The sequence below is a fragment of the Papaver somniferum genome, chromosome 9, assembly GCF_003573695.1.
Source record: "Papaver somniferum cultivar HN1 chromosome 9, ASM357369v1, whole genome shotgun sequence".
NCBI lineage: Eukaryota > Viridiplantae > Streptophyta > Magnoliopsida > Ranunculales > Papaveraceae > Papaver > Papaver somniferum.
The window spans coordinates 20618515-20672887 of NC_039366.1; the positions used below are offsets into that span (position 1 = coordinate 20618515).

The following is a 54373-nucleotide window of genomic DNA, read 5'->3' on the forward strand; positions in this document are numbered from 1 at the left end:
TAAAGATATTTTCGCAGGAAACATGGATGAGATACCAGGAATAGATCCATCAATTGCATGCCACAAATTGGAGATTAACAAAAATGTGAGACCATTTAAACAGAGAATAAGAAAAATTGCAACAACTTACCATTCCCAAATAGAAGAAGAATTACAGAAAATGCTTGAGGAAGGAATTATAAGAGAAGCTAAATACCCAGAATGGATAGCGAATATGGTAATTGTCCCAAAGAAAAACAAGGGAATCAGGATTTGCATAGATTTCACTGATTTAAACAAAGCATGCCCCAAAGATAGTTTTCCGTTACCAGATATTCCTCAAATGGTGGAATCCGCAGCGGGAAATGATAGGGTATCATCTTTAGATGGGTACAAAGGGTATAATCAAATCCCTCTTGCTGAAGAAGATCAAGAACATACTGCTTTCTTTGCCCCTAGAGGTTTATATTGTTACAGGAAAATGCCATTTGGTTTGCGAAACGCAGGAGCGACATATCAAAGGATGGTAGAGAAGGTGTTCGCAAAATGGATACATAAAACATTAGAAGTGTACGTGGATGACATGTTAGTAAAGAGTAAAGAAGCTAAAGACCATGTGCAAGATTTGAGGGAGATTTTTGAACAAATGCGGCAGTATAACATTAAATTGAATCCTGAGAAGTGTACTATTGGAGTTTCATCGGCAAAATTTTAGGCCATATTGTATCAAAGGAAGGAATACAGGTTGATCCAGAAAAAGTGCAAGCAGTTCGTGACATGCCAACACCAGCAACAATAAAAGATGTACAGAAATTGAATGGGCTTCTAGCTTCGCTGGGGAGATTCATTTCGCAATCATCAGACAAATGCAAATATTTTTTCGATATACTCAAGAAGGGTGCAAAATTTAAATGCAGTGATGAATGTGAAAAGGCTTTGCAAGGAATCAAAGAACATCTTATGAATACAACTATTTTACAAAAGGCAGAACAAGGAGAAGAATTATTAATTTATCTTGCGACAACGTCGCATGCATTAAGTGATGTATTATTGCGAGTAGACGCAGGATTGGAGAAACCCATTTATTACATTAGCAAAACTTTTAATACTGCTGAGAAGAATTACTCAAAGATTGAAAAATTAATCTTAGCATTAGTTTATGCATCATTTAAGCTCCGCATATACTTTCAAGCACACAAGATAAAGGTATTCACAAAAGTACCAATTGAATCAGTGATGAAGAATTCTAAAAGATCAAGAAGGATGGAGAGATGGAATGCACAAGTAGGCCACTTTGATATTAAATATGAAATTTTGTCTTCACCAAAATCACAAGTTGTTGCGGATTTCTTGGCAGAATTTCCTTTAGAAGAAGAAGAAGCAGTAGAAGAAATGATGGATGTAGAAGAAGAACATAGAGATCCAAAAGATTTATTAACAGAACCAAATAGATGGGAAATATTGGTAGATGGATCATCAAATGGAGAAGGAAATGGAGTTGGAATTGATTTAATTTCGCCAGAAGGAATAAAGATGGCTTTTTCATTCAGATTGGAATTTTCATCCATTAATAATGAAACAGAATATGAAGCTATGATACATGCCTTAAAATTCGCAATAGAAATGAAACTAGAAAACGCCAGGATCACTAGTGATTCGCATCTAGTTATTCGCCAAATAAAAGGAGAGTATACTACAAATGAACCATCCTTGAAGAAATACAAGAAGCTGGTTGAAGAATTATCAGCGAAAATCCCAAAGATAAAATGGAGGCACATTTCAAGAAAGGATAATAGACTCGCAGACGCTTTTGCTTTTATCTCAAGCATGATGACAGATCCAACTGCGAGATGCATAAAAATACAAACACTTATGTCACCATCATTAAATAAAGAAGAGGAATATGTAGATGTGATGATAATAGATAATGAAAAAGAAGAACAAATAAACAATGTCCCAGACTGGAGAATGGAACTTCATGCATATCTGGCGAAAGGAGAAACACCAAGAAATAGATTGGAAGCACACAAGTTAAAAAGCCGAGCAACGAATTATGAATTAAGAGATGGGTTGCTATACCAAAAATCCTTTAGTGGACCATCACTCAGATGTTTGACACGAGAGGAAGGAGAAAAGGTGCTGAAAATGTTACATAGTGGAGATGCTGGCAATCATAGTGGAGGAAGATCTTTGGCACATAGATCAAAAATGCAAGGTTATTATTGGCCATACATGCATGAAGATGCAAAACAAATATCAAGGTGTTGCGAAGATTGTCAGCGATATGGAAAGAAAATACATGCACCAGGAGCACCATTGTCATCTTCAACCAGTGTGTGACCCTTTGGAAAATGGGGCTTAGACATTGTGGGACCATTTTTACCAGGAACTGGACAAAGAAGATACTTAATAGTCGTAACAGATTATTTCACAAAATGGACAGAATTGAAGGCAGTACAACATATTCGCGACAAAGATATCTTTACATTCATATTCGAAAATATCATTTGCAGATTTGGAATTCCTGCACAGTTGGTATCTTATAATGGGAAACAATTTGAAGGACAGAATATAGAAATGTTACTTAATGCATTCAAGATAAAATGTGGAAAGTCCACTCCTTTGTATCCACAAGCTAATGGGAAAGTAGAAGCAACAAATGAAACAATTGCATATATATTAAAGAAGAAATTGGAAGGACATCACGGATCATGGTGCGAACAAGTACATAATGCAGTATGGGCTTATAATACAACTAGAAGAGAAGCTACTGGAATGTCACCTTTTTGTTTAACATACGAAGTTGAAGCGGTGTTACCAACAGAAGTTGTTATTCCGACAACAAAAAGAGAAGCTTGGGAGAAAAATCTTAGTGCGGGCTTAATTCTAAACAAACATGATGAATTAGAAGAAAGAAGAGAAAAAGCTTTACAACATATGGAGAATTATCAGCGAAGATTAGCTCAAGAATATAATAAACGTGTCAAAGTACGTGAATTTCAACCAGGAGATTTAGTTCTGCGAGAAACACCAATATATCAGCGAGAAAATGGTGGAAAATTAGCGAAAAAATGGGATGGACCTTACATCATTAAGGAGATAGTTGGAACAGGAGCTTATAGATTAATGGATCCAGAAGGAAGAGATCTTGGTCATAGATTAGACAGACCATGAAACAGGTTGTATTTAAAAAGATATTATCAGTAAGAAGCTTTGAGAAGTTACGAATTCTGAAAGAACAATTGCAGAATTACTCATATCAAAAGAAGATCATGATGTGCGAAATTGTCGCAGAGATAATCACAGAACAATGACATAAAAGAAAGGGGCGAACCTTTATGGCGTACACCCTAGTTCGCGAATACAATTTCGCAAGAGGCAAATGTAAGACCTAAAGTACATCATATTAGGGGGTACATGTTGCATGGATCATGGAAAGGCCACACGGCCACCGGAACCTGAGTCATGGAGATTTGGGGTCAATAAAGCCCATCCGGGAGAGGCACCTAGGATTCTCAGCTTAGGCATATGACTTAGGTTAGGCGACTAAGGTAATAAGGACTCTCCCAAGGAGTGCATAATATGATCAAGGCGCCGAGGCACACGGTTGAGTCAAGAGTGTCGGGGGCGTTTGAAGCGTCTTTGCCATTCTTGACAAGTCTTGGCTCATAATGCCCTCGGCCTGAAGAAAACCCCACTTAGGGTGCAATCTCGTAACCATAATCCCTATATAAAAGGGATAAGAGGCTGAAAAAACAACTGGTTGTTGTTAAGACTGGATGGGAGGAGCTAACCTTGTATGGTAGAAGTACGTCTCCTTGAAGGGGCAACCAGGGGGAGATAAGGGCGACACCCTCCATTAGGGAGATGATAAATGTCTTAAGACGCAACTGTCATAAGGATTTTTATTCGCAAGGATATTAAGGCTTGTCATATTTGTGCAACAATCCTGAAGAGGCAATAATACAAAAGAAAAATATAAGACGAGATCAATGCGTTTTCGCATGAAAGTGCGAAGATGTCCTGCGATTTCGTTGCAAGACGGCAATGTCATGGGGCTTTATTTTCGCAAGAATATTTAGGCCTGTCATATTGTCGCAACATTCCTGAAGAGGCCATAATACATAAGAAAAAGTTAAGGCAAGATCAATGGGGTTTTGCATGAAAGTGCAAGGACGTCCTGCGATTTTGTCGCAATGACAAGAGGTGGCACAATAAGACCTTTAACTAGGAAGGCAAAATAAGACCACATAGGAATGAGATTTTGAAAAGAAACAAAATTCATTTCGCAAAAGGTTGCGAAATTATACAATAAGAAATTTTTTATACGATCTCTCATTTGGATTCAAATAACAGAGGCAAGTATGGGAATGTATGAAATTAGGAAATGTTATTTGACTCCATATAAGAGATTTACTCAAAACTTCAAGTATTAATGATTATATTGATTAACTGTATTGCAAAGAAGAATTGTTTTAATTTACGCAGGTCAAAATGAAAGAAACACAAATATACAGAAAGAAGAATAAATGTACAAGTATTACAAAGAATCAAAGAAAGAAGTAAAGACTATTTCTTAGATAATCCTTCATTATCTTCATCAGATTTGTTTCCTTCGTCATCTGCGTCAGAATCTTCATCACCTTCAGAACTTCCATCACTATCAGATTCTTCATCGTCAACTTCACTATCAGAGATAATCAAACTGGGAGTATTCTGTGGGATTTCTTCTAAAAGACAAGGATAATCAGAATGTGGGATATTATGATCATCTCAAACCATTTGGATGGTTTGATTGCGAAAGTGCATAGCGTCATTCTTAAAATTCGCAATGGTGATCTTGATTTGATTCTTTAATCTAAAATATTTGTCGTTGCGAGAAGAAAGATTCTTTGCGAGTTCCTCCTTTTCAGCTTCAAGTTCTTCAATCTTTTCACGATATTTATTTTCAGAATCTGCGAACAAAAGACAATCAATTATTAACTTGATGAAAATTCATAAGAAGCAAAAGATTAGTAAAGAAGAGCAATTAACAACCTTCTCTGTCAGAAATCATATCTCTAATCAAGGCTGTATGTTCAACTTGGATATTAACATTTACGCCTAGATCTTTTCTAGCATCATCTAAAATTTTCGCAGCCCAGACAAATTCATCCTCACTACTTATGAGAAGAAGAGAACGAATTTGATTTTCCCTTTCGCAGAGTTCAATATTCTTGCGATTAGCTTCATCTCGCTCAAGTTGAACTTCAAGGAGAGCCTCTTGAATTTCGCCAAAGCCTTGGCACCTTGATCAGAAATACGATCTTTATCATCTATGAGACCGCTAATTTTGGTTCTTAACTCATTGGTTTTCTCTTTGGAATCAATAAGGAGACGTTTAAATCTGTTGTCTAAGCCTAAACTGGATCTATGATCAATTTCTAAGAGGTGAAATTTCGATCTAAGTTCATCTAAAGAAAGAGATGAAATTCTATCATTTGAGAAGCTATTTAAGGAATTGTTAAGACGTTCAAGAAGGGTATCATTATCCAAGGCATTAGGAAATGAGCGAAGAGGGGTAGCTTCATCAGAAAGACCATAAATGTCTGCAAAAAAGGATCATTTAAATAAGATAAAACAACAGATTGAATGAATAAAGAGAAAAGAGAAAAGTAACATACCATAAAGCTGATTATTAGCTTGTTGAAGACTAGAAATTTTGTTCTTATACGAGGAAGAATCAATTTCTAACTGTCTATTTTTCTCGCGAAGACCTTTAACTTCAGCTTCTAATTCTTCATTCTTTTTGCGAAATTGAAGATTCTTCTTTTCAAGATTTTTCGCGTTTTCTCTCTAGATCTGAGGAAACAACAAAAGAAGCTTTTCCAGCCTGCGAAAAGATATAAAAAATATTAGTATAGAAAGAGATTTTGAGTTATAACAATGAAGAAGTAAAAGGATAAAAGTATACTAGACTATTGAGAGAATGCAAGAAGTCGGGAGTCACTGATCTAGAGACTCCACGAAGAGAGATATCACCATCTAGTAAAGGGACGTCACAAAGGGTATCGATATCTTTGCAGGTATTTGCGAATTGGCTATCTCCCATTCCTTGTAGAGAATCAGCAAAGAGGCCAAAAAGCTTAGACATAGAAGATTCAGGTGGAGAATCTTCAGTTGCAGCAAGATCATCGTTATCCTCATCACCCTTGTCACTTTCGGAATTTTCGTTAGGAGGAATATTTGAAGGAGAAGAAGAACGAACTTTTCTTTTCTTTGGAGGAGAACCAGTTGATTTTTCCCTGCGAAGAGCACCTTTACCTTTATCACCAATCTTCGCAGCATCAACAGATTCTTCTACTTCAGCAATAATCTTCACACAACAGATAGAAATAAGAAAAGGGAGTATGGAAGCAACAGTAATATCTAATGCCATAAGATAAAATTTCTTACCTCATCTGTGTATGAGCGAAGAGCTAACAGAGTACTAGATTTCCCAGTCCTGTTATAACTATCTTTCAGTTTTTGGATCTGCGGAATGTCGCAAGAGTTAGCGAACAGAATAGAAAAAATAAATAAATAAATATAAAATGAGTTAAAGGGGAGAAACATACCTCTTTCTCCTTTTCAGACCAAGAGAAAACCCAAGGTTGATATGCAGCGAGATTCGCAGGAAGAACGTTTGACCCAGCGATGTAGGGTCCCTTTAGCATTAAAGGAAAAACACACCATTTATCATCTTTGGATAGGCGAGGAGTTGTGTTTTTACCAGAATGCCAGTCAATATCTTGCATAAGAATTTTGGCTTCATCAATATTATCTTTCCTTTTTAATCGAATACCCCAGCGAGTATTCTCTTTCTTCATGGAGATAAGTTCTTAGTTCTCAAAGAAATTTGCCATTGTATACTTCTCAGCAACTATCTCTAGGTTTGCGAATTTTGGATCTCTAAGTTCTTTGGAGTAAAGAGATCCTTTACCAGCACCACGATTAGCGAATTCTAGCATCAGACGGATGCAGTCCCCACTTAGTTGGAAGATGACTCGCGAAAATCCCGAATGAGCGAGAATTTCATAAAATAAAGGAAGATATGGGTTATAAAGAGGAATAGGGAGACCTGCGAGAATCTGACCTAGCGAAATTATGATTGATTGATCATCACAATATTGATCAGAGAAAAGCTTAACAAAAAGAATTGATTTGGCATTTTCACCAGGAATGGTGGAGAGTGTGAAACCTTTATCAGCAAGATCTTTTTGGACATCCTGTAAATTTTTCTCATATCTATGACCACTTGGAGCCATGTTTGAATATAGAGTATGGGAATGTATGGAAAGTAAAAGGATTGAAGGAAGAAAAAATTACAGCAGCAGAATTTGCAGAAGAATAACAGAGTTGCAGAGATGAGAGAATAAAAATAGAAGAGAAAGTGAAAAGAAAAGTGGAAAAAAGGGGGGAAGAAGAGTATATAAAGAAGATTTTTTACTCGAAGAAATAAACACCATTAAGACGAAGAGACGTGAGCGGTTGAAAAGTAGCGGTTACAGAAGATGTGTCAAGAAATAAATGGAAGAGAGAGTACGTGTGATAAATGCAGAATATGAAAAGATAAGCAGTTGCGGCGTTTCTCACATCATTCTCTACTTCGCAGAAAAGATATGAGAAGAGGCAAGATGTAGGATCAGAATCTCGCAACAATAATGTTTCATCGAAATTATCAATGACACAGTACTTAAGCGTCGAAAACAACTCTAGAAATGATAAAATAAATGACGTCAGCTAAGAACACGAGAAAGATATGATAGTCCTGCGAAAATTAGAGAGTTTGCGAAATTAACATTTGTAAGGTTGCGAGAATGTCGCAAACCATATCCGAAAACAAAGGACAGATTAGTTGTCATCCACTATGTATTTCCTTATAAATATTCATTCGAGTTGTAAAGAGGAGGGATCTTTTGAGTAAGAAACAAGTAAATAGGAGAGAGAAAGTTCAGAGCAGAGATCATTCTTGATTTCTTTATCTTTCTTGTAAGAACATTCAAAGTTTAATCAATAAAATTAAGAACATAAACCTAAAAATGAGTTGATCAACAATGAAATCATATGAGGGATGTAGTGTAGGATTTCCTGCAACTACAAGTAGCCTTTGCGAACTTATAGATTGAGTTAACTAATACTAAATGCTATTTAACTCTACTGGTAACAAAAATTGAAACAAAAATTCTACTATTAACATATCTTTTGGAACATGCCAATCCATCTACAAAGTGATGCATTGACTTCTTCTTTTTAACAATATTTTGTGTAGTTGCAGGAAATCCTACACTACACCCCTCACAAGATTTCATTAATATTCAACTCATTTTAGATTAACAATCTTAATTTTATTGATGAATCTTTGAACAATCTTACAAGAAAAGATAAAGGAATCAAGAATAACCACTGCTCTAGATTTTCTCTCTCCTATTTACTTGCTTCTCAATCAAAAAAGATCTCTCTCCTCCTTACAGCTGATCGGTTCTTTATATAGAGTTTTACATAGTGGATGACAGCTAATCTAACCTTTATTTTCGGATATGGCTTGCGACATTCTCGCAACCTTACAAATGTTAAATCTCGCAAACTCTCTAATTTTCGCAGGACCATCACATTTTTCTCATGATTTAGCTGACGTCGTTTATTATTTCGTTTCTGAAGTTATTCTGCGACACTGCTGTGTTGTGTTGTTAATAATTTCGCTGAGGTATTATTGCTCCGAGATTCTGATCCTACATCTTGCCTCTTCTCATATCTTCTCTGCAACGTATAGAATGATGTGAGAAATGTCGCAGCTGTTCATCTCTTCATATTCTGCATTTATCACACGTATTCTTTCTTCCATCTATTTCTTGACACGTCTTCTGTAACCGCTGCTTTTCAACCGCTCACGTCTTTTCTCCTTAATGGTGTTTATTTCTTCGAGTAAAAGAAATCTTCTTTATATATTCTTCTTACTATTCTTTCCATTTTCGTTTTACTTTCTCTTCTCTTTATATTCTCTCATCTCTGCAACTCTATTGTTCTTCCGTAAGTTCTGCTACTGTAATTCTTCCCTCTTCAATCTTCTTACTTTTTATCCATTCCCATACTCTATATTCAGATATGCCTCCAAGTGGGCACAAACATGAGAAAAACTTAAAAGATGTCCAAAAAGATCTTGCTGAGAAAGGTTTCACACTTTCTACCATTCCTGGTGAAAGTGCCAAGTCAATTCTTTCTATCAAACTTTTCTCTGATCAACATTGTGATGATCAATCAATCATAATTTTTCTAGGTCAAATTCTCGCAGGTCTCCCCATTCCTCTTTATGACCCAGATATTCCTCTGTTCTATGAAATTCTCGCTCACTCGGGATTTTCGCGAGCTATCTTCCAATTGAGTGGGGATTGCATCCGTATGATGCTAGAATTCGCTAACCGTGGTGCTGGTAAAGGATCTCTTTACTCCAAAGAACTTAGGGATCCTAAATTCGCAGACTTGGATATAATTGCTGAAAAATACACAGTAGCGAGTTTCTTTGAAAATTATGAATTGATCTCCATGAAGAAAGAGAATACTCGTTGGGGTATTCGCTTGAAAAGGAAAGATAATATTGATGAAGCTAAAATACTCATGCAAGACATTGATTGGCATTCTGGTAAGAACACAACTCCTCGCCAATCCAAAGATGATAAATTGTGTGTTTTTACCTTGATGCTGAAAGGACCTTACATTGCTGGGTCAAATGTCCTTCCTGAGAATCTCGCTTCGTATCAACCTTGGGTATTCTCTTGGCCCGAGAAGGAGAAATAGGTATGTCTCTTCCAGTGTTACCCACTTTATATTTCTTTATTTGTCTTTATTCTTTTGTTCGCTGACTCTTGCGACATTCTACAGATCCAGAAACTGAAAGATAGCTATCACAGGACTAGGAAAGCTAGTACCTTGTTAGCTCTTCGCTCATACACAGATGAGGTAAGAAATATTCTCTTATGATTTTAAACAGTATATTGTTGCTTCTATTTCTTATTTCTATCTGTGTGTGAAGATTATTGCTGAAATAGAAGAACCTGCCAATGTTCCGAGGACTGGTGATAAAGGCAAAGGTGCTCTTCGCAGGGAAAAACCAACTGCTCCTCCTTCAAAGAAGAGAAAAACCCATTCTTCCTCTCCTTCAAATATTCCTTCTCAAGAAAACTCCGAGTGTGATGAGGATGATGAGGATAATGATGACCTTGCTGCAAATGAAGATTCTCCATCCGAATCTTCTATGTCTAAGCTCTCTGGCCTCTTTTCTGACTCTTGGCAAGGAATGGGAGATAATCAATTCGCTGCAAAGCTCTCGCTACAATTTGCGATGTTCCTTTAATGGATGGTGATAATTCTCTTCGCGGAGTTTCTAAATCATTTACTCCCAACTTCCTGCATTCTCTTAATAGTCTGGTATGCTTTCGTCTTTTTACTTCTTCATTACTGTAACTCAAAATCTCTTTCTATTTTAATACTTTTTACATTTTCTCGCAGGCTGGAAAAGCTTCTTTCGCTGTTGCCTCAGATCTGGAAAGGAGACGCGAAATTCTTGAAAAGAAAAATTTTCAATTTCGTGCAAAGAATGAGGAACTGGAAATTGAAGTCAAAGATCTTCGCGAGAAGAACAAACAACTAGAAATTGATTCTTCTTCGTACAAGAATAAAATCTCTAGTCTTCAGCAAGCTAATAATCAAATCTATGGTATGTTTATTTTCCTCCTTTCCCTTCATTCATTCATCTTGTTGTTTTATCTTATTTGATTAATCCTTTTTGCAGACATTTATGGTCTTTCTGATGAAGCTACTATTCTTCGTTCATTTCCTAATGCCTTGGATAATGATACCCTTCTTGAGCGCCTTAATAAATCTTTAAATAGTTTCTCAAATGATAAAATTTCATCTCTTTCTCTGAATGAACTGAGATCCAAATTTCGCCTCTTAGAGATTGACCATAGATCTAGTTTAGGCTTAGCCAACCGATTTAAGCGGCTCTTTCTTAATTCTAAAGAGAAAATCAATGAGCTAAGAACCAAAATTAGCGGTCTCATAGATGATAAGGATCGCATATCAGATCAAGGTGCTAAGGCTTTGGCGAAATTCCAAGAGACCCTTCTTGAATTTCAACTTGAACGAGATGAAGCTAACCGCAAGAATACCGAGCTCTGCGAAAGAGAAAACCAAATTCGTTCTCGTCTCCTTATAAACAATGAGGATGAATTCGCTTGAGCTGCGAAAATCTTAGATGATGCCAGAAAAGATTTAGGTTTAAATGTTAGTCTCCAAGTTGAGCATACAGCCTTGATTAGAGATATGATTTCTGACAGGGAAGGTTATTAACTGTTCTTCTTCACTAATCTTTTATTTCTTATGAATTTTCATCAAGTTATTAATTGATTTCCTTTTGCTCACAGATTCTGAAAGTAGATATCGCGAAAGAATTGAGGAACTTGAAGCTGAAAAAGAGGAACTCGCAAAGAATCTTTCTTCTCGCAACGATAAGTATTTTAGATTAAAGAATCAAATCAAGATCACTGTTGCGAACTTTAAGAACGATGCTATGCATTTTTGCAATCAAACTATTCAAATGGTTTGTGATGACCATAGTATTACTCATTCTGATTATCCTTGTCTCTTGGAGGAGATCCCAAAGAACATTCCTAGTCTGACTATTTCTGATAGCGAAGCTGATGATGAAGAATCTGATGGTGATGAAGGTTCTGATGGAGATAAAAGTTCTGATGCAGACGAAGAAGGGAACAAGTCTGATGAATATGATGAAGGATCAAATAAGAAGTAGTCTTTGTTTCTTTCTTTAATCTTCTGTAATATTTGTATATTTATTCCTCCTTTTTGTATATTTGCGAATTCTTTTGGTTCTCCATATTCTTTAATATATGAGTTTATTTCATTTTAACCTGCATTCATTAAAACAATTCTTCCTTGCAATATGGTTAATCAATATAATCATTAATTTTTTAATTTTTGCGTAAATCTATCATGTGGAGACAAATAACATTTTCTAATTTCATTCATTCCCATACTTGCCCCTGTTATTTGTATCCAAATGGGAGATTTTGCAGATTTTTCTTATTTTGTGCCTCAACTTCGCAGTTGATTATGTATAATTTCGCAATCATATGCAAAGTGAATTTTGATTCTTTTCAAAATCTCATCCCCGTGTGGTCTTATTTTTCCTTCCTAGTTAAAGGTCTTATTATGCCACCTCTTGTCTTTGCGACAAAATCGCAGGACGTCCTTGCACTTTCATGCAAAAACCCATTGATCTTGCCTTAACTTTTCTCTTTTGTATTATGGTCTCTTCAGGAATGTTGCGACAATATAATAGACCTAAATATTTTTGCGAAAATAAAGCCCCATTACATTTCCGTCTTGCGACGAAATCGCAGGACGTCTTCGCACTTTCATGCGAAAACCCATTGATCTCGTCTTATCTTTTTCTTTAGTATTATTGCCTCTTCAGGATTGTTGCACAAATATGACAAGCCTTAATACCCTTGCGAGTAAAAATCCTCATGACATTTGCGTCTTAAGACACTTATCAGCTCCCTAATGGAGGGTGCCGCCCTTATCTCCCCCCTGGTTGCCCCTTCAAGGAGGCGGACTTCTACCATACAAGGTTAGCTCCTCCCATCCAGTATTAACAACAACCAGTTGTTTTCGCGGCCTCTTATCCCTTTTACTTATAGGTTTTATGGTTACGAGACTGCACCCTAAGTGGGGTTTTCTTCGGGCCGAGTGCAAGTCAAGACTTGTCAAGAATGGAAAGGTACGCTCCAGAAGCCCCTGGCACTCTTGACTCAACCGTGTACCTCGGCGCCTTGATCAGATTCTGCACTCCTTGGGAGAGTCCTTATTACCTTAGCCCAACCTAAGTCATATGCTTAAGCTGAGAATCCAAGGTGCCTCTCCCGGATGGGCTTTATTGACCCCAAATCTCCATGACTCAGGTTCCGGTGGCGGTGTAGCCTTTCCCTGAGCCATGCAACAGGTACCCCCTTATATGACGTACTTTAGGTCTTACATTTCCTCTTGCGAAATTGTATTCGCGAACTAGGGTGTACGCCATAAAGGTTCGCCCCTTTCTCTTTTGTCATTGTTCTCTGATTGTCTTTTGTAGAATTCATATCTCTGCGAGATTCTTGCACATCATCATTGTATTTGCATTTCGCAATCTCAATTTTGTCATTCAATAAAATGTATTTTTGAGAATTTTATTTATTGCGAGAGTGTCGCAACAAATCAATCATTCATACATTACCTTTTTTGTCCTTGCTTTTTGTTATTTTCTACTTGTTTCCTTGGTAGTGGTATGTTCACCATTTTTTATTCTGAGCTAGCATTAGTTTCGCAACATCTCTTCTTCTTTTCTTTCGATTGCATCCACCATCAACCTCTCACTTCTTTGTGTCTCTTTGATTTTGTGTCGCCAATTTTCCTTCTTGTTTGCTCTTCCTTCGCAGGATTCTACCTCAGTTTCGTAACACCTCTTTCCTTCAACCCAATCTCCCTTTATGATTCCTACACCGCTGGGGTGAGGGAATTTGATGCACTGGTGGAAAGTTGAAGCTACACCTAGAATCCCATGTAGCCAAGGTCGACCAATTAATGCATTGTAGGGTGATTCTACATCAACGACACAGAATAGGATTTCAGAAGATATTCCCTTCAATGGAATTCGCATAGTAACCTCCCCTTTAGGCTTGTTGGCAGTACCATTAAAACCATATATCTTATATGTTGATGGTATAAGATCATCATCTCTTCCTCCCATAGTTTTATAAGTATGATAAAATAAGATGTTCACAGAGCTTCCAGTATCGATTAGAATCCTATTAATTGCCCATGAATCTTCAGCTTCATCATCCTCATCTTCTTTCGGTTTTGGATTAATTTCTAATTTTACTACCAATGGATTATCATGTACCTCTTCACCTTCGGGATTTCTTTGCGGTAAAAAATAATCTGTTTCTGCCATTCCTCTAGTGGCGAGATTTTCGCAATATTCATAATTTCTCTTCCATCATTATCTCTTGCGAACACTCTACTCAAATTGTCATGAAAATCTTCAATTGTCTTGTATGAATGTACGATAGAGTGACAGAATAGATTCTTTGCTTTTGCTTCTATGAAGAATGTTTCCTTCTTTTTCATCGTGTTTACTTTGTGATGCTCTGGTGGTGGTGGCAATGGTTGAGATTGTGGGTGCCCTACCAAAAAGTGGTTTAGTTTTCCTTGATCTATCATTCTCAGAATAATTCTTTTTACATTTCTGCAATCATTTGTAGTATGTCCATGAAAATGATGATAAGAACAAAACTCATGACTTCTGTGGTTTGGAGGTGGTTCCGTTCCCATGTTCCATGGTGTTGGTATATTCTCCATCAAAATTATAGCTTCCCATATTTTCTCCACACTTGCATTTAGAGGTGGCATCTTGATTTCTTCCCATACCACCTTGTGACCTCCTTGTCCTCTATTATAGTTTTGTCTTTGACCTCCATAAGTTTCTTGCGGCTGATCGAGTCTTTGAATCTTGTTATTTCCACCACGATTGTAGAAATTTCTTTCTCTTCATACTCCTCTTGATCTCGGCTTCCCATAGCCACCAGTTTCTGTTGATTGTTGCCCGTCACCTTTCTTGTTGTACTTGCGAAGTGCTCGCCACTGTGTTTATTAGTTTGGGTAATAAGCTTGCATTCGCTGTTTGTGAACTGGTGTTCGCAACTGGATATGATTCCATTTCATTTTGCCTTTCCTCTAGAGCAATATATTCTTCTGAAGTTCTCGCAATTCAGTCATTGTGATCGTATTCTTGACTCTGAAAATTTGGATATACAATAGGTTGGTTGCAAACATAGCATTGATAAATGATAGATAAGATATCTCTCATCTACACGGCCAGCCATTTCGCTACACATAGTCCTCCATCTTTTAGTTAGGTGCTTCAAACTTTCGCCAATCCTTTGTTTTAATCCAAACACGTCTTCAATACCAGGTCGCGAAGAATTATTACTTATATATGCCCCCAGGAATGTAGTCTGCAAATGATTGAAGGATGTTATTGTATTCTTTGGTAGACCTTCGAACCATTTTAACGCCTCCCCTGTTAAGCTGGATGCAAATACTTGCATAATACATCATGATTTTCCCATTGCAACATGCACCTCACGTAGGCTTTAATGTGTTGAATTGCACAAGTTGTTCCATCAAAAATGCTGGTTAATGCGGGCAAATTGCATTTCGGTGTATTCCTCCTAGTTGTACTTCCCTTGTAAATGGAGTTTTCGCAGCTTCTTCTATAGCTTCATCCAATTGTCTTCTGCCTACTTCTCCTCTATTATTTAGCATTCCTCTCATTTCTTCTAATTCTTTTAAGATTTGTTTATTTACACCTGAATTTTGATCCATTGGTCTTTTTAATTTCGCCTCCCTTCTTCTGCGTTCATGTCTTTCTTCTCTCGCGAAATTTTGCATTTCTTCTTCATCATCTCATCTCGTCTTCTTCTGCGATTCTCTTCCTCATCTCTATCTTGAATTCGCATATGATGTCTCTCATTTTCCCCTCCATGATTTTGTTCATTTCTTATCAATTCCATTCGCTGTCTTTCAGCCATCCTCTGTACTCTATCATCTCTTCATTGATATTACCGTTATTCCGGTTTTGTGTACGCTTCTTTCTCGATTGTCGTGATTGTTCTGGCGAATTGTCTCCTGAAGCTCTTGTTCTTCCATTTCCGCTCTCAATCTTTCACGTTCGCAAATTAAACGTGCTTGTTCAGCATAATGTCTTTCAATTTCTTCTTCTCGTTTTGTTGATTTCTTTGAGTTTCTCTCTCATGTAAAATTCTCCTTCCTTCCTCTCGATTCCCTTCGCCATCTTGATTATTTCGTCCCTGACGTTGTCCATTCTCTTGATTTCTATCATTTTTCCTATCATCAAAAGTTTCATTTTGTGGAACGTAACGATCATCAGTCCTTTCTCTTCTATTTTGCGATGTTCTTCATCAGATTTGATATTTCTTCTTGAATGTTATTTCCGGCATTATTGTGGGTGAGTTTCGCCTCATCTCTCTTCTAGTCGATCTTGAATATGATTTTGTAATACTTCTCGATCTTCTACTCTGTAGTCTCATATTTTCATCCTCAATTCGTGATTTTTGCCTTGTTAATTCGCAACGTTCTTCTGCCCTCTCTTCTTTCTTCATATATTCTTCGTCTCAACGTTCTAACGAACGCTCCAATTTCCTCATCTCCATGAATATTCCTTCATCTGCTTCTTATTTCTCTCTACCTGTCTAGGTTTCTGGTTTGTTTTGCTTGGCTTCTTCTACTTCTTCTCTGCTGATTTGATTTTCCAAGTGTGTAACTCACCCTATCATAATCTGTATTCACTCCTTGTACTGTGTTTTTTGAACTGGTGGTTGAATTTGATTTTCTCTATTATTTCGCAGTCTAGTAGATTCTCCCATTTCACTTCTTTCCCTTTCCATTCCGCTTTCAGCAATTTCTCTTGCTTCTTCTAACAGTAGTTGGTTGTTCTGATGTATTTCTTCTTCTAGCCATTTCTTCAATATTAATGAATTGCAAGAGATTTATGTAAAATTCTTAATCAATCACTCCAAATCTTTCACAAATCTCGATATTAATCTCAATTTTTTCTAGAATAATCTTCAATTCAATCCCTGTTTCTAGCGCCATTATGTAGTTGCAGGAAATCCTACACTACACCCCTCACAAGATTTCATTAACATTCAACTCATTTTAGATTAACAATCTTAATTTTATTGATGAATCTTTGAAAATCTTACAAGAAAAGATAAAGGAATCAAGAATAACCACTGCTCTAGATTTTCTCTCTCCTATTTACTTGCTTCTCAATAAAAAAGATCTCTCCTCCTTACACTGACGGCTCTTATATAGATTACATAGTGGATGACACTAATCTCCTTTATTTTCGGATATGGCTTGCGACATTCTCGCAACCTTACAAATGTTAATCTCGCAAAATCTCTAATTTTCGCAGGACCATCACATTTTTCTCATGATTTAGCTGACGTCGTTTATTATTTCGTTTCTGAAGTTATTCTACGACACTGTTGTGTTGTGTTGTTAATAATTTCGCTGAGGTATTATTGCTGCGAGATTCTGATCCTACATTTTGGTAGTGAAAAAAGAAGACTAATTTTTCCAGATACTAGTTGGTCAGTTAGATGATCGTAAGGCGTTTGGCTTTGGTTTTGCGTTTTTGTCCACAAGTCAAGGCAATTAGGTTTTTGTTTTCATGCAAAAATGGTGATCCTTTCTCCTCCAAATCCTAGGTTTATATCAAATGGTGATTCCCCCCTCTCTTCTCCCCCTCTCACCTGATCTTCTAATTGATATTCTTGTACATAATTTTGACACCACAAATACCTCTAGAGAGTGACTCTTCTAGTAGATCTGGAATAATTTTGCCTAGTTCATCTGCTGATTTGTGTAACCATCCACTAATAATGATTGATGGATATCTTGTCACAATGACTAATGTCGTTTTAGCTAATCACATTAAAGAGTGTGAACATCTTGTGGTATGAGGGCTTATTGTCATAGGTTACCTTTTATTCATGTGAGAAGACGATTGAGAAAGCTTGGAAAATCAAGGACAATTTGTCTATGAAATGACGAGGGTACCAAGTACACCAAAATATTTTCGATATCAACATATAACTCATATACCTTGTTTGATCTAATATAGACGGAAACTATTAAGAAGATAGCAACCACAAAGTATACACTTGGTATATAGTTTTTAGTTCGAAACCGTACCTTAGAGTATAAGGATCAACCCAAGTGTTTTGTATTAATGTACAAGTGCAATTACTTTAATTATAACTTAAACAAAATATAATGCGGAAAGTAAAGTAAAAGCACACAACAAGTAAACTACCCCTAGTTTACTTCAAAATTACTTCAAATTAAGTCGTTATACAAAGACACTACCAACTTCGTATAGTTGAGAACAAGTAAACTACCCCTAGTTACCTAGTTTCTTCAGTATCCCCCTGCCTACAACCAATCTGGACAATGCACGTGAATCCTAAGATAGAGTCCACTATCTTAGGTTACTCCAGCCTCTCTGAAGACTTTAAGCACTCAACCCCTTCGATCGTCTTCCAAACAGTAAATGACTAATATGTTTGGTAACCACTCTCATATCTCAGGAATTCAATCACAGATAACTATGTTGAGTGTGACAAAGGCTTTTCTGTTTAAAATCAATTAAACTCCTTTGTCGGGTTTAGATCTTCCAAGATCTGGATTAACAAGTTAACTAGATCGATTCAAACAGAACTACCATATTCGAATACTGAAAAGTCCACCAAGTGATAGCTTGTAGATCTAAATACAAATACTAATAACAAGTTTATCAAAAGATAAACTAAATCTAGTCGGATCCCAGGCGATCAAGTTTGTGCACGAAGCAAATCACAAAAATACAAAACCAACAAGAAAAATCTTCTTGTCTTATCATATCTTCAATAGTCTTTTGTACCTGCAAAATATAAAACTTGATTCCAAATTATGATCGATCAAGCACACGACAAAGTCTGTTAAAAATGGATGATTACAAGTCAACGTCAGATCTAAAATCAGATCGTAACTACCGCTAATATTTTTATCTAGTTTGGGTGACCTTATGTCACAAGAGAATGTGAGAACACAGGGGTACCAAAATACACCACCAACTTTTTTGTATGCAATCTGTATGGACAAACTTAACACAATTCCAAGAGTTCAACTTAATGAATCTCAATCACGGAATAGTATCAAGAGTTATATATCTTTCTCTCACAATCAGAAAGTCTACAGAGACTAGTCTGTGAACCTAATTTGCGTGTGAGAGTACTTGGGTGATTCCAAAGATCAATTTCCTTAGTAATCGATCAACTCGTATCCAACAAATAAGGTCGGACGTATCTACGGTGAATGATTAACACACAACCTATGATATTTCAATTACAAAGATAAACTATATAATGCGGAAAAGAAATACCACAGATACAACAAGATTTTGTTAACGAGGAAACTGCAAATGCAGAAAACCCCCGGGACCTAGTCCAATTTTGAATACTCTCAGAATTAAGCCGCTATACAAAGACACTACCAACTTCGTATAGTTGAGACCAAATAAACTAACCCTAGTTACCTAGTTTCCTCAGTATCCCCGCGCCTACAACCAATTTGGACAATGCATGTGAATCCTAAGATAGAATCCACTATCTAAAGTTGTTTCAGCCTCTTTGAAGACTTTAAGCACTCAACCCCTTCCATCATCTTCCAAACATTAAAGGACTAATATTTTTGGTAACTACTCTCCTCTCTCGGGAAATCAATCAGAGATAACTATGTTGAGTGTGACAAAGGTTTTTTTATAAAAAATCAATTAAACTCCTTTGTCAGGTTTAGATCTTCCAAGATCTGGATTAACAAGTTAACCAGATCGAGTCAAATAGAACTACCAGATTCAGATACTGAAGAGTACCACCAAATGATAGCTTGTCGATATAAATACGACTAGTAATAACAAGTCTATCAAAAGACAAACTAGATCTAGTAGGATCCCAGCCGATCAAGTTTTTGCACGAAACAAATAACAAAGATACAAAACCAATAAGAAAAATCTTCTTGTCTTATCATATCTTCAATAGTCTTTTGTACCTGCACAATATAAAACTTGATTCCAATTTATGATCAATCATGCACACGACGGAGTCTGTTAACAATGGATGATTACAAGTCAAAGTCAGATCTGAATTACCACTAATCTCTTTATCTAGCTTGGGTGACTTTATGTCACAAGAGAATGCTCTCAAGAATAATCAAACTAGGTGCAATCAAGAGTTAACAACCACTAGTCAATCAAATCAATAATCGAAAACTAAAATAACAACGCAGATTCTAGTTTCTCACCAAAGGTACTAGTAAATGCTTTTTGATATTGAATAAGTCTTTAAACTGGCGGACGTAAGAGATTTCTCCTAATTAGGTTACTCTCATCTCCAAGATAGCATTACGAGTAAAACTATTAGTCGGCTACAGCAGTGACTACGAAACGAAATGCCTACCTCAGAATAATCAAGTTTATAAGTAGAACAAACTTCACTATTTATAGACCAGGGTAGTTTGGACACCAAGAAATTTCCATAACCGATAAAGCACCTAAATTCGGTTTTGTTTAATTCCAACTAATATCCAATTATACAACCGAAATTTCTCTTAGACATCTTAATGTTATCTTTCCATAGATATGTTTTGATTGCTGGTAGAACACAGTTCCTAGACAGAAATCTATGGATAATGAGAATTATGTGTGGGTCAATGAGATAATAACTCAAGATGGGAAACACTGGAATTTGGAGATTATTCAGTATTTGTTTAAACCTCAAACTGTTGAAATGATAATGAAGATGAAACCCTCAATGACATAATAACTCAAGATGGGAAACACTGCAATTTGGAGACTATTTAGTATTTATTTGAACCTCAAATTGTTGAGCCAATAATGAAGATAAAAATTTCTACAGTCTATAAAGATGAGTTAATCTGGAAGCGTATTAAAAAATGGTTTAAATCAGCTTACAATAAACTACATGAGATTAGTTTAGGTAATCTACAAATTTAACAAAAATCCAAGATGCAAATGTACATTGGAAGAAGTTACAACGTATCCAGATTTGGACGAGAGTTAAACATTTTTTTCTAGAAGTGCAGATATTCTACCTACAAAAAAAGGCTCTCACATGTTTGTAGGTATATTAACAGGTTGTGTCCTCTCTGTAATCAACAGGATGAGAGTATGACACATATCTTATTCTCTTGTCCTTTCTCTATGGCAGTCTGGATGGAAGTCCCTGGTGGTTCTCGTGTTCTCTATGGAATTCATAACAATGTGTTGTTACAATTTTAGAAGAATGGTTGGTTCAAAATAAACAACAAGAACCCCAACTAGATTGGCTCAATACTTCAATGGTGGTATCATGGATCATTTGGAATGATAGATGTGAAATTTTATTCCAAAATAAAAGAAAAGTTTATCTAAAAGTAACTGCAAGCAAATCTCTGAGCTTTGCTAGTTATTTTGGTAATCTTAACAACATTCATCAATCTCGAAACACAATCACTCAATTTTCTTCGAACGATGCACCTCATTGGAGATCCCATGCACCTCCTTTAACTCTAAATTGTGATGCTTCTTAGGATATCAATATTGGTTTCACTGGAATAACTCTGATACTGCGTGATTTTGCAGGAAACTAGAGGGGCTTTCTCTCAAAATGTTGTGCGGGAATAAGGGCTTCAGAACATACAGAATCTCGTGTTTCTCGAAGTTGTTAACTGGAGTAAAGAGTTGAGACTAATCAAGTTATGTTTGAAGCGGACCTGAAGAGTATTGAAGGCTACATCAACAAAGCTTCTCCAGTGATCGTGTGGGAGAATGAGATCATTCTGTTGGATGCTATTGATAAAATTAAGACAATTCCACTCTGGAAGTGTCATTTCATTCCTAAGAGTTGTAATAAATTTGCCGATAAATTAGCTCAGTACATCAGAAAGTTTTGTGTGACAAAAGTATGGTCAGTCTGTCCTCCTAGCATTATTAAGAGTCAATTACTATTAGACTGTATGGTTGTTTCAAGCTAATAAAGCAACTAATCTTTGGCATCAAAAATAAATAAATAATTAAAAGTAGAGGAGTAAAGATTGGTGGACTAATAACCGGTCCGCACATCAATTGTTGGTTGAGATTCTTTTTCTCCATTCGGTGCTTCCGCCGGTCGGCTAACTAACTAAATTCTATATTACTTTTTATTTTTAATGTTTTTTTGGTATTATTTTTAGAAAGTTTTAATATTTCTTTAATATTTTTAATGCACTTGGTTGACCGATTAGCTTCTGGTCAACCAAGTGGTTTATTTTTGTAAATTTTAAATTAATTAAAAAAATATGCACTTGATCGACCAATTGGTTTTTGGTCAACCAAGTGGTTTTGGTTTTGTAAATTTTAAATTAATAAAATAAAAAAACTTAATATCATGTGAGTCCTTATGCCGATCGGTATATAATGCCCTCATCACAAAACTATTTCCGACGTTTTTTCTGTTCCCTTATTCCCTTTTTAGTGTGGGGAATAAAGGATTCACGGAATTCGCAATCATATAAGTTTTGTGTCTTTGTTGTTTATGGTATCTTTCCCGCATTGGAGACGGCCTTGGCAGTTTTTTTGTTGAAAAGTACTTCTATTCCAGTGTCTCTTATCGATGCACTAAACCACCGAAATAGGCCAAATGACGAGTAGGGTGTGGGTGCTCGTATATCAATTCTACTTTTAAGAACTATAATCGTTATATATACTAGCTCCATTTTAAAAAGAAGAAGAAAAGAGATATTATCGTTTTTCTTAATTTGGCCTATTATTCTCTTTTTTTAAAAGGAGGGAGTATTAAGCATGATGTGCGAAGTTGATTCTGAATGTGCTCCATGGTGTCATAAAGCAAGAATTTGGAGCGTGGCGGCAAGGGAGTTAGAATTTTCATCCGTGCGAAACAGTTTTGAACTTTTGACGTGAGAAAATGCTTATTCAGTTGGACATGCCCATCTGACTACTGTATATTGCTTTGAAAGTTCTCGACGAGGCATTTTTCACGTTTGTGCAAGTTGGGGGGTAAATGTCGGACTCGATTATGTACGATACTCTGTTAGGGTTTTCTCTTGCTCGCAGAAATTAAAGCAGAGACACTGAAGTCAACCACGACCAAGTCAACCGATGGTTGACTGCCACTGTGATAGGTCAGTTTGAACTTCGACATGTAAATTTGCTTGCAAAGAGTTATGAAAACAGGGGCCCTGACCAATTAGAGATGTTTGTATGCTAAAATATACTAGAACATTGTGTTTTCAACTATACAGTGATACCTACTGGCAAAAAATTAAGAAATTCAGTAAAACTTAAACATAGACATAATTTGCTTTCAGCCCCCTACTATTTTCAGCTTCCCCACATCTTTAGCAGATCAGGATCCCTGGGAAAATCTTAATTTTACCACTTAAACAAAATGGAAATAAAAGAAATTCTGTGCTGGTGAGTACAGAGGGATCCCTGCCGTCACAAGATGACTGCACAAAATTAAGACACGGTCATCTTCAGCAAACACTAAAATCACTGAAAAACAAAGACATGATAAGTAAGATATCCTCCAACAATACTCACCTTTCTTTAAGCAAAGGCATCATATCATCCGTCAACAAGTTTTTCTTGAAGTTATTTTCGTAATGCTGAAGACCTAGGTTTGACAACATGCATCTTGTTCTGGTATAGTATGTATCCTCCAGCTGAAAGGTTCGAAATCCATTTAGTTTCCAGGACAGTAACCCAAACATAAATAACATATTTTTGCTGTCAGACCCCCTACTGTTTTCAGCTTCCCTGTGTCTTTATCAGATCCGGATCCCTGGATATTTTGTTAAGACATAAGGAACATCTTACTTTTACAACTTTAAGAAAAAATAAAAAATTTAAAATAAAAGAATCGTGGGCTGAATCAGTACCTTTTAATGTGGTTCAGTATAAGAGTCCTTGGTCCAAGAGGGATTCCAGCCATTACAAGATCACTGCACAAATTTAGACACGGTCATCTTCAGCAAAAACTCAGAACATACAAAACATAATATGATATCCTCCAATAATACATGCCTTTCTTTAAGCAAAGGCATAGTATTGTCCGTTAATTGGTTCTTCTTGAAGTTATTCTCGTAATTCTGAAGGCCTAGGTTCGACAACATGCATCTTGCTCTGGTATAGCATGTATTCTCCACTGGCGGCTGAGAAGAGTTAGATCTTACAAGCACCTACACATAACCAAACCAAATATGAACTGCCTTAGTGTTTCTGTCTCACGTGTATTACTGAATGTTATTCAAAAGAATGACTAATAAAGGAATATCCACACTGAATGTGATGATGCCCTATGTAATATGCTCAGGATTAAAAGGGCCGCTGCCGAAAAATTGTGGGCATTTTTGCGCCTAATTGCTCAAACTTGTGATGCCTCCTCTTTTAATGAGAATGTGATGACTCTACACCGAGTATGAAGAGAGTACTGAAAAATGCTAAGAAACAAGTGACACTGTCCCCTCCCTGAACAGATTAGACTTGAGAACCAATAGTTCAACAACACTACTAGTAATTAACAGTAAAGGAAAAATTAATGTTTCAGAATGTGCTTCACTCTATCTTGCAGTTGTTTAGTTCAATGATGGAACTCCTGCCAAGGATTAAAGGATTCTTTATTTATGGAAAAGTTATGCTCATCGTCTTTTGGCACCAAAACAGAAATTTGATGGTGCTGACCAACAGCATTTGAGGAGAGAAATTCCATCTGTTGCTTGTGAACTATTCTAACGTTTATGGGATAAAGAGACGTGGAATATATATTGAAAGAGAAGACATGAAACCATGTAAAGAAATCAAGAAACAAAGAAAAAACTTTGGCGATTGGTATGCCACAATTAAGAAAGTGGAAGATAAAAGTTACCTCATGCGCAAGACCGTGACAAACCGCAAAGAGAAGACCTGTTGCGATTGCCTCTGGGGTGCTAGGAGAAGGAATGTTACTGACCACTTGAAACATAAATCCAGAAGTAAAAGCTGCTACTGCTCTGCAAAATGAAACGTTTCATGGACTTTTCGGTTAGGTGGAAAGAAGATGACCCGACTCATTTATATGCCCAAGTCGAACAGTAAATTGTTTATCAAGACATGGATCGCCATGAATTGAACGAGGAGAAGCAACAAGCTGAACATTGAATACTCATTTTCCTGAACCCTGAGCATATACTATTCTGTTTTATATCTATATGGAGGTCTGCAAGAATCACTCGCACACCCTTGAAAGTTACATGCTTTAGAAAAAGAAGACAGATTTTTATTTTATATTTTCGATATTAAGAAACGGAATTACTCCATCAGGGAGGTCCAAAAGGTGGTCTACCTACCATCATACTCTGGATACAAACATTATCTTTTCTAGTTGGTAGTCTGTATTCCAAAAAATCAGAGATGCAAGAAAACTCAAAATTAGCCATAATGTTATTACCTAGCCTTGGTATCGTCTTTCCCTCCTCTAATTCTTCTCATAGCAGAAATCACAGCACCATCGGTCCCCCTCAAAACTGAGAAATTACGAACCTGCAGCAAACGAGTTTTGCCGAATTCCTGTAGAATAGAAAGAGTCGATCATTTAATTATGTATCATAAAACTCAACGCTTTCATCCTAAACTTGGGATGATGATGAAGTGTTTGAATATGATAATGCTAAAAGGAAGAAACTAGTTCAGCTTAATACATCACCTCAAAAGGAAGATAACTATTGGCTGCAGACTGAGCAAGGCTTCCATACAAAAGACCGACAACAGCTCCTTGTAGAGCATAGGTTGCAGCAACAGCAGCAGTTTCAACAAGTACAGGTTGTTTACAAACCCAGCCTTGGAAACCCTTTTCTAATTCCCCCCATTTTGTTTGAAGCTGAGTATATACAGATTTAATATTAATATTCTTCTTAAGTGGCAACACCACTGATCCTGATCCTCCTCCCTCCATCACTTACTGGAAACCCTAACCCAATAATACTGATAACAAAACTCTTCTTCCTTGTTTGCTTTAGATGATTTTGAGAAACCAGACCTAATAATTGAGAGAGAAAGAGGGAGAGAGAGAGGGGCTAAGTATAGAACGATTTTTTTGGGGACCATGGTTTTTCTTGGGGACCATGATTTTATTTTGGATAAAGACATTAGAAGTAAATCTAGGTCACCCCTTATCTAGATATTTATATTAATACCTAAATTACCGTTCTGATTTATTTTGGGTGATGATTAGCTAGTGTTAATAATAGTTAGTGTAATGATTAGTGAGATGATTAAGTTAAAGATAATTAGTGAGATTAAAAAACCAGATGAGTTTTTTTTTTTTTAAAAGTAGGATTATTGAGAGAGTAAAGTTAGAGAAGATGAAAAAGGAAAACATGAAAAACGATGGATTTTACCAACCACAACCGGAGGAAGGATATTTGGGTACCCAGGTATACTTCAAATTTAGATAATGTTGCTTGAATTGCTCCAAACTTTCAAAAAAATGAAAATTTTAATGTAAATTTGGGCCAGTTCGGTTAACCATATGTCAACAACATGTAACCGAACACATCTGAAAGTGTAGTTCGGTTACCATATGTCAAGAACATGTAACCGAACACACCTGAAAGTGTAGTTCGGTTACGTTTTCCAAACACGCAGGTTACCGAACTCGCTCGTTAATGGAGGTTTTGGTCGTACAGTGCAATGTTCGGTTACCTAGGATAAAATGGTAGGTAACCGAACTTTGAACTTGCCAATTTATTTGAGTACATCTTGTGTGTTCGGTTAGTTCGCAAACTTCAACGCAACCAAGTTCCCAACCGAACTTCAGGTTAAAAGTAACCTAGTGTTAGAAGTTCGGTTGGTTCGCAAACTTCAACATATTTTGCGAATCAACCGAACTGGGCTTATAGGTAGAGTTCGGTTACAAAGAAAACTTAATAATTTTGTGAACGAACCGAACTTATGGACTTGTATTATTCTAATACAAGGAGTTCGGTTAAAAGTATCTTTTTGCGAATTAAGAAAAAAAAAATTTGTGATAACCGAACTTTTTACTGAAAAAAAAACTCCATTAAACCTCTCTGCAACTTCCATTTTCAACTCATTTTGATGATTAGTTCTCATTTATTCAACCAAAAGCGAATGACAAGTAATGGGTTTGTGAGAATATCTTTGTTAATGTTTTAAATTAAGCTATATATATAGTGGTGGTGGTGGTAATCGGTGGTTGTTGGTGGTGATAATTGGAGGTGGTGGTGGTGGTAATCGGCGGTGGTGGGTGGTGGTGGTAATCGGTGGTGGTGGTGGTAATCGGCGGTGGTGGGAGGTGTTGGTAAGAGGAGGTGGTGGTTATATATATAGAGAGAGAGAGGTGGTTATTGTGTTGGTTTCAAATTAAATTAGGTTAAGATAAATTAGTCATTTCAATATTTTAGGACGTCCCTTATAACTATATGGAAGGTGGCCTAATAAGACCATGGTCCCGCAGAAAAATCATCGTCCCTAATAAATGATTCTAAGTATATCATGGTCATGGACTCATGGATATGTTGCCACCAACTTTCTGCAAAGCCCAGCCTTAAGCCCACTTTATATTTTCCCGAAAAGAGTCAAATCGATATGGTTACTCTCGGGCCTCGGCGACTCCTCCTGTGTTTATGGAGCCATCATGAATAGTTGCACATCTCGGAGAAATATGGTGGTGACCGGTTCTTTTAGAGCGCTCCTTCATTTGAACTACAGTATTATTGGAAAGGCCTATTCCTATGGGTATGCCAAAAAAATAGCTGTTTGGCATACCAGGTGACATGACAAACCAATTGCACCACTATGGAAAAACCAATAAACGATAGAGATTCTAGCGGTCAATATTATGAATAACGCTGGCGATAATAAGATTATCGCTGGCATTATGCATTATGTCGAGCGATATAAATAGTATCGCTGGCGCTATTAATTATATCGACCACTGGATTTTTTGCAACGGCTATTTCCACCCTAATGGTTCCTATATATACGCCCTCGTATTTTTCCAAGGTACTCACATCTATTTCAACCTATATTTCACCAATTTCTCTATCTCTATTCTCATTTCAAATTTCAATGGCGAGATCCAATGAAAAGAGGAATATTATTATGAAACAGTTTAGATTATGCAACAACTTGACGATGAGGAAGCTGAAGATAATAAACTCATCGACATTTTGATGGTTGTACATACGGGCCAAATACCTAGATTTCAAGAGCCACAAGAAGTATTCTCAAGAAGGTATAATTATCGAGGGAGGGAATTTTACCATCAGAAGCTGATGCACGATTATTTTCTTCCCAATTGTATGTACTCTGATCGAGATTTCCAAGGTCGATTCGGTATGCCTCGGCATCTGGTGATAAAGATTATTGAAGAGCTTTGTCGGGTAGAACCTCAATTTAATTATCAGTTTGATGCACTGAATATTAGAGGTCATAGTCCTAAACAAAAAGTTACTTCGGCTTTAAGGATTCTAGGTTATGGAAGACCAGCGGATGCGAACGATGAGTATCTTCGTATGGGTAAAACAACTTCATTCACTTACCTTTCATTGTTTTGTGAAGTAATTATTAATCATTTTGGTCCAACATATTTACGAAAACCAACCGAGGAAGACGTTAGACAAGTATTGAGGGAGAATGAGGAAAAGGGATTCCCAGGAATGCTAGGTAGTCTCGATTGTATGCATTGGGTATGGCAAGGATGCCATGTTTATTGGGCCGGTCAATATAAATGTCATTATCCAAAACCAACAGTTATCCTTGAAGCTGCTGCTTCTTACGATTGTTGGATATGGCACGTTTTTTTTGGTCTTCCGGGTTCACAAAATGATATCAATGCTTTTTTTGTGAATCTGTATTACAAGAAATGAAAAGAGTTGTAGAGAAGATGTGATTGTTATAGATTTGAAGAAGAAGATTGAGAAATTCTAGAGAGGTTTAGAAATCCTGGGGTGAGTTGATATGAAATTGAAATTAGGTATTTATAGGAGGGGAAAATACTAGCCGTTGGATGAAGATCAGGTAAGCGATGTTCTGAGAGCCGAGCGACAGCTTGACTAGCGTTGGCGGTTTAATGACCATCGAGCGATGGACACTCTAGCGCTCGCTGGAAACTCTGTCGTGTATGCCTATATGTTTTTCCTTGCATATTGGCATATGAGTTTGGCAGTTTGGCATAACCATAGTGGGTGCATATATGTCAAAACTTGATGTTTGCCATATCCATAGGAATAGGCCTAATAATAAATATAAGGAAAAATCGGGAAAATACCCCAATACGGGGGGCAATGTTGGAAAACTACCCCAACATCAAAAATAGTTGGAAAAATGCCACATTCCGTTAACGTTGACACCCAATCCGGTTAAGTGATATGTGTAAGGCCACCATCACCACTAGAACCACCCCCAAAACCGCCACATGTGACTTAACTGGGTTTTTGACGGAATGGGGCATTTTTCCAAACTTTTAAATGTTGGGGGCAAATATCCAACATTGCATCTCGTATTGGGGCATTTTCGCAATTCTCTCTAAATATAATGGCAATGGTAAGGCTATTATTGTCTAACGTTTATTTCATTTCCGACTAGGTAACGTTCGAAATCCCAATTCAACGACCTTCCCGCAACTCATCTGTGACTCATGGGACGGACACTGCACTAGAATGTTCATTTTTTTCATTTTAATCAAAAACACCGACTCGTCCTGATGAACAATGGATTTTTTTTTTTCATTTTAGAGACTATGTCATTCTTCGATGCATTTTGATCGTTCCAAATGAAACAATGGATGTGAATGTTCTCAGCGTAAATGACAGATAAGTAGCGAAGAGTTCCATATTATTCCACTTGGTAGGTTACCCCAGTTCTCTGCACAAAGTGGAGGTTATTATTATTAGATGATTCGATTGCGAATTTGCGAACTACCTGGATATGAGCTACAGGTCCTCCAATCTCTGCACACAAATTACTGGCTGATGATGACATAACAGTAACACCCATCCGATAAAGCCTGGATATGCACAACTCTTGTGCATGTGAAATTCAATCTCCAACTTTACACGCGTTCACTAAAAAGAAGAAAAACAAAATCTTACTTCCCCTCTCTTGTCCCGTCAGTGCTGTCACTAAGATTTTTATCCGCAGTTAATGACACTATTGATTTTTGAATTTTCTTTCCCTGCTCCAATGCAACCCATTCATTATAGTACGGAAACTTAGGTTAAGGCCGATTCATGGATAACTCATAATATAATGCCTTTAATTAAGAATGATATTTTAGGGACCATGATTATTTTGAGGGGATCATGGTCTTATTAGACGACCTTCCCTATAATGATAAGGGATGTCCTAAAACGTTGAAATGACTAACGTATCCTTAACCTAATTTAATTTAAAACCAACCTACTAACCACCTATATATATAACCACCACCTCCTCCCACCACCACCGCCACCACCTCCGATTATTACCACCACCAACCACCGATTACCACCACCACCAACCACCGATTAACACCACCACCTCCTCCCACCACCACCACCACCACCACCGCCGCCTATTTAAGAAATGTAACAACATCAATGCAATCACAATTAAGTTCGGTTACATAATAATTTTATCGAGTATAAAAGACGCCAGCCGCAACCTGATTCTGCCATGGGACCACTCCGGAGGTATTTTCCAACAAACCCTTCGCTTTAATTTGATTTTGATTGCTTCAATCGAATAGAAATCATCAAAATAGGATTTTAATAGGAGTTACAGAGCCATGTTCGGTTAGGTCGATTTTCCAAAATACCCTAGTTTACTAACCGAACTTCTTGAAAATGAAGAACACGAAGAACAGTTCGGTTCTATTGGATTTAAAACTAAGTCACAGAACTCGCTGTTCGGTTGTTTCGCAAAAAAATTTAAAATTACAAAGTAATCGAACTCCACCCTTAGAACCGAAAAAAAACAAATCCAGAATAACCGAACTGTGTTGTTGTGGCCACTATGTTGAGTTCCAAAATAACCGAACTTAGCCAATAGAGTTCGGTTTGTTCGCAAAAAATTTTAAAACTACAAAGTAACCGAACTTAGCCAATAGACGCTGGAACTTCACATTTTTTTTGTTTGTTAAGTTCAGTAACATCACAATTTTATCGCAGAAACCGAACTCAGAGTTCGGTTGGTTAGCTGTTAGGTTCAAGTTTGCGAAAGAACCGAACTTTGTAAACTTATATACTCTTATATTACGTAAAGTTCGGTTAGATCAAAAGTGCATGCATGCGAACCAACCGAACTTTGTACACCAAAGTTCGGTTAGTTGAGAACCAACCGAACATAACGCTGTAACTCCTAGAAATTATTAAAGAGTTCGGTAACCTGCGTGTTTGGAACAAGTAACCGAACTACACTTTCAGATGAGTTCGGTTACTTGTTCATCTCACGGGGCAACCGAACTACAATTTCAGATGAGTTCAGTTACTTATTCTTCATATAAAGTAACCGAACTACAGCTTCAGATGAGTTCAGTTACTTTTTCTTCATATAAAGCAACCGAACTGTTCAAAATCCAGTTCAAATCCGGACCATTTTGAAGATTAACAAATATTCTAGGAGAGGATGGAGATGAAGAATCAGATGAGTTTTCATCATTTGAATACTCAAACTTAGTGAATTGGAAAAAAAAATTATTTTCCATGTTTTTCTCCTTCATCTTCTCTAACTCTACTCTCTCAATAATTCTACTCAACTAAAAATAAACCCATCTTTTAATTTAATCTCACTAATTGTTTTTAACTAAATCATTCACTAATCATAACCTAAAATTAATCAAGAGGGTAGATTAGGTATTAAATAAATAACTAGAAATGGGGTGACCTAGAATTACTTCTAATGCCTTTACCCAAAATAAAACCATGGCCCCCCCAAAAAAATCATGGTCCCCAAAAAATCGTTCTTAATTAAAAGAAGTTTAAATCTAGGCCCAAGTTATACATTCATGCCCTTTTATATATTGTCAAGCCCCAAATTAAATAAAACTTAAATTTAAGCCCAAAATTTTAAATCTAGGCCCAAAATTATTAAAATACAGTGTGAATGTGTAAACAGAAGTTACACATGCATATAACATGTGTATCCTGAAGTTACACATCCTTATGCCATGTGTAATGCAAAGTTACACATCAAAAAAATAGACATCAAAAAGAATACATACAAAAAATACATGTATTACTTTAATATTCATTTACAATAATTTCTTAGCATGTGTAACTTCTGTCTAGTGTAATTGAGAGTTACATATGCATCTATCTAGTGTAATTGAGAGTTACACATGCGTCTGACATCTGATTTGTGCTTTTATGAAGTTTAAATATTTGCCTTTCCTTCTTGTCTTCCTCCCTCCAAAATGCTTGCATATCTGCAACGAAATAAACATCCATAGATTAGGTTGGATGAACAAAAAGCAAAAATAATAATATTATAGAACAATTGTAAGGCAAAATTATAGAACAAAGATCACAGAAAAAACACATGATAACCTATCTTAGCATGTGTAACTGGGAGCTACACATGCATCTGTCATGTGTAATTGACAGTTACACATGCATATGACTTGGATACCTAGCATGTGGAATTTTTTGGTTGCAAGTTTGTTTATTTTAGCATGTGTAACTAGGAGTTACACGTGCATCTGTCTGGTGTAAAGAGGAGTTACATGCATATAATATGTGTAACTAGGAGTTACACATGCATATATCATGTGTAATTGAGAGTTACAAATAAAGCACACATTTTCAACTATAAAAGAGCTAAAAATCATCACTTCTCACCTGGACAGTAGCCAACAGCCTTTATCTATCCAGCCATAAACTGCAAGAATATCCCAAAAAAGCTTCCAGTTTTTGTCTTGTAGGCAGTGACCAGTAGACGCTTCCCAGCCACATATTTTGATTCTTTGAGTGGCGTTCAAATTGTTCATGCTCCATGTGAAAGTCAAGAGTTGGAGTTTGATCAATTAACTAAACACTCGAGTATTGTTTTCTATTTTATGCTGGAGGGTCTACCCGAATCGCTTGTATGCTTTGGGGAAAGAAAACTTAAAGTTTTATATTTATCATCGATCAGGTTTAAAGGTGGTCTGCGTATTTCTTTTGTTACGACCAGTGAGAAAGCAATTAAGAGCATTGCGGCATTTGATGTTTTTGTTAGTTATACTCGGTTCGCCATTTTCTTATGGTGCATTACAACCTCGAATACACTAAAAATCTATTGATATAAACATCCTTTTTATATAATTACAGGTCACAGAAAGAATCGAACGGACTTGCTTTCGCTTGAAATTCTTTAACATTTATATTTCCAGAAACAATGAGGGTCAACCCAATGGTGAAAATCATCCTGCTTCAAGAAAAACTAAGCGACGTGATGCGAGTCAAATTCCAGAAACAATAAAATAAAAACAGGAGATATACTCAAAATTCCACGTTACTGGGACAACAGTCAAGTATTACAAGTTTACTACCATTAAGATCCGAAAACTGCATCTTAACAGGACACCACTGTAAAGACCAGATGAAATCTGACCTTGTTCCACTATCCTGTGTGTCAAGAATGTCGTAGGACGAGAACTTTCTTTTGGATACTACCTGCCTAGAATTCTTGGTCCGCATTTTTTATAGATTTTGAACGATTTTTTTAGGGAACATGGTTTTTTTGGGGACCATGGTCTTATTAGGCTAACCTCCCTATATTTATAAGGAGTGTCCCAAAGTTAGGTAAATACCCATTTATCCTTTACTTTAATTTTAATTAAAACTAACTTAATAACTATATTAATCTAATAATATACATCTAATCTAAATGAATTTATTAACCAAAATCAAAATCAAAAGAGCAATCGAAAATATTTAATTTTGAAAAAAAGTTTATTCTCTTCTTCTTCTCTCTTTCCTTGACGTTCCTCGTTCGATTGAAAAACCCATCAATCTTTTTAATTCGTTTTTGGATAGGAAAATTGAGTAGTAATCATCAAAATATGGTTTAAATGGATGTTAAAGTGGCATGTTCGGTTAGGAATAGTTTTAAAAAAAACTAGTTTTGTAACCGAACATTCTGAAACCAAGAACACGAAGAACACTTCGGTTATCACGAATTTAATTTTTCATAAACGAACTCGGAGTTCGGTTGGTTCGCAAAAAATTCTAAAACTAGTTAGTAACCGAACTCTACCCATAATACAAAAAAAAAATGTAACCGAACTGTGTTATTTTTCCTACTATGTTGAGTTATGATATAACCGAACTTTACCTACCTTGTTCGGTTGGTTCGCAAAAATTTCTAAAACTATCTAGTAACAGAACTCTACTCATATTCCAAAAAGAATTTTTTTTTCCAATGTAACCGAACTGCGTTATTTTGCCTACTATGTTGAGTTTCAATTTAACCGAACTTGTTCCATTATGTTCGGTTTGTTCGCAAAAATTCTTGACAAACCGAACTCTTCACTAATTGCATACATGTGGAGTTCGGTTAGATATGTTGTTGGGTTAAAGTTTGCGAACCAACCGAACATTACTCTGTAAGTCCTATAAACAAAGTTCGGTAACCTGTGTGTATGGAAAAGGTAACCGAACAACTAAAAACCTCCATTAAAGAACGAGTTCGGTAACCTGCGTATATGGAAAAGGTAACCGAACTACACTTTCAGATGAGTTCGGTAACCTGTTCTTCACATAAGGTAACCGAACAAGCCCAAATCTACCCTAAAAATTTACATTTTTTTGAAAATTTGGAGCAATTCAACCAACATTATCTAAGTTTGAAACATACCTGGGTACCCAAATACTCTTCCTCCGGTTGTAGTTGGTAAAATCCTTTGTTTTTCATGTTTTCCTTCTTCATCTTCTCCAACTTTACTCTCTCAATAATTCCGCTTCTTTTAAAAAAAAAGCCATTTGATTTTTTAATCCCATTAATTATTTTTAACTTAATCATTTTAGTAATCACTACACTAACTATTATTAACACTAACTAACACTAACTAATCATTACCAAAAAATTAATCAAGAGGGTAATTTAGGTATTAATATAAATATCTAGATAAGGGGTGACCTAGATTTATTTCTAATGTCTTTACCCAAAATAAAACCATGGTCCCCTAAAATAACCACCGTCCCCAAAAAACCATTCTAGATTTTAGACTACTACAAAAGAAGCTTTAAACCAACTGTCATAAGCCCAGTTGGCCAGGGGGGTTGGTCTCCCAACCTGACGGGTTTAGGTTAAATTCACCATCATTTGCGAAATGCATACAGCACTTTTGGAATGGGTAACATCTCTGGCATATATTATTACATGGGTGCTACAAAAATACTCAAGAAAAGTTTTTACATGTTAATGGGAGATCATATCCTTACAATTAGTCTCTAGTGATGGTAGCATCAAATATTATGTTGGCAACTTTCCTGCCGTGGCTCTACGTTCAATATGGTTCAAGCGCAATAACATAATAATACTAAAAACACAACTGCTGCATTCCAACTGAGTATTCAATCTAAAGCAAGCATCAATCAGTGAACTTCAGATCATGACAATAGCTTTCCTAGCTAGATCATTGGGTTTTCAGTGATATGGTTATACCTACTGTTAGAACTAATTACATTTAAGAAATTCAGTAGAACTTACTTCTGAAAGGTTTGAAATTCACCCAACAACAACTTACGTATCCCTCCCTCTACATAATATATATAACTTGATTGTTCACCATCAGTTTCACACAACATGTATATTTTCAGCCTCCCTGCATCTTTCGATCCCTGGGTATTTTGTTAAAGTGAACAAAGGAAAAATCTTAATATTATAACCTCGAGAGTCGAGAACAAGAAAACAAAAAACAAAATAGAAACAAAAGAAATGGTGAGCTGTGTTATGCACCTTTCAATGTGGTTCAGTATTAGAACCCTTGGTCCAAGAGGGATTCTTGCCTCCGCAAGGTCACTGCACAATATTAAGAGACGGGAAAATGGCTGTCATCATCTACAGAAAACACTAAGAAAACTCATAAAAACAACGACATAATATGAACTCCTCCACTAACACTTGCCTATGATTAAGCAATGGCATAGTATTGTCTGTTAACAAGTGTTTCTTGAAGTGCTTCTCGTACTTCTGAAGGCCTAGCTTTGACAACATGCATCTTGTTCTGGTATAGCATCTATCATCCAATACTGGCTGCTGAGAAGACAATACCTACACATATTGCAAAATCTAACTGCTCAATTGAAAAGGGAATATCAACGCAGAGCGTGATGCCATATGTGATATGACTCTACACCAAGTATGAAGCGAGTATTAAAAAAATGCTAACAAACATGTAACTGACACTGTCTACTCGCCGAGCAGTTTAGACTTGGGAACCAATAGAAACAGTAAAAAAGAAATGTTCCAAAATGTGTTTAGCTCTATGTTGCAGTTGTTTAGTTCAGTGATGGAATTCCCTAAAGAAATCTTTATTAATTTCAAATCGAAGCATGGACCTCGGTCAGCTGTAGGCCATGGTTATTGATGGCTAAGTAATGCTCATCATCACCGTCTTCCAGCACCAATACAGATATTTGATCACCAATAAGCATTGGAGACGAGGCAATTCTGTTCGTTGCTTATGGACCATCTATTCTACCGTTCTCGGGATAAAGGGTTCTTATGAAAGATATTGAAAGAGAAGACATGGAAGCATGTATAGGAAACAAGCAAGACCGATAAAGATAAAACTTTAGCCGATCACTATGCCGCAATTAACAAAGTGAAAGATGATAGTTACCTTGTGCAGAAGACCATTTAAAACCGCAAAGAGGAGCCCTATTCCGATCCCAATAGAGATGTTAGGAGGAGAAGGAAAGTCATCAATCACACTTGTCATGAATCCAGAAGTAAAACCTGCCACCGTTCTGCAAAATGAAACATTTCATTCGCTTAGGTGCAACAAATGATGATCCAGCTCGTTTATATTTCGAGAAAAGTAGACTGAACTGAAAGTTGATCAGCGAATTGTTTATCACGCCATGGATCCTAAATGATTTTAACAGGGAGAAGCGACAAGGTCAACGTTGAACACTTGTTCACCCGAATCCTAGGTATATTGTATTCTATATTGGAGGACTACAAAGCACGTTTTCTCAGTAAATAGGTAATGAAATGAAGTTTTCCTCAAAATCAGGTTTAAAGGTTAGTTGTCCATCTAACATCATAAGAATATAGAATACAAACATTTTCTTTTCTAGTTGGTTCTCTCCATTCCAAAAAACAAAAAAACCCAAAATTAGCAAAGAAAGAGATATAGCCAAATAGGGTGTAAAATTAGGGGTTACCTAGCCTTGGTATCGTCTTTCCCTCCTCTAATTCTTTTCATACCACAGGTCATAGCACCATTAGTGCCCCTCAAAAGAGCAAAATTACGAGCTAAAGATACTATCAAAGGAATACTCCCGTATTTCTGTAAAATACAAGGAGTCAGTCATGGATTGTACATTCAATTAACTGAAGTTTGGAAAGAAATCAAGCTAGGTATGATGAATTCATACATCACTTACCTGAAATGGACGAAAATTCTTCAAAATGTTACCAAGCAAAACACCGAAAGCAGCTCCTTGAAAAGCATGGGTGGCAGCGACAGTAGCAATTTCAACTGGTAAACATTGTTTAGAAACCCAACCTTTGTAACCATTTTCTAATTCCCCCCATTTGGTTTGAAGCTGAGTGATTACTGATTTTTTAGGTGGCAATGCCACTGTTCCTCCTCCTCCCTCCATCATATACTGAGAAGTGAAACCCTAACCTGGTTAGTATACTAATCACAAAACTCTAAATAGAGAGAGAGAGAGAGAGAGAGAGAGAGAGAGAGAGAGAGAGAGAGAGAGAGAGAGACGGGGAAAGGGAAATGCTACGTTGTACACTACGCTATCGCTCATCGGCATATAACATCAATTTTCTGCAAAGCCCAGCACCATGCCCACTTCTCTTTTTTTGTATAAAAGGAGGGAGTATCATGAATAAGAGTATGTGTAAAAAAGGCATATTATAGTTGGAATTTGACATATTTTAGTGTAAGTTTACCGTGGTGGGTAAATGAGCGAATTTTTTCATTCCATCCTTACAGTGGAGTAGGCAAACTGGATGGGGAAAGGCTTAATTTTGAGCGTCTTCCCATCCCATCTTAAATTGATTCTATCAACTCAACCCGAGACGTGCAGTTGAATCTTAGACGATAGGCTAGGTCTGGGATGAGCCTCGCTCAGGTAGAGACGATCGACCTAGACTCTGCCGATAACAACCAGTTCATCCAACAATTTTATTATTTTTCGTCCATAAATTCAACTCATTTCACTTCCAAAATCACACCTTCTATACTCATAATCTCAAACAAATCTCTCCAAGCTCAAACTTTCTCTTCCAAAATCAATTAAATCTCAAAATGGCAGGTTCATCACAAGTACAAAGTGCTCCAACCGAAAATGTTTCATCAACAAAAGTTTGCGGTCCAAAATAGTATTTTTATATCAAAAATAACAATTGATCCAAAATAATACTATTTGTTACGGTGAATTGTCGGTTGAACCCACGTGTGTTGGTATGTCAAATCTATTGTCAAACTCTTAGATGTCAAAATTATTTCTTGATTTAGTTTATTAAAGTCAGCTTTGGTTTGGATTAGATTAGGTAGTACAAGTCTTAGGATCATCCAAGTTACTCTCGAAAATTGAAGGTTGCACGAAGACATCATTTTGAAGAAGTTAATCAAAGGTTAGTAACGACTTTAGTATTAGAGCACTGCTCGGTTGAACCCGCCAAGCGTTGGTATGTCAAGGTTAGTTATCATATTTTAATATTAAAACTTGTAAGTCGCTTGATTAGATTACTAGAGTCAACTTCGTTAGGTTAGACTAGGAAGTCTATAAATTTTGAGACATACAAGTATTACTCTGAAGACCTGAAGATTTCGAAGACATATCGACATTAACGATGACATCATCCTTCCACTTGAGGTTAGTAATACATGAATTTACTTGTTTTCATTTCTATATCTTAGCTTTCAAGTTGTTTGTGATTGAAAACATAACATGCGAAGTTATATATATATATATATATGAAACTCTAGTATTAGAGACTTGATCATCATATTATGATCAAAGTGTCAGAGGAACAATATATCAATCGGTGTGAATTCTTTATATTGGTATATTGGATTACGAAGTATAACGCTTATCTTTTGAGCTTCGTAATTGCGACATCCTTGTAACTCGTTACTAGATTGTGTAGTGAACATACGTTTGATTTCATGCCTTAAAAACTGTATTTAATTACAGAAGTTTAAGAAAGTAGACGTACGAACTTGTTTCGTAGTTGAAAGAAACTAATAGGATTGAAGGTCCGGTTTTCATTGAAGATCTTAAGGTTGGACCGATCCTAACCTATATAGGGAATCATGGTAGAACCGATCCTAGCTTATGTTGGGAGTGAAGGTAGAACAGATTCATACCTATATTGGGAATCAGGGTAGAAACGATCTTAACTTGTTTTAGGAGTCAAGGTAAACCTTGTCCCAATAGACAAAATTGATTTTTATAAGTCACGCGCACTTTAGGCTTTGTCTTATTTTGAAAATTGGGTTTGCAAAATAGGAAAGTTAAAGATATCGACATAGTGAGAAATTTGAACATGAGCTGAAATCTTATTTATTAATTGTTCAAAGATATTCTTTGATACTCAAGGTGAGATCCCAAACCGAAATTTTTGAGATTCGTTTAAGATTTTCGAATGTATATGTTTTTGTTTTACCAGCAAACAAAACATATCTCTGGAAAGATATATTAGTTATGTGCTAGTTAATATTGAGTTTTCCAAGAGGGATTTCTGTTATACAGTTGGATATTGGTTGGAATTAAAGATAAAACTGAATTTAAGTGTTTATTTCATATCTTGAGAATATTTTCGTTTATGGAAATTCCTTAACGTACAATTTACCTTAGTCTATAAATGGTGAAGTTTGTTCTTCTTATAAACTTATCCTGAGGCATGCACTTTGTTTCGTAGTCACTGTTGTAGCCGACTAATAGTATTCGCGTAATACTATCTTGGAGAGGAAAGTAACCTAATTAGGCGAAATCTCTTACGTCTGCTAGTTTAAAGACTTCTTTGGGATCAAGAAACGTCTAGATAGTACCGTTAGTGAAACTAGAATCAACATTATTATTTTAGTTTTCAGTTATTGATTTGATTGACTAACGGTTATTAACTCTTGATTGCACCTGATTATTCTTGAGATCATTCTCTTATGACATTAGGTCACTCAAACTATATCAAGTGATTAGTTGTAGTTTAGATCTGAGGTTGACTTGTGATCATCCATTGTTAACAGACTCCGTTATGTGTGTGATCGATCGTAAGTTAGAATCAAGTTTGTTATTGTGCAGGTACAGAAGAATGGTATTGAAGATTTGAAGACAAAAAGATTTTCTTATTGGTTTCGTATCTTTATGATTTTCTTTGTGCACAAACTTGATCGGCTGTGATACTGTTTATAGGTGAAAACTGTTTTTACTGGTTTTGGTAAATTTGGGTGTGTGGATGAGAAACGAATCTAAACCCTAAAAAAATGCACTGCACGGGAGTGCTTTTGATTCGAGAGATCAATCTATACAATTCTAGCCTAAACCAATAAATGGTCGTTCCAGACTTGCTTCGGTCACAAAGTAAAGGAGATGGGGTTGATCTTAGGGAGGGAAGCGAAGAAGGTGTTGAGATTGTGAAGGTGTTGGATGTTTATGACTTGTATCAGAATGATGAACTGGCTTTCACAATGAAAACAATCAGTTCTGGGCGTTTTATGGATACTGTGACAACACTTGGCTCTTCCGTATGGGTGTTTGGAAATAAGTGAAGGACTTATTTATATAAGTCATTGAGCGCAACCCTCATCTCGTAGGAAGTGGAGGAGGTGAGGTGATGGAGTATTGGGGTCGTGTAGGAGTGGTGATTGTCACACGATCGCACCTTTTCCCACTTCCCTCATCATTGTTAACCGTCCACCTTTTCCTGACACGTTCTTGTAATGGCGTGTTGCACGCTGCACGCTGTAAACCGCCAGACCAATACCCCAGTAAGTATCCCCCAGTTTGTGACATGCTAGATGTCTCGAATGAGCGGATCGTGGGACCCACCACATGAAATAACATACGGTGCTATTAAGTTAAATAACTAAGTTATTTAAGGAATCGATATTTATGAAATATTGTGTATGCTCGATGCATGTAATGCATCGAAAACAATCAATATGTATGAAGCATCGCTGTTTTAAAGCTTAACCGAATAAGTCGCGCATTAAGCGTCTTAAAACAACATTACTTCCAACCATCTTCGAGTGATCGTTTGGAGGCCACACGGGTGAGCTATCCCCTGGTCGATCACTCCCTGTGGCAGAGTGGCGGAAAGTGATCATCGAGATGCTTCATTGGTTACCTAGTCTTCAACCTAGGTTGTCCGACCAAGCTGGGAAAGTTGGACGGACGAGATGGTTTACGACATATATTTGCGACCGTTAATGGAATTTTAGGGGTTTTAGGAGGTGCGCAAGCATCCCTCTTTTGATTGACCGAATCCACACATGGTTGCCGATTTTGGTGGGACCGACCGGACATGCGTGGAGACAGCTCGTTGTTGTGCACGACTATACCTCTCCGTCTCGTGAAGGCTTGATCTAAGCCACTCAATTTGACTGGCAAAGATGAGTGGTCGTGATTGATTTGCGACAGAAATCCATTGCCGCAAAGGATTAAAGGCTGCGTGACATGCCACTTTGGGGCGCGGGTTTCGAGGTGCCGAGTCCTAGTCTTCCTAGGCCGGCCGGCTACATGCAAAGGTGGGCCCACAGTGATTACGTTGACACTCTTGGGACCTCTTAAGTCTATATCTACACCCTCCATCCAGGATGGCGAAGATGGATGGTCGTGATCGAACTACGACAGATATGCAACGCCGCAAACCCTAATTAGGGTTTTGAAACAGTCACGTATACGTGACTTTGGCCAAACGGTTTGGCGAGCTATGCTTCTCCTTTGGAGAGACCGGTCGTGCAGGGCCCACGTTGGGCTGACGGCGAACATATGTGCACCTCCCTGATGGTCCTAGATACGATCTAAGCCATCCAAATACGTTGGCTAAGTTGGATGGTTGTGATCAATTTAAGACATTAGTGGAATTTTCGTGACCCTTGAAAAGCATCACGCCCATCGTGTTTCGGGAAAACGTTCATGGCTCCATGACCACGCCGTGAGCAAACCGATCAGGTAGGGATAGAGTGGGCCCGCCAATGTGTGTGTTGGCGCCTCCTCAATCGTTCATGGTGCGATCTAAGCCGTCCAATCAGGCTGGTGAAGTTGGACGGTCGCGAACGTTTTAAGACTGTCTTGAACAGTCTTGCTCGTTCGAGCTTCTTCCAAAGCAGCGCGGCTACCCTATTTTAGGGCTGGCGTTTTGGCATGCTGGGAAGCAAGGTGTGATGTTCGACCGGCTAGGTCATAAGTGGGCCCGCCGGTGGTCATCATGGTAATCACTTATTCCTGCTAGGGTTCGGCTAGGTTGGTTAAATCATGCGGCCAACTTGCGTGGTCGTGATCGTTTCTGAGACTGATACGGACATTCCAGATTTCCCTTAGGGAAATTAAACATGCTCGATCGGGCTAACAAAAGCGCCGACACGAGATCCTCTTTGTTAGAGGACGGTGTAGCCTGTACGGGTATTTCGTGCACATCTCAACATTGACACTTGGAGATTCATGTTACTCTGCTGAGAGTAAACACTCAGTCGTCATGCCATGCCAATGATGAGAGTTCTGATGGGAACGACACAGGAAATACTAGGCAAATCATGCATTAATAATGCTAACAATTCACAGAATATTTGGGATTATTGCTACATGCACCATTCTGGGTGAATTTTGTGTATTTATTGAATTGCTTCGAATATATAAAGTGAAGAGGTACTCCTCACTTGTTAAACGGCTTTACCCTTTGCAGGATGTCAGCGCATTAAATTTGGTTTTGCAATTTTAGCCCTGAAATAATATCCACCATCAACACTAAGTCCCATGCCTAGCACACAATGGTTGCACTATTGTGGGGTAGGCATTAGATGGTGACAAATAAAGATAAAACTTATGAGACAAAGTTAGATGTTACCAGGAGAGATGGGTCGTCCTGTCCTTGGAGCATGTCACGTTCAAGAGGCGTCCAGGTGAGCATTCCCCTAACATGATGTCGGTTGTCCCCAGGTAGATTAGGCATATGGTTGGTTGGATTCTCAAACTATTCATGACGAGGTCGTAATCCTCGACTCAAAGAGAACATTGATGTAGCTTCTGGAGCGAACGTCGAGGCGGCTCCTGGAGAGAGCGTTGAAGCAGCTTCTGGATCGAACGTCGAGGCAGCTACTGAAGAGAGCGTTGAAGCAGCTTCCGGAGCGAACGTCGAAGCGGGTCCGGAGAGAGCGTTGAAGCAGCTTCTTATGGTGAGAGAGCTGAAACTCCTTCTTCTGGAGAGAGTTGAAGCGCCTTCTTCTGGAGAGAGAGCTGAAACGCCTTCTTTTGGAGAGAGTGTTGAAGCGCCTTCCTGAGAGAGCGCTGAAGTGGCTTCTTCAGGAGAGAGCGTTGAAGCGGCTTCTGCTGGAGGGAGCGTTGAAGCGGCTTTTTCTGGAGAGGGTTGAAGCGACTTTTTCTTCAGTTTGACTTCCCCTTGCGAATTACATGCTTCTTGATTGACCATCTCTCTTGTGTTGAAGAAGTCCTTGATTGACGACGCAGGAATTTCATGTTGAGCCTCAGTCCCCAAGTGTGATTTATATGGTTCTATCTTGTATGGTAGGTGGGTTTACCATAATAAATATATCGCCATCTCGCCTCCGTGACTCTATTACTTCTCCATGCGAAAATAAAATATGCAGAAGTTCGGATTACCTCTGTCCGTAGTGGTTGTTGCTATGGTGAAGCTTGGGATTGTCAGTCTTCATATAGTAGTAGAGCTTGTCTCATTATTAGAGGGAAAAGCTAATGGTGGAACCGATAGCTTCCTTGATGTTGCCTCATGGAATAAAAAATAGGGGGAAAGTCCCCTACCAACGAGTATCTACTGAGCCTTCGACTTGATAGACGTTGTCACGATGGGTTCATGAGGCCGTCTTTACGTCCGTATTGCGTTTCATAGACGTCCAGGAGCATCACTGGTCTTTGACAATACGTCTGCTCTCTTGAGTATATCCTCGTCTTTGGACATCTTGGAATCATAATGATAGTGTGCTTGCATCTCTTTAAATTCACCATCTTTGAGACGGGCAGTGCTCAGTAGTCCCCAGTCACACTCCTTTGCGATTATCATCTTTGAATCATGTCTTTGAGGAGTAGGGAAGTTCCTTCATGCGAATGACTTAACTAATAGGTTCTGCAAATATGATGAAGCTATTTTCATGGAGAATCTGTATGTACCTCTTAAGTCCCAGGTGCAATCTCCTTTGGTAACGCAACTACTTCTTCAACGGGAGACGAAATTCTGAAAGCGTCTCTCATTGATGTTTCTGCCGTTGATACAGATATGAAATATATTGGACATTGTTTAATCATTGTGGCAGTCGTGCATGTGGTACTGGAGTTGGAGTTGGCGATTTTTGACGCGCGGGATGTTGTATCTCGGTGGTTTTCCTCTAGCTGCTTCAGCGAAACTGCTTACAGAAGGCTGAAGGTTGTATTGCTTGTTGGTGAGATGTATGCTTCCACGAACATCATGAGGCTCTTCATTACTGGCAGGCTTGTTCTTTCTAGCAGGGAAGGTGCTGTTGCAACTGAGTGTTTAGCAGATTCATGGAGTTCATAGGATGTATGAAAGCGCAGGTTCTTCGATAAAGCACGATAGACAGGTACCTTCCTATTGATGCACATTTACATCACTTGTTTTTCAGTCACATTTGGATCGTGACCCTCCAATGCTTGAATTCGGGACCTCTTGACATAATCATTTGGATGTTCGTCGTTTCACTGAGGCATTCCTCTTAAGTCTGACAGAGTGATTCGCCCAAGATGTGGATTCTTTATCGACATGATGATGTGAACATCGCTATCTTCTTGAGGCTGATCCCTTGAGGTGTCGGCTCCAGTAGATCTGAAGATGTCCCGGGATCGCTCTCGTCCGGTATGACATAATAGGCGAACCCTTTATGATGATTTGGAGATGACAATATTTGTTGGATCTTCCGAAACTGTTGTAGTGCGGTCCAGACGAAAGTTGCTCCTTTCTTCAGCAAGGGGGTGAATGAAGCAACAAGCTAGGCTAAACCAGGTATAAAACGTCGAATGTAGTTCACCTTGCCCATGAAGCTTTGGAGTTCCTTTATAGTTCGCGGAGGCGGCATCGTGAGGATAACTTGGGTCTTGGATGGGTCCACTTTGATTCCCTCATCAGTCACCTGGAATCCCATAAATTTTCCTGAAGAAACGCCGAAAGCGCATTTCAAAGGATTCATCTTCAACTTGTATTCACGACATCTTTCTAACACTTGTCGTAAGACTCTTTTGTGGGCCGCCTGAGCTTCTGATTTGACTACTATATAATCCACGTAGTCTTCAACTTACTTATGCATCATGTCGTGGAGGATTGCCGTCATAGCGCGTTGACACGTTCCACCGGCATTCTTTAAACCAAAAAGCATTACAGTATAATAAAAATTTCATAGAGGAGTTCGAAAAGCTGTCTTACTCGCGTCATGCTCATACATCCTTATCTGATTGTAGCCGCTATATCCATCCATGAAGGAGAACACGCCGTGTCCGCTGGTGACATCCACTAACATGTCGATGTTAGGTAGAGGAAAATCATCTTTGGGGCAGCATCTGTTCAAGTCTTTGAAATCCACGCAGCACCTGATCTGTCCATTTTTCTTTTTTACCGGAACCACATTAGCCAACCAGGTTGGATGATGAATGGGTTTGATGAAACCAGCAGCTAGCAACTTCTGAATCTCAGTCTTGATTTTCTCTTCTACCTTGTGTCTGAACTCCCTCGGAGACTGTTTAACCGGCTTGGATCCAGGTATGACATGTAGATGATGGGTGACCAATTTTTCATCTAAACTGGGAATTTCTTCATACGTCCAAGCAAATATGTCCTGGTACTATTTGAGAAGTTCCACGAGCTTCGTGCGTTCATCCATACACAAGGTTGAGATGATGGAGATGGCCTAGGAGATTCCTCATTCCCAATGCTAACAATTTCGAGCTCATCAGTTGTGGAGTTGGTGCCATCTTGAAGATTTCGTGGAGCATCTAGCACTTCTTCTTGCGGCTCGTCGTTGTTGTAGCATTCCGTTGGGCGGAGATACTGGGTAACAGTCTCCCCTGCTAATTGCTAACAGCGGCGTCGGTACACGATTTTCCCTTTCTGATCACGGCTCGCCACAAAAATTCGCTCCCTCTTAGTGTGAGCATGGGTCGCGGATTCACGTGATGAAGAAGAATTGGGATGCCTTGTCAGCAAAGATGCATCATGGGGCTTATCCTTCGATGATGAAAGTCGGTCCTCTTCCTGGATTGACGCCCACGTGGGGAGTGGGATGCAGTGAACTTTGTCTGATTCTTCGCGCAGAGATTCTCTTGGTTCAAACGATTCCACTCCACATATTGGTGCGTAAGGAGATAATGATGCAGGAATACGAACGACTCTTTATTCAGCATAGTCTTCAGGCATTGGTGATACGTCGAGGGGACGATCCTATTGTCATGAAGCCATGGTCTTCCCAGTATCATATGGTAGTCCGTCTCCTTTTCTCTGACTTCGAATTTCACCTTTGATTGGACGGGCCCTACAGATAAATTCCGATTGACATACTCGTACGTGTTGGTTTGGTTTCCTTCAAAGTCTGTCATCGTGGTAGGCTGTCGCATGATCTTTCTTGGGAGAACCTTGGTCGTCATGAGTGTCTTGAGAGTAATCACATTCGAAGACGCTCCTGTGTCGATGAGGGCCCTCTTGAACTCTGAATCCTTGATGCGTGCAGTAACGTGTAGGGCCCGGTTGTGACTTTCTTCCGCCATCATGTCTTCTTCCTTAAATGTAACATTATTCACAGACATCTCTGGTGTTTTTGAGGCTTCTGGACGCAAAGGAGTTAAATGCACGTCCAGGGATATCTGGTTGATTGCAGCAAACGTCTCCGCCTGCTGATTCTTCAAGAGGTGTAAAAGTTCGCATAAACTTTCCACTAGAGAAATCGCTTCCTGATCCACCGGCTTCTGGTTCATAGTGAAACTATTGACTTGAAGAGGATCGTTGCGAGGATCAGTCCCCAGTGTAGAAATCTCCGTGACATGAGAACCACTCATATCTGATGTCATCTTGACGAGGAGAAACGAATTTAAACCCTAAACAAATGCACTACACAGGAGTGCTTTTGATTCGAGAGATCAATCTATACAATTCTCGCCTAAACCAAGAAATGGTCGTTCCAGACTTGCTTCGGTCACAAACTGAAGGAGATGGGGTTGATCTTAGGGAGGGAAGCGAAGAAGGTGTTGAGATTGTGAAGGTGTTGGCTGTTTATGACTTGTATCAGAACGATGAACTGGCTTGCACAATGAAAGCAATCAGTTCTGGGTGTTTGCTGGATACTGTGACAACACTTGGATCTTACGTCTGTGTGTTTGGAAATAGGTGAAGGACCTATTTATACAAGTCATTGAGCGCAACCCTCATCTCGTAGGAAGTGGAGGAGGTGAGGTGATAGAGTAGTGGGATCGTGTAGGAGTGGTGATTGTCACACGATCGCACCTTGCCCACTTCCCTCATCACTGTTAACCGTCCACCTTTTCCTGACACGTTCTTGTAATGGCGCGTTGCACGATGTAAACCGCCAGACCAATACCCCAGTAAGTATCCCCCAATTTGTGACATGTTAGATGTCTCGAATGAGCCGATCGTGAGACCCACTACATGAAATAGCATACAATGCTATTAAGTTAAATAACTAAGTTATTTAAGGAATCGATATTTATGAAATATTGTGTATGCTTGATGCATTTAATGCATCAAAAACAATCAATATGTATGAAGCATCGCTGTTTTAAAGTTTAACCGAATAAGTCGCGGATTAAGCTTCTTAAAACAGCATTACGTCCAACCATCTTCGAGTGATCGTTTGGAGGCCACACGGGTGAGCTATCCCCTGGTCGATCACTCCCTGTGGCAGAGTGACGGACGGTGATCATCGATATGCTTCACTGGTTACCTAGTTTTTAACCTAGACTGTCCGGCCAAGATAACAAACTTGGACGAACGAGATGGTTTACAGCATATATTTGCGACCGTTGATGGAATTTTATGGTTTTTAGGAGGTGCGCAAGCATCCCTCTTTGGATTGACCGAATCCACACATGGGCGCTGATTTTGGTGGGACCGACCGGTCATGCGTGGAGACGGATCGTTGTTGTGCACGACTATACCTCTCCGTCTCGTGAAGGCTTGATCTAGGCCACTCAATTTGACTGGCAAAGATGAGTGGTCGTGATCGATTTGCGACAGAAATCCATTGCCGCAAAGGATTAAAGGCTACGTGACATGCCACTTTGGGGCGCGGGTTTCGAGGTGCCGAGTCCTAATCTGCCTAGGCCGGCCGGCTACATGCAAATGTGGGCCCACAGTGATTACGTTGACACTCTTGGGACCACTTAAGTCTATATCTACACCATCCATCCAGGCTGGCGAAGATGGATGGTCGTGATCAAACTACGACAGATATGCAACGCTGCAAACCCTAATTAGGGTTTTGAAACAGTCACGTATACGTGACTTTGGCCAAACGGTTTGGCGAGCTATGCTTCTCCTTTGGAGAGACCGATCGTGCAGGGCCCATGTTGGGCTGACGGTGAACATATGTGCACCTCCCTGATGGTCCTAGGTACGATCTAAGCCATCCAAATACGTTGGCTAAGTTGGATGGTTGTGATTAATTTAAGACATTAGTGGAATTTTCGTGAACCTTGAAAAGCATCACGCCCATCGTGTTTCGGGAAAACGTTCATGGCTCCATGACCACGCCGTGAGCAAACCGATCAGGTAGGGATAGAGTGGGCCCGCCAATGTGTGTGTTGGCGCCTCCTCAATCGTTCATGGTGCGATCTAAGCCGTCCAATCAGGCTGGTGAAGTTGGAAGGTCGCGATCGTTTTAAGACTGTCTTGAACAGTCTTGCTCGTTCGAGCTTCTTCCAAAGCAGCGCGGCTACCCTATTTTAGGGCTGGCGTTTTGGCATGCTGGGAAGCAAGGTGTGATGTTCGACCGGCTAGGTCATAAGTGGGCCCGCCGGTGGTCATCATGGTAATCACTTATTCCTGCTAGGGTTCGGCTAGGTTGGTTAAATCATGCGGCCAACTTGCGTGGTCGTGATCATTTCTGAGACTGATACAGACATTCCAGATTTCCCTCAGGGAAATTAAACATGCTCGATCGGGCTAACAAAAGCGCCGACACGAGATCCTCTTTGTTAGAGGATGGTGTAGCCTGTACGGGTATTTCGTGCACATCTCAACATTGACACTTGGAGATTCATGTTACTCTGCTGAGAGTAAACACTCAGTCGTCATGCCATGCCAATGATGAGAGTTCTGATGGGAACGACACAGGAAATACTAGGCAAATCATGCATTAATAATGCTAAAAATTCACAGAATATTTGGGATTATTGCTACATGCACCATTCTGGGTGAATTTTGTGTATTTATTGAATTGCTTCGAATATATAAAGTGACGAGGTACTCCTCACTTGTTAAACGGCTTTACCCTTTGCAGGATGTCAGCACATTAAATTTTGTTTTACAATTTTAGCCCTGAACTAAAATCCATCATGAACAGCTGCAACTAGATCTCGTGTATCTTTGATAGATGATTGATTAATACAGTCATATTAAATCGAAATCTCTATTTATTATCTCTTTAAGATCTACTTAGATTGATTGCGAATCCAGATCTTATTATTTTGATAATCTTGATCTTGATTGATCTAAACCCGAGAAAGGAGTTTATTGATTTAAAAGGGAAAACCTTTGTCAGAACTCAAATATAATATCTCTGATTAAATTTTTGAGATAAGAAGAGTGGTTACCAAATAGATTAGTCATTTACTGTTTGGAAGATCCAAAGGAGTTGAGTGCATAAAGTCTTCGGAGAGGCTGAAGCAACTTAAAATAGTAGACTCTATCTTAGGATTCACGTGTGTTGGCCATATTGGTTTGTAGGCACAGGGATACTGAGGAAACTAGGTAACTAGAGTATTCAAGACGGGACTAGGTCTTGAGGGTTTTCTGCATTTGCAGTTTCCTCGTTAACAAAATATTTTTATGTGCTTTTAGTTTACTTTCTGCATTATAATTTTTTTAAGTTATAATTAAAGTAATTGCACTTGTACGTTAATCCCAAACACTTGGATTGATCCATATAGTTGGGTTTTGTTTCGAACTAGAAACTGTATACCAATTTCATACCTTGTGGTTTACTATCTTCTTGACTGTCATTGTCTATATCAGATCATGCAAGGTATTAGATTTATAGGTTAATAACGAAAAGATAGTGGTGTACTTGATGCCCTCGTCATTTTATTTAGTAATGATCTATTTACAAAGAAGATTTCATAAAATATTAAGCTTTGCTTAGTCTAGTAAAGTTTTGATTCGAAGTTCCCTGCTTGTCTAGAAATTGAAACTAAAGTTCAGAGAAAACACAAATATTTTAATGAAAGTTTAAGTCTTGCAAATTCAATTTTGAGTCTATAATGTTTTGGTTAATAGTTAGCTACTAATAACTTCCAATCACTTGAATTCACGGACCTAGATTTTGAGTTCGTGAACCTAAAACGTATGGAACTCAATGAAATGATTTTTAGTCATTTGAGTTCTCGAACCTAAACCTTGAGTTCGCGAATTTAGTAACTTAATTATGGTTAATTTAGTACGCGTATCTAAAAATTGAGTTTTTTTTTTCTCAATTGAGTTTGTGGATCTCATAAGGTTACGAATTTTCTAATGCCTTTTTATCAATTATAAGTTCGTGAACCTAGAATTTGAGATCACGAACCTAAAAAGTCTATAATATTGATCACCCCCCAAATTATATATCCTAAAACAGAATCCGAGTTACTGAAGTTGTTGTAATACTTCTTCCTCTTCTGCTCATCCTTTATCAGTTCGGTTTTGATTCATACAAAAATAATGAATATCATTCGAAATAAAATATATGATTTTGATTCCTTGAAATTCCCCTAAAATATAAACGAATAATCACTAAATTTCATACCAAGAAAAAAAAAACAAAATACTTCATCAAATGAATAACGTTCGTATAAGAAGTCAAGTTTCCTCAAAATATGCATCTAAAGTTGGTTGTTTTTTCCTTCCACCTAAACCAAAATGCATTACACCTATATATATGGCATGCACAAATTTATATCTTCTCATATCATAGCAAGTCACTTTTATGTAGCTACTGCTTGAAAGGCTTCTTTTCGTGACACATTTAGTTCAGGATCATTCTCATCATTATTATTGACTTAGTAATTTCGTTAAGTATACGCCATTCCATAACTGCATTATTCTAAAGATGGTTCGAAAGATGTTCGACATTGATCACATCTTCTATAACATAATTTTAAGTACGATAAACTTTTGATTACTGCCTTCTTGTACTTATACATGTTTTTCAATATGATTCTTATTTCATAACTTATTTTCACTTTATAATGTAAAAATTCTCTATAAACTTGATAAATATTAATTTTTCGATAAATGAATATATTCTTTTGTCGATAAATATATAATTTCTCTAAATGGATTTTTTTCTAGTCCTGAGAGTATGAATTTATCGAGGTTATACTGTAGGTTCTGAAGCTTATTTACCAATATTTTTCACATATATCTTTTCATAAATTTCAAGGTCAGCTTATTTACCAATATTTTTCACATATATCTTTTCATAAATTTCAAGGTCGCCATAGGAGGTTAACAATCCCCATTCAAAGCCACCCTTTGATCATACAAAAGCTGGTAACTCCTCGTGAAACTTTGTACCATGCAATAACCTCACTAGGTTTGCCATTTTATTCATTGTTTGTCCGGTAGGATCTCAGATTGCATGTAACATATAGTTACTTAGGCACTTACTCAGTTATATAGGAATCACCTGTCTTCCTCATATGACCCATGTGAGCTCTTTTTGCAAATTCTATAGCACTTTGCATCTACCTTCACATGATATATTAGCTAAATTATGTGGAAAAGACAATCATGATAACAATTTAGTAAAGAGCAATTTTTTTTAATGTTATACACGTTTTATATACTGCTATTAACAACCGTTAGTACTTTAGTACCGTATCCCATGATAAATTGGCCTGATTGTCGGTTGGACTCTATCGCTTCAGATGAAAATTTCTGGGGTCACGATTGGCACAATCATGGGTTTTATTCGGGTTTTAATGAATATGAATATCTTTATCATAGTATAATTCAGTTTACCCTTCCAGAGTTACAAGCCCTGCTCAGTTTTATACTTCGAAGATATCCTCTGGGGCCGAACCGTATAATGAATCTGGGGCACGATAAACGCTCATCTGCAACAACAACAACATGAAAATTTTCATCGCATATCTTACACATATAACCAATATAAACTTTAGAAAATAACTGCTAAAAATAAGACTCTTATTTCAGTATGACACTGCTACTCGAATGTTTACGTGTTACACCAGATAATGCTCGGCCCCTGGAGAGCTGTAGTGCTTTGGTATTATTTAGACGTAATATAGATTCTATACAATGATGGAAAATTATCACCAACGTGTACTAGCATCTCTTTATTTATTTATTTATTTATTTATGTAATAGACTAGAAATAATCCGTGCCGTAACGACACTGCTTACGGTTGATGTAATTTTTTTTCCATCCTTTTAATCATGTAATTCTGAGAGAGTTCTCTATTTTGCTTCAAGACAAAATAATGTTCATACAAATATAATTAAATTAGACATATAAGTCACGAAAAATCCAACAACCAAATTATTCAAGTAACAGTATATATATGTGTATATCACTTCTTATCATATTCACCTTGCCACCACTAACCTTTTTTTAGATATTTAATATTTCGATTAATATTTTAAGTTATGAGGTGATCAATTAATTAAAGGTCAATAAATTTAAGTTCATAATGAAAGAGGTTATATATACCACGATCGTCGGATGCTTTTGGCTGGGATGATACTGGATGGTCAGATGCAACTTTTGTCTCTCAAAATGTTATCCGACCGTTTAAGGCTCAAAAAATCCTTGTGTTTTGTATTATAGATGAATATTTCAATGAACAAAAAAGTTTTCCTTTTCTTCCCGAAGATTTAGCCATAACTGTCTTCCTTGTATAAAAAATTATGTTATACGCTGCAATTAAGAAAGATTTCTTAGCTTATTAAAATTTTTTGTTTTCAAATCTGAAAGATGGATAAACGTTTGAAAAGTGTACAAATTGATCTTGGAAATCCATTACATATAAGAACTAATTTCTCCTCGTAGAGCGAGACTTGGAATAGAATACCAATTAGACCTATCAAATTTAAGAAAAGAGAAAGAAACTTTCACATTAAACTTATTTAAAAGTTTAGAAGACTTTCATTGTTTGGGGCTACATCTAATTAGAGGTGAAAGAGGAGTCTGTCAGGAAATTAAGACAATGAAAAATGTTCTAGGAATGAGATGAGTGGGTCAGAAACCAAAGAAGGTAATCAAACTCCCATCATACTTTTTGTTGAGTTTATGAAATGATAAGGATTAGGCTATTTACTATGACATTGATTGAAATCTTTTTGGGTTAAAATTTGAAAGAATTTGTCTTGGTATTTGTTTAGTGACCAAGGATAGTTGTAAACTTATTGTGTCTCTTCACTGAAAACTAGTTGGATAGTGAAAAAGCGAATGACAAAGGAATTGGTAGCTCTCCTAATAATGATTCTCACACTAGGTAAGTCTGTATGGGACATAGAGAAGAGTGAGAGAGATTTACAAAACTACTGACAGAACAATTACAATGATAACATAAGTATTATCATATTATGCTTGATTCTTTGCGCTAGAAGCCTTTCAAAAGGCATTACAAAAATACTTCCACTAACCGATTATATATATCCTAATTTTAGCGATTTCTCCCCAAATTAAAATACGACTACTAGTTTCTCAATACTACTTGGAATACAAATACTACTTTCACACGTGCAAGAGCAACCACAGTCATGGGCGGGACTAAATACTAAAAACCATACTAAAAACTAAAAAAGTATAGCTGTTTTGGAGGTGAAGTGCAGTGGTGAAAGACTAAAATTTAGTCCGGCGGATGATATACCAATGCCCCAAGCTGAGCGGATGTATAACGACCGTATGATAGTGAGGCTTGCGTATTATAAACGTACGTATGGGATGTGGGTATTGTGCACGCCTGGTGTAGCGCGTAAGTATTACGCACGTCTGGAATGAAACGGAGATAAAATCCACGCCCAACGGTTAGGCGGATGTATTAGTCCCGTCTT

At 37.7% G+C, this 54373-nt stretch overlaps 2 protein-coding genes across 3 annotated transcripts; both read right to left on the bottom strand.

Moving 5' to 3' along the window:
• Window positions 1–22915: 22915 nt before the first annotated feature.
• On the bottom strand, window positions 22916–25745 carry LOC113313843 (chloroplastic import inner membrane translocase subunit HP30-2-like). Its single transcript, XM_026562632.1, has 7 exons — window positions 25419–25745; window positions 25164–25282; window positions 24603–24726; window positions 23762–23916; window positions 23617–23679; window positions 23279–23519; window positions 22916–23184 (listed from the first exon to the last, which is right to left on the bottom strand). The coding sequence occupies exons 1-6, from the start codon at window positions 25665–25667 to the stop codon at window positions 23486–23488; spliced, it is 744 nt and encodes a 247-aa protein (XP_026418417.1). The 5' UTR covers window positions 25668–25745; the 3' UTR covers window positions 22916–23184; window positions 23279–23485.
• An 8896-nt stretch (window positions 25746–34641) lies between these two features.
• On the bottom strand, window positions 34642–37729 carry LOC113313355 (chloroplastic import inner membrane translocase subunit HP30-2-like). 2 transcript variants are annotated; one of them, XR_003341802.1, is made up of 8 exons: window positions 37666–37729; window positions 37312–37536; window positions 37090–37214; window positions 36543–36669; window positions 35826–35971; window positions 35657–35719; window positions 35408–35538; window positions 34642–34658 (listed from the first exon to the last, which is right to left on the bottom strand). XR_003341802.1 is itself a non-coding variant. In XM_026562115.1 (7 exons), the coding sequence occupies exons 1-7, from the start codon at window positions 37693–37695 to the stop codon at window positions 35514–35516; spliced, it is 741 nt and encodes a 246-aa protein (XP_026417900.1). In that variant the 5' UTR covers window positions 37696–37729; the 3' UTR covers window positions 35097–35513. The 2 variants fall into 2 exon arrangements, 1 of the variants encoding a protein (XP_026417900.1); XM_026562115.1 differs by lacking the exon at window positions 34642–34658 and having other exon boundaries at window positions 35097–35538.
• Window positions 37730–54373: the final 16644 nt, after the last annotated feature.

Bases quoted from the DNA above. Each gene is read 5' to 3' on its own strand.
- LOC113313843 (XM_026562632.1), bottom strand. From the start codon at position 25,667: ATGGAGGGAGGAGGATCAGGATCAGTGGTGTTGCCACTTAAGAAGAAT. The intron at 24,727-25,163 runs GTAATAACATTA...TTCATTTTGCAG, and splicing joins AAAGACGATACCAAGGCTAG to AGCAGTAGCAGCTTTTACTT. The intron at 23,520-23,616 runs GTACTGATTCAG...CAAAATATCCAG, and splicing joins ATACTGAACCACATTAAAAG to GGATCCGGATCTGATAAAGA.
- LOC113313355 (XM_026562115.1), bottom strand. From the start codon at position 37,695: ATGCCGATGAGCGATAGCGTAGTGTACAAC. The intron at 35,720-35,825 runs GCAAGTGTTAGT...AATATTGTGCAG, and splicing joins ATGCCATTGCTTAATCATAG to TGACCTTGCGGAGGCAAGAA. The intron at 35,539-35,656 runs GTGCATAACACA...CAAAATACCCAG, and splicing joins ATACTGAACCACATTGAAAG to GGATCGAAAGATGCAGGGAG.